This window comes from Petromyzon marinus, chromosome 57 (assembly GCF_048934315.1).
Source record: "Petromyzon marinus isolate PM22_M1 ecotype Great Lakes invasive population chromosome 57, UKy_Petmar_22M1.pri1.0, whole genome shotgun sequence".
Taxonomy (NCBI): domain Eukaryota; kingdom Metazoa; phylum Chordata; class Hyperoartia; order Petromyzontiformes; family Petromyzontidae; genus Petromyzon; species Petromyzon marinus.
Window position 1 is genome coordinate 6138825 of NC_133723.1, and position 60560 is coordinate 6199384.

A 60560-nucleotide genomic window follows, 5' to 3' on the forward strand; every position below is an offset into this window, starting at 1 on the left:
TATTATGGAACTTGGTGACCGTAGTTCAATTCCTACCCACCGCTAAAAGAGGTGGAAATTAGTATCTAAACTGTTCCTGGGCCCTCTGTGTTGCTAATCCGCACTGACCATAGTGGTGAAGTATGGTAAATCAAACCCCAAGACTGGCACGGTGTGGGGAGGCCTTCATCCAGCAAATGATTGGCATAGGGCTGGCTGTATATGATGAATGATTGAACCGGCTGGATGGAGTGGCTCTCGTGCCGTCCTCTCTACACGAGCTGCTTCTCTGCTCTCTCTGTCACGTGGGGGCTCACGAGACTTGAGGAAAATGTCTGAAACAACGCCAAATTATGTCGAAGCAGTCACACGCTGTAGATTCGTGTAATAATTGTTCTGCTTATACGAAAAATGAAGCCTTGGATTTTACTTTTTTTTTCCCTCCTAACGCTATCGCAGTGCAGGACTGATTATAATTGAGGTTTATTTTCTTTTTAAACGTTCATCCAGCGTTCATGAAATGTCTTTGGTCGCTTTAATAAACGGACACGTTCTGTGACCAAAAATTGGGTCTAATCCTCATCTTTGCCAGGTTTGCTGTCGGCTATATGTTTGCACCCACAACAACAACCGCCATTCGCCACGAAGTGGCAGTGACGTCACCACGGCACTTGTGCCAGGCTAGGTGCACGTTAAGGCCACGTGAAAGTGTCGGAACGCCATGCTGGCAGGAGATCACGGGACAGACCCAGTAGGTACCTTTGGTCGACTCACTGAGATGACTGGCCGATGCCCCACCTGTGCCACCTCACAATGCCAACTTGCTGTGTTTTATCCCCCCTGCGCTCCGCTTGTTGTGAGCGTCGCTCCTCCGCCCTCCGTTGTTGCTGGAGGGCGCCTGCCCATAAACAACACCAATATTCGCCAAGTGACGGAGACGTCACCACGGCTCCTGTGCCAGGCCAGGTGCACTTTGGGGCCACGTGAAGTGTCGAAGGCTCGCTGCTGACAGGAAGGAGGTCTCGGGATAGACCCAGCAGGTGCCATGGGTTGGCCGACTGAGATGACTGGTAGATGCACCCCACCGCTCGTTGTTGTGAGCGTCGCTCCTCCGCCCTCCGTTGTTGTTGGAGGGTGACTACCTCCAACTGCCCAGTAGCGTCCTTCACGAGCCTCCTCCACAGAGGCCGATCTTGACACCGCTGGTTCCGGTCATCGGCAAGTCCACTCAGCTCCATATCCTCGTGCGCGCACACACCGGTCATGGATATGAACTTCCAACAGTTTTACGTGAAGTAGTCACGTTCTGACGAGACGTTACACGGTGTTTTTTAACGGGTTGATTAGGGCAAAAGAGGTTGTCACACACGACCAACTCGTGCTTAAGGGGCCGTCCATAAATGACGTCACACACCTGGGGGGGGGGGGGTCAGACATTTGTGACGATTTGGGGGGGGGGTTTGAGAAATGTGACGTCACATCAAAATGCGCAACATTAAATAAATAAAGACAACACGTTCTACTTAATTAAATAGACTTTTTATTAAATGTCTTCTCCTACAACATCAGAGTGTAGCGCCACGTTAAATACGCACTACAATGACAATAGTTTAAAGCGATTTGAAGCATGTTTTATTTTCAAAATGGAAATATGGTTTGGGGGGGGCAGAGCTTTGTGACGTCATATTTGAAGGGGGGTCTGACTTTTTGTGACGCCGTGTGACGAAGGGGGGGGGTCAAAAATGGTCCAAAATCGCGTGACGTCATTTATGGACGGCCCCGAATGCGTTTGATGTCGTGGGGGTGGGGGGTTGTTCGTTTCATTATTACGTTCGCAAGGATTTGCGACGGGCATCTAGAATAAATAACAACTCATTGGGTCTTTCGGTAAAGTCACGTGGATAGAAAAATAATAATAAAATAATATTTTGATTTAAAGCTTTCGTGACTGCAGGGATTCGTATTGTTATTATTTCGGTAAAGTCACGTAGAAGGGAAACAATAAAATAATAAAAAATTATTATAATAAAAATATCTTACTTTATTGTTTCCCTTCTACGTGACTTTACCGAAAGAACCAATAATAATATATTATAATAAAAAATATATAATTTTATTGTTTCCCTTCTACGTGACTTTACCGAAAGAACCAAGAAGAATAATAATAATAAAATAATAATTTCAAAAAATCACGACGTTTCGATCGCAACACAAGCGATCATCTTTCAGGTGAAAAAAATACAGCAGACGGAGTGCTGAGGCAAGGCGCACAGCCATTAGATCTGTTCACAGACTCCGAGACGAGAAGACTCATCTGATCGAGTCGCTCACTTTTCTGAAGAGATGCCGCGACAACCAAGGTAATAACCGGTCGCCTTAAGGGGCCGTCCATAAATGACGTCACGCGATTTTGGACGATTTTTGACCCCCTCCCCCCCCCCCCCCTTCGTCACACGGCGTCACAAAAAGTCAGACCCCCCTCAAATATGACGTCACAAAGCTCTGCCCCCCCCCAAACCCCCCCCCCCCCCATATTTCCAATATATTCTTGGTTCTTTCGGTAAAGTCACGTTGAAGGGAAAACAATAAAATAATAAAAAATATATAAAACAATTACATTCTCACGACGTTTCGACTGCAACACAAACAGTCATCATCAGGTGTGAAAACCAACGGCAAGAACATTTGAAAGAAGCGGCGGTTAGTATTTATTTATTTTTAAACGTTAGCACCACGGATAGCGATGTGACAGTTTGTTTAGATGGACGAGTCCATCTATGTTCGGAAACAAGGAGGGGGGAGACGAAAAATTAATGTATGCGGTCTGAAAGCCACCGTTAGCGTGAACAATCAATTCAGACCCGAAATGGTTTATCAAATCCTTCCAATAATTGCTAAGCCAGAATCCATCTTCTCGGTTGAAATTGTCTCTGTGTTTGTATATGTGGATAGCCTCATGAACGAGAGAGAATTTTAGTTTTATATATATTGTATTATTTTATTGTTTTCCCTTCAACGTGACTTTACCGAAAGAACCAAGAATATGAATTACTGCAGTCACGAAAGCTTTAAATCATATTTCCATTTAAAAAAAAAAAACATGCTTCAAATCGCTTTAAACTATTGTCATTGTAGTGCGTATTTAATGTGGCGCTGCACTCAAATGTTGTAGGAGAAAACATTTATTAAAAAGTCTAATTAAATAGAACGTGTTGTCTATATTTTGATTTAAAGCTTTCGTGACTGCAGGGATTCAAATTCTTGGTTCTTTCGGTAAAGTCACCACGTAGAAGGGAAACAATAAAATAATAAAAATATAAAACAATAAAATTCTCACGACGTTTCGACTGCAACACAAGTAATCATCATCAGGTGTGAAAACCACATCACACCTGATGATGATTTTCTTGCTGTGGTTTTCACACCTGATGACGACTGTTTGTGTTACAGTCGAAACGTCGTGAGAATTTTATTGTTTTATATTTTTTATTATTTTATTGTTTTCCCTTCTACGTGACTTTACCGAAAGAACCAAGAATATGTGACGTCATTTATGGACGGCCCCAAAGACCCAAAGAGTATGAATTCCTGCAGTCACGAAAGCTTTAAGTCAAGATTCAACAACAACAACAATCGAGTGTTGCGGTGTGTGGATGGGGCTGGTGGAGGGCGGGGGGGCCAGGGGGGCGAGGCCTTCGCGTTGCCATGGCAACGCCACCCAAGGCTCTCCTCGCAGCAACCGACCGTCACCACGGCAACGCGCGCGACCACGGGCGGTGGCGTCACGATGACGTCACCGGGCTCCCCCCCCACCCTAAGCCCCCCACGCCCCCACCCCCCTGAAATAGCGAACGTGAATTCGATTCCAAAGGAGTCGATTCACGCTTTGGCGGAATCGATCATTCATTTGAGCGTGCACGCTTGAGTGCGATGTCAAAATCGATGTTAATTTACCCTCGAAGTTTAATTGTTTTACTCTTCCCAGTGCGTTGTTTGCGCCCACCCACCCCCCACCTCTTAAGTCGAGTAGACGTAACTGTTTGTCAACGAACCGACTCATGAGCATGCCCGGCGCCATTGTGCGTGCGCCGTCGCTTTGGACGTGGTGTTTATTTAAGTTAAGGGCTCGTCGCAGTTTTAAGACAAAGACATCGAAATCCGTCGTAGCTTTCGTCAAAGCGATGTCCAGGCGCGTCCAATGTGATTGGAACGGAATCGAATCGATTGTTTTTTTAAAATCATAATCTTAAAAAGGGAATCGATTCCGCGTGTGTGGTTTTTCTCTCTCTTGAAAAGACGCAAATCAGTCTGCGTTGCCTGGGAGCCGGGCACTATTGAACTCTCCTCATTCAGGTACCCACCTCCTCCTCATCATCATCATAACATCGTCATCCTCTCAACATCATCATCATACTCATCAACAACATACGCTCAGCATTATTCACTCGTGATTACAATCATCATCATACTCATCATCGGATTATCATCATCATCATCACAATCGTGTTCTCATCGTCATGGACACATCTTCATCATTCCTAGATTATACTGTGACCATACTCTCAACATCAGCGTCATACTCACCATAGACATCATTGCACTTTTATCATCAATACTCATCAGATTATGCTAATCTCGACTCATAATTATATTCTCATCATATCCTTATGTCTTCATCATTCCTCAACTGTACTCGAATCCTTCAGCATTAGCATCATACTCTTCATGCCGTCATCATCATCATCATCTCTTCAACGTAATCATATTTTCGTTGTTATACAAAAGTCTTTATCATTCCTCAATGATAGTCCATGATTCTGTCAAACTTAACATTATCAGCAGCATCATACTCTCAATACCAATAATTATGCTCCATCATGATCAATATTATTTTCATTCCGATCATGTCCCTGTGGTACGCATCATGCTTCCTCATACTGTGGTTATAGTCATAATCACATTCATAATCTCAATATTACACACACATCATAATCCTTCCTCATACTGTGGTTATATTCATCATCACATTCATAATCTCAATATTTCACACACATCATCATGCTTCTTCATACTGTGGTTATAATCATAATCACATTCATAATCTCAATATTACACACACATCATCCTTCCTCATATTGTGGTTATAGTCATAATCACATTCACAATCTCAATATTACACACATCATGCCTCCTCATACTGTGGTTATACTCATCATCACATTCATAATCTCAATATTACACACACACATCATCCTTCCTCCTCATACTGTGGTTATATTCATCATCACATTCATAATCTCAATATTACACACACATCATAATCCTTCCTCCTCATACTGTAGTTATAGTCATAATCACATTCATAATCTCAATATTACACATACACATCATCCTTCCTCATCCTTTGGTTATAGTCATCATCACATTCATAATCTCAATATTACACACATCATGCCTCCTCATACTGTGGTTATACTCATCATCACATTCATAATCTCAATATTACACACACACACACACATCATCCTTCCTCCTCATACTGTGGTTATACTCATCATCACATTCATAATCTCAATATTACATACACATCATCATCGCCATCATCATCCTCTCACCACCGTGATGCGCACATGCGTGCGTGCTCGCACCTAATGTGCGTGTGTGCCTGCGTACACACACACACGCACACAGAAATTCGTGTTGATCCACAGCTGGTGAGGGCCTCCCAACGCCGTGCAAGCTGTGGGGTTTAGTTGACCATACTTCACCGCGCGAGTCAGTGCGGGTAGGCTGAAGGCGAGGAGCGTGGTTTGCGGGAACAATGAAGGAGAATACAACGCTTTATATTCTATGGCAACCTATTTGTGCTTTTGATTTAAAGCTTTCGTAACTGCAGGGATTCATATTCTTAGTTCTTTCGGTAAAGTCACGTAGAAAGGAAACAATGAAATAATAAAACAAATGTTTTATTGTTTTATATCTTCATTATTTTATTGTTTCCCTTCTACGCGACTTTACCGAAAGAACCAAGAATATAACCTGTTTGTGCCTGTTAGTTTCTGATATATATCAGCTTCACCTTGATTTGTTGAACCAGGTGGTGAGAACTCAAGAGACCAGGTTGAGTCTCATTTGCAGGAGTGATGTGAGTCTGCCAGTAGGAGCGGATGGGGGCGATTATTGCTATGTGTGGATAATTCGAATTTGAGACATTTTCAAATTTGGTGAAATTTAAATCGTGGATGATTTGGTCATGAGTTGAAATCCCGGCTAGGGTTAACTAACAACCATCATCACCGTCAACACAATCATCGTTGCTAACGTCAGCAGCACCCATTATCTTCGTCCACATCATCCCACATCGGCATCATTACCACCATCAGAATCATTACAACCATCGGTGTCGTCACGAGTGTTTTTATCAGCATCAGCACCACCACCTATCGTTATCTCCTTTATGATACGTTCATTACGGCCAGCGGCATCATTGTTATAATAGCCACCACCATCGGCATAATAATTACCACCACCACGTTCACCGCCAACATTATTTTCAGCACCATATATCATTAGCATCATCGTTATCACGACCTGCGTCTTTTACACTGTTATTTTCATAATCGTCATCAACATCGTCATCATCAACACCCCCACCATCATCATCACCACGAACATCGTCATCATCACCACCAACATCGTCATCAACACCACCTCCACCACCAACATCATCAACACCATCAACACCATCGTCATCACCACCAACATCATCGTCATCACCACCAACATCATCAACACAATCGACAACGTCATCATCACCACCACCAACATCATCAACACCATTAACATCATCAACATCGTTTCATTGGTAACATCGATCAAATGTTCACCACCTTGTAAGGCGAAGTTAACGGGGTAAATGTTGCCGTGTTTAATAAAGAATGCATATCCCTAGCTAGGTAGACAGACAGGTGGGTTTATGGGTAAGTTGGTCTATACGCAGATTGATGGGTGGGTAAGGTGCGTATGTATGTATGTATTTGATCGCTATGTAAGCATACAGGTATGTGGGTAGCTACATTTGTTCTTAAACCCCCTGCTTTTGTATTGTACAAATTCTGAAGCTGCCATGCCCGTGGCACCTCACACAACAACACTTACGCATCACGACATTTGAAATCTGTCGCCCACGCACTGTGTGACTCATTCACTCGTTCTGCTACGGGCAGTCGGGGGTGGGGGGAGGCGGGGTCTGGGATGGGAAGGATGGGAGTAAGGGGATTACACCGATTACGAGGCAGAAGTAAATTAATTAGGTGCAATCCGGTTTAGCTGGCTTAGCTAATTGGAAGTCACGTTTCCAAACAACGTGCGGTTGTCGCCTTGTCAAGAGTGAAAACCGTCATTAATGTATATTGCTTGGCGCACGCTGCAGAGAGGGTGAACGCGTTTCCTGGAATCCCATACAATTGTCCCGTTAGACTTTATACATTACAAACTTTACTACCCGGCTTCGCCCAGGACTTGGATTCTTGTCTTGGATGAATACACGGCCAACGCGGAGGGTTGGGGGGGGGATTGCGTGACGTCAGCAGGCACACTGCGTGACGCTGCCGCATGCGGGTGACATCACAGATGTGACGTCACCGCTCACTTGCCGTGCAAAATATATCCATTATTGCGCCCCCCGCCGCCCCCAAAATACAAAAGTCTATTTTTATACTTTTTGTATTGTGTACAGTCTGGAAGCTACCCACATGCCAAATTTCAAGTTTGTTGCATGTTGGGAAGTATGCTAAACATTTCGAACAGACACACATTCACACATTTCCCTTTTATATATATAGATAACGTGTGCACCTATTATAACGTCGGCATCTACAGTATAAACCTACCTATCCGGCTGTCCACCTAGCCGGGCGGTGACGGCTATGCACACACTGCCTGTCATCCACCACTCTGGAGGCAGCTGCGAAGGTTGGTGAATCACCGCACAAATGTTGCGAAACTCCATTCCCGTGGGCGTCCTGGAGGAGCCGTACCGATGGATTTGCCATGAGAAGGCGGTATAGAAAACACGGGACTCCCACCTGTTCCATCTGTATGGGATAGAGTGTTTCCCCCTCGCACACGTGTGGGGTTTCTCCGAGTGCTCGGGTTTCCTCCTCCCAAATATATGAACATTCGTTAATTGGCTCATAACACCTTAATATATTGAGGACTGCAGACCTTGGACAATTGTTGGCGCCTGCTCATCGCTCGACTTGCATTCCCCTTTACCTGCGATTAGCACGGTTGGCTCCGTACGGTGCGAAATAAGTTCAACATACATGCGTACATTTCCGCTTGAATGTGTTTCCTCTCACCCTTTTGAATCGTTCTCTACAAGAGCGAGCAAATAATGTACGCGTAAAAAGTTGAAATTATGTTAATTACTTATTTTTATTTAATCTCGTCGATATCGCATTGAGACTAGAAGTCTATATTCCAAAGGAGCCGACCTTTATCCCATAATTCCTCTTTGAGTCGTTAAAATGTGTGCTGTATGCGAAACATTAACAGTGTTCATAATATGGACATACCGACCATCGCCATGGGAATGTAGAATGGCAGTGACTTCCTCGTGGCTTGCTAATGGAGATGATCGTCACCACCTGCTCGTTTCATGAGGGCGTTACATGGGGGATCTGTCCATGCTTGTGATCTTTAAAGATACGTACAGGATACATTAATATATGAGGAGCTGTCCATGGTCCTGATCTCTAAACATATACTTACTAGGTAGATGAATATATGAGGAGCTGTCCGTGTTTCTGATCTTGAAAAATATACCTACTAGTTTAATATACGAGGAACTGTCCATGCTTGTGATCTTTAAAGATACGTACTGGATACATTAATATATGAGGAGCTGTCCATGGTACTGATCTTAAAAAATATACTTACTAGGTAGATGAATATATGAGGAGCTGTCCGTGTTTCTGATCTTTAAAAATATACCTACTAGTTTAATATACGAGGAGCTGTCCATGCTTGTGATCTTTAAAGATACGTACTGGATACATTAATATATGAGGAGCTGTCTATGGTCCTGATCTTAAAAAATATACTTACTAGATAGATTAATATATGAGGAGCTGTCCATGGTTCTGATCTTTAAAATGATACGTGCTAGATAGTTTAATATATGAGGAGCTGTCCATGCTTGTGACCTTTAAATATACGTACTGGATACAGTAATATATGAGGAGCTGTCCATGGTCCTGATCTTAAAAAAATATATACTTACTAGATAGATTAATATTTGAGGAGCTGTCCGTGGTTCTGACATTTAAAGATACGTACTAGATAGTTTAATATATGAGGAGCTATCTATGGTTCTGATCTTTAAAGATACGTACTGGATATGTTAATATATGAGGAGCTGTCCGTGTTTCTGATCTTTAAATATACGTACTAGATATATTATTATATGAGGAGCTGTTCATGGTTCCGATCTTCAAAGATACGTACTGGATATATTAATATATGAGGAGCTGTCCGTGGTTCTAACATTTAAAGACACATACTAGATAGATTAATATATGAGGCGCTGTCCATGGTTCTGAACTTCAAATATACGTTCTCGATAGATTAATATATGAGGAGCTGTCCATGGTCCTGATCTTAAAAAATATATACTTACTAATCGATTAATATATGAGGAGCTGTCCGTGGTTCTGACATTTAAAGATACGTACTGGATAGTTTAATATATGAGGAGCCGTCGCGTTTCTGGTCTTTAAAAAGATACCTACTGGATAGTTTAATATACGAGGGGCTGTCCATGGTTCTGATCTTTAAAAATACGTATAGACTTGTACACGGCGGACTGTCCACGGGATGTTCAAAGATACAGCATGAACCCAATAAAGAGGTGAGGATGCAGCCATGCAGTTGCTTGCTCACACCACCGCTGAGCAGAGGGATCACCACTAGAAGAAGCTCTAGAGAGCCCAAATCAAGGGTATTTGGCCTACTCTCCCACGCTGAGCAGACGTCTTGGAGAAGGTGGGAGTTGCCACACTTTACCCCGTCACATTGTCATCCTCAATATCATATTACAGAGACGGCAACTCTGTTCTTATTGCCAATTCTGTGTCATAGTATAAAGTGGATTAGCAGGATGGCATGTATTATGTGTTACCTAGTTAGACTACCTGGTAGTCACCACGTGCGTATTAGGTAATCGTGGCTGAGTCAGTAACTGATATCAATTCTAATAATGTCCTAGACGGACCAGAAAGCTAAAATTTGTCGCAGATAATTTACCACGTGCTTATTACTAGACGCATACAAACACCAAAAGTTCCAAATTTGGCCCTCAAAATGATAGCGTGGATATTGGTTTTATCTAGAGGGCATGATCGGCATGAGGTTCTAATATCGCTCTGGGTCTCATGATAAACACTCACAAATACTGTATAAGGTCCCCATCATAGTGAACCAAGTAATTCACCCGCTGTGGAGTAGGATGCTAAAACCAAGAGTGATATGCTCCAAGCTATGACAAATAAATAAACATGATAACAAAATTTACCACCATAACATGAGCACCTTACAGCAGAAACACGTGTGTTTATTTGTTATATGCAGTGGCTAACTTCAGAGCAAAAACAAAAATCAACACTTCGCCATAATCAAACTCATCTCTTGAAGCCGCCCTGTCCCAGTGGTGGAAGTTTTACATCCCCAATGACAAGGGCCAACTCTCCATTGGATGACACTGTTGAGTTAACACGAAACGACACTCATTAAATTCAGAGGTAAGATGAGGGCTTAATTTCCCCTAAGAGCAGTTGGGGGAGGGGCTTTATCTTTTGGAGCTCAGCTCTCGACAGTTCTGGCTGAAATTCATCTCTGATGATAATGATGATGGCCTGAGTCACCTTCTGACCGGAATTTAAACTATAGATTTTTCCCCACGTGTGAGTCAAGTCTCTGCCATAAAATCAGAGGGAAAAAAATATATAAATAAGCCTCGCTTGGAACCCCACTCGATGCAATCATCGTAATGGGCAGCCCAACAGCTGCCAAATTGTGACGCTCTGTGACAAAATGAGCACGGTGGCCGTCTCTCCAGTTGATTAACTCCACGGACTGTCAACAAGGACGGCATCTTTATTGCTCAGTGCAATGAGGTCGGAAGAGCAAGTGACGCACAGTGCTGAGCTAACAGCGCAATGGACCTCTCGAGGTTTTGTTTTTAAAAATATAGCAGTTTTGTTTATGACACTGTGCATTGAATTACTCTGCCGTGTACCTTTACCTCGTTGCTCTCGCCCTGCCTTGTGAGCTCGGTCTCCCTTGTGGCAAGAGACCTGAGGGTCTCAGTGTCCCGTCACCTGGTTGAATCAAAGGAAATGAATGGCTGAACGCACTTGGTAGGCTGACAACATCGATTCCTGGCCATGGCTAACACCTGCGGTAAGCGACATCTGAGCTGGCTCTGGCCACCCTTCTGTGCCAACAACCCACACTGCGTTGCTCCCATTTGTAAGATGCGTGCCATGATTTTAGTCGGGGGGCGAGACCCTCATGCTTGAACGCGTTTTGTAAACCCTGCGTTGCGCGCGAAATCACTCGGGAACGCAGGGAACAATACTGCACCTGGACTACTCTGCACAGTCCATGTGCAGTGTCAGTGATGATTCGGAGACAAGGTTTGTAGGAGGCACCTTCTTTATTATCAACATTCACGGTCTCTTCCACACACTCTCCATAGTCGCTTACCTAGCCTGTACACAGCACTAGCCGTCTAACACTGACGGCGCCGACTGAGATAGCCAACAGCTTCCAGCAGCGCAATGTTTAGCGAAGACGGCAGCGATGACGAGTCGAGTCCACTACCAGAACCGGCAGCCTCGAGCCCCCCGCTCTCAGCTCCTTTTATGCTCTCAGTGCGGCCTGACCCCGCCCTGACCGCGCCTCCCTTCTCGAACCCGCTAGCAGGTTCCAGGGGCCTCCAGATGGGGTCTTCCATGACCCTTGTCCTAGTTCCTCTGCTCTGCCAAAACACACCGTGCACACGCTCACCATAGTTGCCGCTGCTGTCCACCAGCCGGCACTATTACACTGCACATGTAATAACATTAGTCAGTAAACGTCTACGCTCCCCATCTTCAATAACGTGCAACAACAACAATCGCCATTCTCCACTAAGTGACTGACGTCACCACGGCGCTTGTGCCAGGCTAAGTGCACTTTAAGGCCACGTGAAGTGTCGAACGCCCGCTAGCAGGGAGGCCAGCGGGCGTGTGTGTGTATACACAAAGACAAAGATCCCCTGTATAGCCTTAAGAGACTGTTGGGGCAAGTGCTGTTAGCGAGCACCTATGAAGGCCGAAACGGCACACGAGGGGTGGATGGCCAGCACTGCGCCCCGGCCGCCTTTGTCTCCCTAGTGGCGATGTTTACACACTGTACCAGGTACTCATTTGAGGCTGAGTCGTCCTAGGGGAGGCCCAGGACTGATTCAGATATTCGTCACTGGTGTTGGCCGTGAGCGGGAATCGAACTTGGGTCTCCGGATTCGTAGCGCAGCGCGCTGTCCGCTGCACTACCACACACACACTCGCATACTGTCTACTAACTTCCAGGTGACACACATACGATATGTGTGTCACCTGGGGCTCTGCTGTGCAGAGCCCCAAAGGCCCAACAGTTGCCAAGCGACCAGCAAACAGATATAACGATTGCCTTTGTAATAGACGAGAGGCAGCGCGTTTCTTCAAATGTTCAAGGTTATGAGAACGTGGGGAAGGAAGGAGACGACGGGAGGGAATTTCAAGGTGGAGCAAAAAGAGATGTGGTGTGATGTGCAGTGTGGTGAGTGGGTGAGTGTGTTGTGACCTACAGTGTGGTGAGTGAGTGGGTGTGTTGTTATTACCTGCAGTGTGGTGAGTGAGTGGATGGGTGTGTGTGTTGTTATGACCTGCAGTGTGGTGAGTGGGTGAGTGTGTTGTTGTGACCTGCAGTGTGGTGAGTGGGTGAGTGTGTTGTTGTGACCTGCAGTGTGGTGAGTGAGTGGGTGGATGGGTGTGTTTTTATGACCTGCAGTGTGGTGAGTGAGTGGGTGCATAGGTGGGTGGATATGTCGTTGTGACCTGCGGTGTGGTGAGTGAGTGGGTGGATGGGTGGGTGTGTTTTTATGACCTGCAGTGTGGTGAGTGAGTGGGTGCATAGGTGGGTGGATATGTCGTTGTGACCTGCGGTGTGGTGAGTGAGTGGGTGGATGGGTGGGTGTGTTGTTATGACCTGCAGTGTGGTGAGTGAGTGGGTGGATGGGTGGGTGGGTGTGTTGTTATGACCTGCAGTGTGGTGAGTGAGTGGGTGGGTTGATATGACCTGCAGTGTGGTGAGTGAGCGGGTGGATAGGTGGGTGGATATGTCGTTGTGACCTGCGGTGTGGTGAGTGAGTGGGTGTATGGGTGTGTGTGTTGTTGTTACCTGCAGTGTGGTGAGTGAGTGGGTGGATGGGTGGGTGGGTGTGTTGTTGTGACCTGCGGTGTGGTGAGTGAGTATGTTTTTTTGAGCTGCAGTGTGGTGAGTGGGTGGGTGAGTGGATGAGTTCACACTGTGGTTGAACACAGTGTGAATGAGAAGAAGCAGTTCCTCTTGGTAGATCAGCACCACGGAGAGCTCTCTCTCTATACACATCACCACCCCTCTCCATACGTAAGATGGCAATGATACCCAAAGTGTCAATGGGCCGACACTCATCTCCATGAGCAAAACACTCAGACAGGAGACGTCTCCTTCACATGTCTCTCCACATACAAAAAATGTTCCTGAACACAATCCATCAGCCGCACGGCCATGTGGGGAGTGCATAATTTCGGAAGCATTGTTTCAAGTCAAAGCAAGCTCCTCACCGGTTTTGACACGCAGTGTCTCATCAGCAGTGTCAGGGCATGCTTGAATCGATGCCGGTGGAATCGCTGATCTTACAGGCAAGGATCCTCTTCCCTTACGTTATGGGGTCCATGGGTCGGTGCAAAATGATAGAATGTACAGAACTCAAAATTATCATTAGCGTCGTTGTAGATAATATATATAAAAATAATGTAAATAATTAATAAAATAAGCAGGCGTTGTCTCCTTCACATACATGTATATAGGCCTCGGCAAGGTAAGGTAATTTACCCTTTTTACCGGGTAAAAGGGTAAAGGTAAAGGTGTCGACATGCCAAGGGGTAAGGTAAAGGGTAGGGTAAAGGTAGCGTGGAAGAATTACCCGGTATTTTAAAGGTAGGCTCGTTGTTTTTACCTTACCTTGCCGAGGCCTACATGTATATCTGCATGTCCGTCTTTCACACGACATTATCAATATGCGGAAACGGGCATGTGAGGGAGACGGTCTGTTTTGTTATTTATAATCTCCACAGTGACGCTCATTATTATTTTGAGTCGTCTCCATTTCGGGTCCCAGCACAGAAGATCACCGCGCTTTGGTCTTCCACGAAGCTCATGGTCCCCACTCTAAACCGCATCCGCTGCACGAACCATGGCAGCAGCAGATGCGGATACTTGAGGATGCACAGATGGAAAATAAAAATAAAACTCTCCAGTAGCAGTGGTGCGACTGTGGCCATCTAGAACAGCGGTCCCCAACCTTTTTGCACCAGGGACCGGTTTCGTGCAAGGCAATTTTTTCACAGACCGGGGGGGGGGGGTGTTCATCATTGGGTCTTTCCCCCTTTTCAAAGAAGCTCTCCAGCTACGTTTGTTTTTTACTCATTGTGGCTACTAGTGGTTAGAGCTTGTGGGCTTACTCATTGTGGCTACTGGGGGGTTAGAGCTTGTGGGCTTACTCATTGTGGCTACTAGGGGTTAGAGCTTGTGGGCTTACTCATTGTGGCTACTAGGGGTTAGAGCTTGTGGGCTTACTCATTGTGGTTACTAGGGGGTTAGAGCTTGTGGGCTTACTCATTGTGGCTACTAGGGGGTTAGAGCTTGTGGGCTTACTCATTGTGGCTACTAGGGGTTAGAGCTTGTGGGCTTACTCATTGTGGCTACTGGGGGGTTAGAGCTTGTGGGCTTACTCATTGTGGCTTCTAGGGGGTTAGAGCTTGTGGGCTTACTCATTGTGGCTACTAGGGGTTAGAGCTTGTGGGCTTACTCATTGTGGCTACTAGGGGGTTAGAGCTTGTGGGCTTACTCATTGTGGCTACTAGGGGTTAGAGCTTGTGGGCTTACTCATTGTGGCTACTAGGGGTTAGAGCTTGTGGGCTTACTCATTGTGGCTACTAGGGGGTTAGAGCTTGTGGGCTTACTCATTGTGGCTACTAGGGGTTAGAGCTTGTGGGCTTACTCATTGTGGCTACTGGGGGGTTAGAGCTTGTGGGCTTACTCATTGTGGCTTCTAGGGGGTTAGAGCTTGTGGGCTTACTCATTGTGGCTACTAGGGGTTAGAGCTTGTGGGCTTACTCATTGTGGCTACTAGGGGTTAGAGCTTGTGGGCTTACTCATTGTGGCTACTAGGGGGTTAGAGCTTGTGGGCTTACTCATTGTGGCTACTAGGGGTTAGAGCTTGTGGGCTTACTCCTTGTGGCTACTAGGGGTTAGAGCTTGTGGGCTTACTCATTGTGGCTACTAGGGGGTTAGAGCTTGTGGGCTTACCAACACTGTGACTGAGACAAGTGCGCAGTGCGGGGAAGAGGCGCGGACGGAAGTGGTGAATAATAAAATAATGGGGGGCGGGCCACGCGCGGATTCACCGCTCTCGCCTCCTGCTGCTGTGCGGCCCGGTTCCTAACAGGCCACGGACCGGTACCGGTCCGTGGCCCAGGGGTTGGGGACCCCTGATCTAGAACAGACAAGAGTGCAACGTGTAACGACGCAATGCTCGGATACGTGAATATGAAGGAGACATCACGGCGGCGATATACTACTCCGCTGCTCCTGACGCGTTTGTCTGGCTTGCCCACGTGAATGCGAAATTGTAATTGTTGGCTCCGCAAAACTTTGCTTAAACATTTATTTTTATTTCACCAGGTAAGGCCCACTGAGCTATGTAGCTCTTTGTTTTTTCAGAAGTCAACCTGGCCGCAAATGATAGCCCAACGAAATGGCTAGCAGGCAAACACGTGTTTCTAAATGTGGAGGAAAATAACAGAGGACACGGAGAAAACCCACGGGACCACGGGGAGAGGGACACGCAAACTCCAAATACACAGCAGGCGTAAGGGTCGGGATCGAACTCACAACCTCCTGTATACCAGGCGAGGTAGTTAACATCTCGCCACCTGCGGCGCCCAACATCGGCCACACGACAAGAAGAAGAAGAAGACGAAGCAGCATGGCAGTAGCCGCGTGTTAGCACATCGTCTTGCGTTCCGTTTACAGGGAGGCGGCGGCTGAGCAGACCTCGGAGGCCAGGAGATTCAGAGTCGGGAAGAGCGCCGGGGTGAGGTGGCGATGGCTCGGCCGCTCCTTTGTCTCGCGCTCGTCACGGCGGCCGTGCTGGGGCCGGACTTCTCCACCGGCTCCATCCTCCAGAGCCGGTGGGTGGGGTGAGGGGGGTCCATCGATGAGACAGTGAAGTCATCATCAGTATCCACGAGCTTCGTCTTAGGGCGCCACGTTTGGCTAGGAGATGTTAACCTCCTCGCCTGGTATGCAGAAGGTCGTGGGTTCGATTCCGACCCTAACGCCTGCTGTATATTTGGAGTTTGCGTGTTTCTCTCTCTTTCATCATCATTATCATCACGGTGGCTAGGAGATGTTAACTTCCTCGCCTGGTATGCAGGAGGTCGTGACTTCGATCCCGACCCTAACGCCTGCTGTATATTTGGAGTTTGCGTGTTTCTCTCTCTTTCATCATCATTATCATCACGGTGGCTAGGAGATGTTAACTTCCTCGCCTGGTATGCAGGAGGTCGTGAGTTCGATCCCAACCCTGACGTCTGCTGCTGTATATTTGGAGTTTGCGTGTTTCCCTTTCTTTCATCATCATTATCATCACGGTGGCTAGGAGATGTTAACTTCCTCGCCTGGTATGCAGGAGGTCGTGGGTTCGATCCCGACCCTGACGCCTGCTGTATATGTGCAGTTTGCGTGTCTCTCTCCCCGTGGTTGCGTGAATTTTTCTCCGGGCCCTCCGGTTTGTCCCTCCAAATTTATAATCAGCAACACGCGTCTAAGGGTATTTGGCTGCTTCTATCAATGTCCACATGATAAGCCCACTTCGTTGAGCTATCGTTTGTGGCCAGCTGGCTTTAAAAACAGAGCTGTACAGCTCAGTGGGCCTTTAACCTTGTAAAATACAAAATATATAGTTTAGTTCAGTTTACTAATACCTTACATTGATCTATATAGCGGCGCCTTATTCCAAATAAGCTTTACAACAATTATAACGATTGCAGATAAGATTATAGTGGTTGAGGTAGTAAAGAGTGGGGTTGTGAGAGGTTGTGGTGTCGTTATGGTGACAGGAGGGGTTGGGGTAGGGGTAGGGGTAGTGATGGGGTAGTGATAAGGGTAGTGATAGGGGTAGTGATAGGGGTTGGGGTAGTGACAGGGGTAGTGATAGGGGTAGTGATAGGGGTTGGGGTAGTGATAAGGGTTGGGGTAGTGATAGGGGTAGTGATAGGAGTAGTGATAGGGGTAGTGATAGCGGTAGTGATAGGGGTAGTGATAGGGGTTGGAGTAGTGATAAGGGTTGGGATAGTGATAGGGGTAGTGACAGGGGTAGTGACAGGGGTAGTGATAAGGGTTGGGGTAGTGATAGGGGTAATGATGGGGTAGTGACAGGAGTAGTGATAGTGATGAGGGTTGCGGTAGTGATAGGGGTAGTGATTGGGTAGTGACAGGAGTAGTGATAGGGATAGTGATAAGGGTTGGGGTAGTGATAGGGGTAATGATGGGGTAGTGACAGGGGTAGTGATAGGGGTAGTGATAAGGTTTGGGGTAGTGATAGGGGTAGTGATGGGGTAGTGACAGGGGTAGTGATAGTGATAAGGGTTGGGGTAGTGATAGGGGCAGTGATGGGGTAGTGACAGGAGTAGTGATAGGGGCAGTGATAGGGGTAGTGATAGGGGTAGTGATAGGGGTTGGGGTAGTGCTAAGGGTTTGGATAGTGATAGGGGTAGTGATGGGGTAGTGACAGGGGTGATAAGGATTGGGGTAGTGATAGGGGTAGTGATGGGGTAGTGACAGGGGTAGTGATAGGGGTAGTGATGGGGTAGTGACAGGGTTAGTGATAGTGATAAGGGTTGGGGTAGTGATAGGGGCAGTGATGGGGGTAGTGACAGGGGTAGTGATAGGGGCAGTGATAGGGGTAGTAATCGGGGGAGTGATGGGGGTAGTGATGTATGTGCACTGTGTGTGCGCTGTGTATATGTGTGTGCACTATGTGTGAGCTGTGTATGTGCACTGTGTGTGTGCGCTGTGTGTGTGCACTGTGTGTGTGCGCTGTGTGTGTGCACTGTGTGTGTGCATTGTGTGTGTGTTCAGCTGTCTTGTGGGGAGCGGTGGTGTACGTGGTGTTGCGGCGTCAGCGCTACGAACCCGGCGGCTCGAGTTCGATTCACGGCCAATAACGCCGGTGACGATTATCCGAACCGGTCCTGGGGCCTCCCCCAGGTTCGACTCAGCCTCAAATGTGTACCCGGTGCGGTTTTGTAAACATCGCCACTGGGGAGACAAAGGCGGCCGGGCGTGGTGTTGGCCACCCACCCCCTCGTGTGTTGTGTCGGCCTTCATAGGTGCTGCCGCTAACAGCACTTGCCCCTACAGTCTGTTACTGGCTATACGGGGGATCTCTGTTTTGTCTTTGTCAGCTGTCTTGCTAAACACAAAACAAAGATCCCCCGTATAGCCTTAACAGACTGTCGGGGCAAGTGCTATGAAGGCCAACACGGCACACGAGGGGGTGGGTGGCCAGCACCACGCCTGGCCGCCTTTGTCTCCCCACTGTCGCTGTTCACACACCGCACCAGGTACTCATTTGTGGCTGAGTCGACCTAGGGTAGGCCCCGGGACCGGTTCAGCCAAACGTCACTGGTGTTGGCCGTGAGCGGGATTCGAACTCGGCTAGCCGGGTTCGGAGCGCGGCGCGCTAACCGCTACACTACCGCTCCCCACGCACAAACACACTGACACAACACACACTGACACAACACACACTGACACAGCACACACACACTGACACAACACACACACTGACACAACACACACACACTGACACAACACACACACACACTGACACAACACACACACACTGACACAACACACACACACTGACACAACACACACACACTGACACAACACACACACTGACACAACACACACTGACACAACACACACACACACACTGACACAACAAACACACTGACACAACACAACACACACTGACACAACACACACTGACACAACACACACTGACACAACACACACACACTGACACAACACACACACACAACACACACACACTGACACAACACACACTGACACAACACACACTGACACAACACACACTGACACAGCACACACACACTGACACAACACACACACACTGACACAACACACACACACACTGACACAACACACTGACACAACACACACACACACTGACACAACACACACACACTGACACAACACACACACACACTGACACAACAAACACTGACACAACACACACTGACACAACACACACACACACTCATGCGCCAGTAGCGAGCGACAACTAGACCAGTCCAGTCCCCGGGTCCCACTCCCCGAGGTCAACTCAGCAATGGGGAGACAAAGGTGGCCGGGTGTGGTCCTGGCCACACCACAAACACGTGTCCCAACAGTCAGTTCAAGGCTTGCTACACCATGGGGGGGTGAGAGGGGGTGGGAAAGATCTCCGTCTTTGTCTCTGCACCGTGCCCCCGTTTTCCTTCAGCTCGCTCGTGGACGGCCACTGCCAGGGCAACCACCGCTTGACCCCCAGGAGCCGCTCGGACTTTGAACTCGCCGTGAACATGCCCGACGTTCGCCCTCGCCAGGTGAGCACTGATCACCCCCCCCCACCAACGCCCTCGCCAGGTGAGCACTGCTCACCCCCCCCCCCCCCCACTAACGCCCTCGCCAGGTGAACAGTGCTCACCCTCCCCCCCCCACTAACGCCCTTGCCAGGTGAACACTGATCACCCTCCCCACCCACCCACCAACGCCCTCGCCAGGTGAACACTGATCACCCTCCCCACCCACCCACCAACGCCCTCGCCAGGTGAACAGTGATCACCCTCCCCACCCACCCACCAACGCCCTCGCCAGGTGAACACTGATCACCCTCCCCACCCACCCACTAACGCCCTCGCCAGGTGAGCACTGATCACCCCCCCCCCCCCACCAACGCCCTCGCCAGGTGAGCACTGATCACCCCCCCCCCACTAACGCCCTCGCCAGGTGAGCACTGCTCACCCCCCCCCCCCCCCCCCACTAACGCCCTCGCCAGGTGAGCACTGCTCACCACCCCCACCCACCAACGCCCTCGCCAGGTGCGTCAATGGTGCAGGGTAGAACTCGTCTTAAGGGCCACCCCTGTTAACGACTAATCGATATGCATTGGGCTCTATGGTACAGAGTCTTGATGAGATAATTATTCTGTGATGGATGGTGGTGGGAATCCGGTACAAGACTCTGTACCATAGAGCCCAATGCATATCCGACCAGGAACACATAGGCAGTGAACTCAAGCACGTACACCAAGCTCTTAAGGCTAATGGTTACTCCGACTATACAATCCGCAAAGCTATCACTCAAACCATGAAGAAGGACCCTCTTGAGGAGCCTTTCAAAACCATCACTTTACCCTACATTGCGGGGATCACAAAAAAGATCTCCAAAATCTTGAATAAACACAAGATCCAGGTCCGTTTCAACACATTACATAAAATCCGTGATCTGGTTCCGTCTGTAAAAGATGTGATTCCGGACATACAGTACCCTGGTGTCTACAAACTAAGTTGCCTCTGTGGTAGTAGTTACATTGGAGAAACCAAACGACATGTCTCGGACCGCATTCGTGAACACAAAGCAGACCTTAAACACGGTAGGACCAACACCTCGGCCGTGGCAGATCATTGTTATAATTCAGTAGGCTCACATGACATTGACTTCTCCAAGACAGAGGTTCTTTGTAAGCCATCTGGCTACCATGAGAGATTCGTTCATGAGGCTATCCACATATACAAGCACAGAGACAATTTAAACCGGGAAGATGGATTCTGGCTTAGCAATCATTGGAAGGATTTGATAAACCATTTCAGGTCTTAATTGATTGTTCACGCTTACGGTGGCTTTCAGACAGCATACATTAATTTTTCGTCTCCCCCTCCTCTTTTCAGAACATAGATGGACTCGTCCTTCTAAACAAACTGCCAAATCGCTGTCCGTGGTGCTAACGTTTTTAAATTAAAATAAATAAATAAATACGAACACCGTTCAAAAAATAAATAAATGCGAACCGCCACTTCTTTCAAATGTTTCTTGCCGTTGGTTTTCACACCTGATGATGACCGTTTGTGTTATGGTCGAAACGTCGTGAGAATTTTTATTGTTTTATATATTTTATTATTTTATTGTTTCCCTTCAACGTGACTTTACCGAAAGAGCTAAGAATATGAATTACTGCAGTCACGAAAGCTTTAAATCAAAATTTAACCAGAGAGTACTATCAATGCCGCATAATGAGTGGTGGCCAATGAGGAATGGAATTGCTGAGCAGTTGCCAGAACATGCTCCCTGGGACAAAAGCTCCCAAATTCACTCCGCTCTCCGGATATGTAACCGCCTCCCTGATGAACACATTGTCGGCGAGATCACCGATTCTGGTCTTCAGGCCCTCAAATGCCGAGCACACACGCGCACACACGGGACATCTTCCAACTTCCCTGCACGCGCCTTGTGGGGGCGACTGAGAGTCTGTGAGCTGCAGCGAACCAATGATGTACGGCTGTTGTTCACAATGGCACCCAATAAAAAAAAACACAAAAAAGCATCGGTGACTCGGAGCTTGATGTTCTGTATTATTCACCGAGTTTTCTCTCTCCCGCTCTCGCAGGCCGACACATATCTCTGCACAGCCGTCCCCATGCCGGCCAAGCAGCTGTCCTACATCGGTACACGCTCGCGCACAGACACGCGCGCGCACGGACACACGCACGCACGCACTGCGGAATCTAAGGGCGCACGCCCGGCATGCGTGGGGAAATATACGTTGATCAATGCGAGATTTGTAACGAGCGCCATCGTCGGCAAACAAAAATATTTACTGAATAGAAAATAGAATAAATGCTTTCATCGGATCTTAAAAGCACGCATTGTCACGGCCGAGCGGACTTCAGTTGGCGGAGACTGCTCCAGATCACCAGGGCTGCAGATGAAAAGCTGTGTTCTGCTGTTCTCGGCCTAGTTGATTTCACACTGAGCAGTAGCAGGTCCACAGCAGATGAGTGTAGGTATCGTGATAGTACCTATGGGTGGATGCCATCACCCAGGTAGGTTGGTTGACCGTCTGTACCGGATGAGTGTAGCAGGGACATGTGGTCAGGGGAGGCAGGGGAGGCAGAGCCTCACCTGTCATAATCCAATGAAAATAGCTGTTACGAAAAGTAAAAAAAGAATAAGAATGAAATAAAATAAATATTAAGATTTTTCCACTGATCTGTGTTATAAATGTCATTTCTATACAATTCCAATCATTTTTATCGTCAAAATCGCCAAATTTGCGGAGCTCCGCTGCAAATACAGGAAGAGACGAGAGGTGAGGCAGCGACGAGCTCAGCCTCCCCTCTGATTGCGCAACCCCTCAGTAACTGGATGGAGCGCGGGCAATAAGCGCGTGCCTGTTACTATCTCAGTATGTCACCAATGTCATGTTTGTAGACCCCTTCATTTCATGTCCTCGCCTTCCATACTCCAGGTAACTTATTTCACGTATGTGTATAAGGATATTTAGGCTCGCTGGTCTCGTCATGAAACTGCAATGAAAAAGCACCAGGGGAGGCAGCTATCGCATCTGCTTCACTGAGGGGGAAGTGTCTAACACGCCCTCCTCAGTGAGGCCACGCCCCCCTCCGAGAGGCCACGCCCCCCTCAGTGTGTGAATCTGGCTCTGACACTAGCCAGTGCCTCCCCAGCCATTGACCTCACCGCACGTCACTGGAGTGTAGGTGTCGTAATGGTACATTTGGGTGGATGGCATCGCCCAGGTAGGTTGGTTGACCGGTTGGTCGTCTTTGCAATACAAGCGAGTACCTCGATTTTCACCTGGACCCTCTCGTGCACCGGTGAGCAGCCGCGGGCTCCTTCGCCAGGCGTTGAGGAGCTCGCCAGAGGCGGGGCCAGGCTCACGACTCCGGCGACGTGGCTGTGTTTTGGAGACGCTGGAAGCGTCTGCTTAGGCGATCGTTGTTGGGTCCACACAGCGGCAGCAGCAGCTGAGAGTTTGCAAGAGTCAAGGCGCTGCAGCAGGATAAAATGAATCCGCGACAGAATGAAAGATAAATGATGTGAATGTCGAAGGAAGCCAATTAGCGTCAACGGGCAGCCTAATTTGGGGCTTTCTCTGATCGACAAATCGTCTCTTTTGATCTAGAAATCACGTGGAAGGAATGATTTTCACGATTCAAACATTTGTATTCAAAATATGACAAATTGATCCATGCTTGATTCATGCTCCAACATATACACGGGTTGTATTGTAACCAAAACATCGGTTGATTCTTGTTTGATCGAGCATTGGATCATTACAAATACGTCGATTCCCGTTCCAGTATTCCTTATATGGGCAAAGCCACGCCAAATTACCCCATACAAGAGCCTAAAACATGGTCATAATTTATCATTCATTCTCTCGCGGATTCATTTGATCCTATTACAGTGCGTGGTGACTCAAGCTCATGGGGACACCCGTTGGTGTATGCTCACATGCTCACATTATCATGGTGCATGTCCTTTTCATTAGAATGTTAAAGCATGGAATTTCAAACATTGATTGAAACATCGGAACAGAATGGCTGTGTATTAGTGGACCTAACAAGATTTCAACGAATAATGGACCCGGGGACGGCGTTTAAACTGTGTCTGTGTTAAAATCAGATTTAAATTTTGGTTAACAAAACATTGTTGAATGATAATATGATTCACAATCGAAATGTTCCTGCCTGTGATGACCTTCCCCTATCCCGTTCCTGTCCTCCACATCCCACAGTCGACTTTGAACCTCGGGCCGTGCCAGGCGTGACACACCACATGCTTCTGTTCGGCTGTGAGCTACCGGCATCTTCAAAGCCATACTGGTATCTACCTTGCTCTGTTATTGTCTAGAGACCCAATCAGAGACCAGTCTGTCAGTCTATTGTCTAGAGACCCCATCAGAGACCGGTCTGTCAGTCTCTTGTCTAGAGACCCAATCAGAGACCGGTCTGTCAGTCTATTGTCTAGAGACCCAATCAGAGACCGGTCTGTCAGTCTATTGTCTAGAGACCCAATCAGAGACCGGTCTGTCAGTCTATTGTCTAGAGACACAATCAGAGACTGGTCTGTCAGTCTATTGTCACGAGACCCAATCAGAGACCGGTCTATCAGTCTATTGTCTAGAGACCCCATCTGAGACCGGTCTGTCAGTCTATTGTCTAGAGACCCCATCAGAGACCAGTCTGTCAGTCTATTGTGTAGAGACCCCATCAGAGACCAGTATGGCAGTCTATTGTGTAGAGACCCAATCAGAGACCGGTCTATCAGTCTATTGTCTAGAGACCCCATCAGAGACCGGTCTGTCAGTCTATTGTCCAGAGACCCCATCAAAGACCGGTCTGGCAGTCTATTGTCTAGAGACCCCATCAGAGACCAGTCTGTCAGTCTATTGTCTAGATACCCCATCAGAGACCGGTCTGTCAGTCTATTGTCTAGAGACCCCATCAGAGACCGGTCTGTCAGTCTATTATGTAGAGACCCAATCAGAGACCAGTCTGTCAGTCTATTGTCCAGAGACCCCATCAGAGACCGGTCTGTCAGTCTATTGTGTAGAGACCCAATCAGAGACTGGTCTGTCAGTCTATTGTCCAGAGACCCCATCAGAGACTGGTCTGCCAGTCTATTATCTGAGACCCCATCAGTCTCTAGTTCATGCCCTGTGACCCAGTAGTGGCTGGTAGCCTCATGCCCTGTGTACCGCTGACCCCGCCACCCTGCTCCACCCGCCCCCAGGAACTGTGGCTCCCGCACAGGTCCCTGTGCTGACGAAGCGAAGATCGTTTACTCGTGGGCGCACGACGCCCCGGCCACTCGCCTGCCGCCTGGTACAACAACAACAACCGCCATTCATCACTAAGTGGCGGTGATGTCACCACAGCGCTTTTACTAGGCTATGTGCATGTTAAGGCCGCTTGAAGTGTCGAATGCCCGCTGACAGGAGGTCAGGGCACAGACCCAGTAGGTGCCATGGGTCGACTACTGTGCCACCTAGTACACCCACCATGCCATGCACACACAGAGAAAAAACAACAACGCCACGCTGAGTCTCAAAAATAATTTTCGGTCCGGCGCTGCATTTGGATGTTTTACCTGTTCCTTTGAAATCAGTGTGTTTTGCTGTATGCGGGAAACAGCTGCATACAAACCCCACGCATTCGAGGGGGTGACACCGAGATGTGGGTCAGAACATGCTGTGTGTGAGACGGTGTTAACTCTTACACGACCGCCGGTCGCTTCGGTAGATATCGCTTCGTAAGTCTGTGAACGAGACCACCATTGGTTTTCCCAGATATTTAAGCGGCTCGAGGGTACTGAGTGTGTGTCTGTGGGGAGCGGTGGTGTAGCGGTTAGCGCGCTGCGCTACGAATCTGGCGACCCGGGTTCGATTCCCGCTCATGGCCACCAACACTGTTGATGATTATCTGAATCAGTCCTGGTCCTCTCCTAGGTCGACTCAGCCTCAAAGGAGTACCTGGTTTGGTGCGGAGTAAACATCGCCACTCGAGAGACAAAGGCGGCCGGCCGTGGTTCACACCAACCCCTCGTGCGCCGTGCCGGCCTTCTTCCGTAGGTGCTCGCTAACGGCACTTACCCCTTACAGTCTGTAAAGGCTACATTTGTCTTTGTGCTGCAGGCGTGGGCTACATGGTGGGCGGACACAGTCAGATCGGGTACCTGGTGCTGCAAGTTCACTACGGCTCCATCTCCGCGTTCACGCGAGGTGAGCTCCGGCTTCAGACTTCGCAGCAGTGGATAGGGAATGGTGGTAGCGAGGTTATTGGTGACGGGCGCGTTGTGTGTGCGTGTGTGTGTGTGACGATTATCTGAGCCGATCTTCGGCCTCCCCTAGGTCGACTCAGCTTCAAATGAGTACCCGGTGCGGGAGACAAAGGCGGTCTGGCGTGGTGGTGGCCACCTTACCCCCTCGTGTACCGCCCGGGCCTTCATAGGGGCTTCTCGCTAACAGCACTTGCCCCAACAGTCTGTTAAGGCTATACGGGAGATCTTTGTCTTTGTTTGTGTGCGGACAGGTGGGCGCACGGGGGACTGCTCTGGAGTGAATCTTCACATGACGATGGACAGGTGAGTCCAGGGAATCGTTCATCCAGCCCACCACATGAAGTACTGTGCACCTCTCGATATGGATGGATGTTGAACTTCTTTCAATGTGGCTATTGTTTACACAAACCTGTCAACCCCTTGTCAGTTCTCTACATTATTATAGACCAATTCAGACCTTATTGGTCACCCCGTGCCCCTTATAAATCTCAAAGTTCATCCTACACAAAGTCTCACCACAAGGGAGAAAACACTGCAGCAGGTACTCATTTGAGGCTGAGTCGACCTAGAGGAGGCTCAGGACCGGTGCAGACAACCGTCACTGGTCATGGTCATGAGCGGGAATCGAATTTGGGTTGTTGGGTTCATAGCGCAGCGCGCTAACCGCTACACTACCGCTGCCTGTATATATACAGGGCAAAATGTTAACTACCTCGTCCGGTATACAGGAGGTCGTGGGTTCGATTCCGACCCTGACGCCTGCTGCTGTATATTTAGAGTTTGCGGTGTCTCTCTCGCCGTGGTCGCGTGGATTTTTCTCCGGGTCCTCCGGTTTTTCCCTCCACGTTTAGAATATCGACATCGTCACGCGTATAGAGTAATTTGGCTGCTATACATTTTCCACGTGATGATGACGACGACGATAAGCCACTTCGTTGAGCTATCACTTGTGGCCAGGTCGCTTCTAAAAAAAAAGCTGCGTAGCTCAGTGGGGCCTTCCCTTTTAAAATAAAATGTTTAATAGTGTAGTTAATTTACACATCCGTATCGCGTGGCCGCTAAGCGCAGACCTACATGAATACCACAGTGTACAAAATAGCACTACGGCGAGGTGAACATCGCCCTACTACATGGCGTTTGTCAAAGCGAGTGGCGTGTGCCCCCCCCCCCGTATGTGTCCCCTCCCCCGTGTGCCCCCCCCACCCTCTGTGTGCCCCCCCCCCTCCCCGTGTGCCCCCCCCTCCGTGTGTGTCCCCCCCACCCTCTGTGTGTCCCCCCCCACCCTCTCTGTGTCCCCCCCCACCCTCTGTGTGCCCCCCCCCACCCTCTGTGTGTCCCCCCCCACCCTCTGTGTGCCCCCCCCCCACCCTCTGTGTGTCCCCCCCCACCCTCTGTGTGTCCCCCCCCCACCCTCTGTGTGTCCCCCACCCTCTGTGTCCCCCACCCCTCACCCTCTGTGTGCCCCCCCCACCCTCTGTGTGTCCCCCACCCTCTGTGTGTGTCCCCCCCCCCACCCTCTGTGTGCCCCCCCCCACCCTCTGTGTGTGTCCCCCACCCTCTGTGTGTCCCCCACCCTCTGTGTGCCCCCCACCCCGCGTGTTTCCTCTCCCTCCGTGCATTCCCCCGCCGTGCAGGCAGCCGCTGCTGGCTGGCATGTACATGCTCATGGCTCCCAACGTGGAGATCCCGCCCGGAGTGGATGGTGAGTGCTCGCACTGAGAGCGCTCCCGCCGTGAGGCTAGGGGGGAAACCTCCCATTAGCACGGTTGGCTACGTACGGTGCGAACGATGTTCAACGGACGTGCGCATACACACGCAAGCTACCAGCAAATTGCCTTGGACTGCAGCGCCCGGTCTCGTCACGTCTACGCAAACTAAGCAGGGCTGCGTTAAACCAGAGCAGTGTTACACAACGGTGAGACAGGGCCATGAAGGAGGCTGCTGTTATCTGGTGTAGGCCAATCAGTTTCAAAGACTGTTCCATATAGTATCAGAGCATGTTTTTTTTTTCGTCCTGCATGTTCAACGCAAGTAGTGTGTGTGGTTAATGCAGTACTGTATTCCTTGCAGGCTATCTGTTTGGTAATAGGTTTTTTACCCTTTTATCTGGCACCAAAACTGACACCTTTATACAAGGCATCATGTTTGCAATAGCCACAACACAAGCAGTCAAAATGCAAACAAAAAGAGACAACTTTGATAATGATATGCACTGTCAAGGACTGTGCATATCATTTATCAGAGTTGTCTCTTTTTGTTTGCATTTTGACTGCTTGTGTTGTGGTTATTGCAAACATGATGCCTTGTATAAAGGTGTCAGTTTTGGTGGCAGATAAAAGGGTGAAAACCGATTACTATATCTTGCTACTGGCAAAGGAGGTCTCATAATATCTGTTTGGTGTTTGAACATCTAAGGGGCCGTCCATAAATGACGTCACGCGATTTTGGACGATTTTTTTACCCCCCCCCCCTCGTCACACGGCGTCACAAAAAGTCAGACCCCCCCCCCTCAAATATGACGTCACAAAGCTCTGCCCCCCTCCCCAAAAAAAATATAAACATGCTTCAAATCGCTTTAAGCTATTGTCATTGTAGTGCGTATTTAATGTGGCGCTGCACTCTGATGTTGTAGGAGAAAACATGTATTTAAAAAGTCTCTTTAATTAAGTAGAACGTGTTGTCTATATTTATTTAAAGTTGCGCATTTTGATGTGACGTCACATTTCTCAACCCCCCCTCCCCCTCGTCACACATTGTCACAAATATCTGACCACCCCCCCCACCCCCAGGTGCGTGACGGCCCCCTTAAAGGGTAAAAACCTCTTCTTATTTTCCATTGTCGCGACCCGGTCGGCTTTGTGTCGCTTTGCCCGCAGGCGTGAACGCGGACGTGGCGTGCTCCTACGGCCACAAGTACCCCATCTACCCCTTCGCCTACCGGGTGCACACCCACAGCCTCGGTGAGACTCCGGCCCACGCGCCTGATCCCTGCGCGTGTCAGTAAAGTAAACCAAGGGTTAATAATAGAGGCGGGGGGTGGGGTTTGTTGGGTTAGATCTCGTAAATATGAATGTGGTGTCGTTAAACCCGGCCACCACCACCCCGACACAGCCAATCGGTAAGGGTTGTCACGTAAGCAATGATTGCTTGTGTTGCAATCGAAACGTCGTGAGCATTTTATTGTTTAATTTTTATTATTTTCATAATAAAGGTTTTTGGGTTAGATCGCGTTATATATAAATGTGTCGTAACCCTCCAACACCCGACATGGCCAATCAGCAAAAAAAAGTGTCACGTTGACAAAAGACAAATAATTCACTACTTTAGCCCACCGGTGTGTTGAAGAGTGAATCCACAACATTTACAGTTTGAGTACGACGTTTCGCTGGTAATTACATCCAGCATCATCGGGCAATTCGCCAGAATGGTAAAGCCCTCACTTGCTCCCGGTTTTATATAGAGCAGCAGGGTGACGTCATCATTTAACTCATATCAGGTGCAGTGATTAAAGGCGGAGGGGGGGGGGGGTATTGTAATTATATAATCGATTAGTAATGAGTCAATGGTTATGATTAGTAATGAGTTGTAGATTAGTAATTAGTTGTAATGTGTGTTAGTGATTATATGCTATGTTAGTAATCCGTTAATTAGTATGTGTTTCCCCTATAAGGAATTGTAATGTGCATTCATATTCTTAGCTCCCTCGGCAAAGCCACACCGAAGGGAAACAACAAAACAACAAACATATATGTTCTATTATTCTATTGCTTCCCCCCAACGCGACTCCACCGAAAGAGCCAAGAACATGAATCACTGCAGTCACGAAAGCTTTAAATCAAAATGTAATGTGTATTATTTAATAATACTCTTCCAGGCCGCACTAAGCCTGTAGCTGTCAGAGCGATTAAAGTTATTCTTATTCCTCTCAATTTCAATGGATTCTCTAATTAGTCTTTGCCAGTAATAATTAGTTTTACACAACACTGCAACATTGTCAAAATCAATTGAGTGTCCTTGTTGACAAGCATGTTCTGCCACTGCCGACAGTTGTGTTTGAGATAATTTAATATTTCTCTGATGTTCTTTTCGTCTTACGCTGATGTTACGTCATGTCTGTCCAATATAGCATCTGCCACATAAACAATTAATCCGATATACACCTTCTGTTGATAATTTAGGTAATGCGTCTTTAGTGCAAGATACTAGTTTTTGAATTTTGTGTACTGTACCAAATCTTACTGTAATGTTTTGCTTTTGCAAAACACGGGCTAATTTGTCAGGTTCTCCCGAGATATATGGAATTTTTATTGTTTTAACAATCTGATCGCTTTCAGCAGTATTGCTTTGCGATCGTGATTTTGCATTCAGTGCTCTGTTAATTTGAGCATTATTGTAGCCATTCTGTCGTAGTGCGTCTTTAACGTGTTTAATCTCTCTCACTAGACTCTCACCATCTGACACTGTTTTAGCCCGATGTATGAGCGTCTTGATAAGAGAGGATTTCTGAGCTGGATGATGATGTGATTCTGCATTCAGATAGGCATCAGTGTGCATTTGCTTTCTGTAAACGCTGTGTGTTATTTTACCGTTTAGGCCATGTCCAAGCAAAATATCTAGGAATGGGAGTGTGTTATTCACCTCCATTTCCATGGTGAACTGGATGGCCAGGTTTTGTGCATTGAGATGATTTCGAAAATCATTAAGTGTATTTTTACCATGTGGCCAGACAACCAAAGTGTCATCCACATATCTAAACCAAAAGGATGGTTTTAATGTGCTCGAGGCAAGTGCTCTTATTTAAAAGTTTTCCACGTACAAATTTGCTATAGCAGGGGATAAAGGAGAGCCCATTGCTGCTCCTTCCTTTTGTTTAAAGAAATCCCCTCTCCATAAGAAGTAAGTATTATTTGAACAATGGCCAGCAAGTTTCGGAATATATTTTGGTAAACTGGTATTCTTTAATAGTGTATCAAGCAATTTAAGCGATTCGTTCACTGGAACCTTAGTGAATAGAGAAATCACATCAAAACTTACCAGAATATCATCAGGAGTAAGTTTAATATCTTTAATCACATTCACAAGATGTTCTGAATTTTTTATGAATGAAGATGTCCTACCGATGTAGGGCTGTATTTGTTTGGTTATATATTTTGCCAATTGATATGTGGCAGAGCCAATTGTACTGACTATGGGTCGTAATGGGATGCCGATTTTATGAATCTTTGGTAGCCCATAGAGTCTAGGTGGTTTTGAGGCTCTTGGCTTAATTTGGTATTGCTCATTTTTAGGGATTAATGAATTTGCAATTATTGCAGTGGTCTTACGTTCTAAAGTATTAGTTGGATCTTGTTTAATTTTAATGTAGGTACTTTCCTCTAGTAAATTTCTAATTTTATTATCATAATCGGCTCGTGACATCACTACAGTAGTGCGGCCTTTATCAGCTGCTAGGATTTGGATATCCTTATTTACACGCAGCTCTCTTAAGGCTTTTGCCTCGTTAGAGCTAATATTTACTTTTGGAACTTTGCTATTCTCAATTATTTTGGCAACCTCATGTCTAGTCATCTCTGCCTCATTATGTGGAAGGAGTCTAACTGCTGATTCTACCTCAGCAATTATCTCATCCACTGGAATTGTGCGTGGGGTAACGGCAAAGTTAAGGCCTTTAGAATGGACAGAGATCATGTCACCGGTTAATACAGTGTTAGTCAAGTTCAGTACGGTTTTGTTTTTAAATTTTTGGTTTTTAGTAGGGATTTGTTTATTATGTAGTCTAGAAAATGTATTAATTTGGTTAGTTTTTGTTAATTTAAACACATTATCAGCTGATTGTTGTGTTATGGTATCGATTATATTCCAATAATGCATAGATACACTATTGCTTATATCTAAGTGTAACTGCTTTAGCGATTCCGAAATGTAAGATAATTCACTCCTATTGTGGTGTATTCTCTCTATTGATAATAATTTGCTAGCTTTGTGTAGTATTTGGTTAGCTTTAGAAGACTTTATGTGATGTGTTATTTTAACTGCGTTTGGTATTACCTTTGAATCTCTGCACCTTTTGAGGAACGCCAGTGAAGATATCAATTTCATCCGCTTAATGCGGAGCTTCTCCAATTTTCTGGTTTTAAGAAAAGTATCCTCACTACGACAGAATGGCTACAATAATGCTCAAATTAACAGAGCACTGAATGCCAAATCACGATCGCAAAGCAATACTGCTGAAAGCGATCAGATTGTTAAAACAATAAAAATTTCATATATCTCAGGAGTAACTGACAAATTAGCCCGTGTTTTGCAAAAGCAAAACATTACAGTAAGATTTGGTATAGTACACAAAATTGAAAAACTAGTATCTTGCCTTAAAGACGCATTACCTAAATTATCAACAGAAGGTGTATATCGGATTAATTGTTTATGTGGCAGATGCTATATTGGACAGACATGACGTAACATCAGCGTAAGACTAAAAGAACATCAGAGAAATATTAAATTATCTCAAACACAACTGTCGGCAGTGGCAGAACATGCTTGTCAACAAGGACACTCAATTGAATTTGACAATGTTGCAGTGTTGTGTAAAACTAATTATTACTGGCAAAGACTAATTAGAGAATCCATTGAAATTGAGAGGAATAAGAATACCTTTAATCGCTCTGACAGCTACAGGCTTAGTGCGGCCTGGAAGCGTATTATTAAATAATACACATTACATTTTGATTTAAAGCTTTCGTGACTGCAGTAATTCATGTTCTTGGCTGTTTCGGTGAAGTCGCATTGGGGGGAAGCAATAGAATAATAGAATATATATGTTTGTTGTTTTGTTGTTTCCCTTCGGCGTGGCTTTGCCGAGGGAGCTAAGAATATGAATTCACATTACAATTCCTCATGGGGAAACACATACTAATTAACGGATTACTAACATAGCATATAATCACTAACACACATTACAACTAATTACTAATCTACAACTCATTACTAATCATAACCATTGACTGATTACTAATCGATTATATAATTACAATACCCCCCCCCCCTCCGCCTCTAATCACTGCACCTGATATGAGTTAAATGATGACGTCACCCTGCTGCTCTATATAAAACCGGGAGCAAGCGAGGGCTTTACCATTCTGGCGAATTGCCCGATGATGCTGGATGTATTTACCAGCGAAACGTCGTACTCAAACTGTAAATGTTGTGGATTCACTCTTCAACACACCGGTGGGCTAAAGTAGTGAATTATTTGTCTTTTGTCAACGTGACACTTTTTTGCTGATTGGCCGTCTCGGGTGGTGGAGGGTTACGACACATTTATAAATAACGCGATCTAACCCAAAAAACTTTATTATGAATAATATTGGTCGCGAAAGCCTACGTGTTAAACTTTTTTTATTTTATTACTTCCCTTCTACGTTACTTTACCGAAAGAACCAAGAATATGAATCCCTGCAGTCACGAAAGCTTTCAATCGAAATTTAGTAACGAATTGTAAATGTGTGTGTGTGTAGTGGGTTTATTCTCCAACACACAACTGGTTAGTGCTGAACTAGTAACGAATTGTAAATGTGTGTGTAGTGGGTTTACTCTCCAACACACAACCGGTTAGTGCTGAACTAGTAACGAATTGTAAATGTGTGTGAGTGGGTTTACTCTCCAACACACAACTGGTTAGTGCTGAACTAGTAATGAATTGTAATTGTGTGTGCGTGTAATGGGTTTACTCTCAAACACATAACCGGTTAGTGCTGAACTAGTAACGAATTCTTGGTTCTTTCGGTAAAGCAATGATTGCTTGTGTTGCAATCGAAACGTCGTGAGAATTGTATTGTTTTATTTTTATTATTTTATTATTTCCCTTTTACGTTACTTTACCGAAAGAACCAAGAATATGAATCCCTGCAGTCACGAAAGCTTTAAATCGGAATTTAGTAACGAATTGTAAATGTGTGTGTAGTGGGTTTACTCTCCAACACACAACCGGTTAGTGCTAAACTAGTATAATACACTGTACACTACACTATAAACTACACTATACACTACAATACTTTCCACTACACTATAATTGTAAATGTTGTAGTGGGTTTACTCTCCAACACACAACCGGTTAGTGCTGAACTAGTAAATAATTGGCCACGTTCTGTTTACGTGACAAACCCTTACTGATTGGCTGTGTCGGGTGGTGGTGCTGGCGGGTTTATCGACACCACACTTATATTTACGCGATTTAACCCGAAGAAACCCCCTCTATTATGTATGATATCGGTCGCGAAATCATACTACGTGTTAAAGCAGGTTTGAGTTTGGATGGGAGCTCACCATCCGTTACTAAACAGGCTTTATTGGCAGCTGTTGCTGCTGCTGCTGCGGGCTTGCATTCTGGGCGGCAGAAGGCAGTGGAGCAACGTGCGCTATTGTGCTGTACCCTCTATGTTCCCACATTCTGTGCTCCCCCACCTTCACCGATCTGCACCGGCCAGACCCGGTCAAGTACGGCAAGGCGTGGGGAGATCCTCATCCAGCATTGGACCGATGAAGGGCTGCACTTGTACCCGAGCCAGTCTAACGTGTGCACTGCGAGTGACGATCTTGCGCTTTCTTGTTTTAGGACATTCGTTTTCTAAAAAAAAGCACTATTTAATTTATTCATAACTGTTTCATTCGTTCAAAATCATTATCTCAGCTACCCGCAAAGAATCATTTCATCCACCTGCTTATGCCTGACCCTAACGTGAAGCGCTATCCCTTGCTGGAGTGTGCTGGAGTGTGAATCCCATAGTGGGAGCGTTATTATTGCTATGTTTGTGTTCGTGACGGTGACGTCCACTGCAAGCATTGCCCCTGTGTCATCACCTCTATCACCTCTCTGTGCCTCCATCCGTCCGTCCGTTCGTCTGTCTGTGCGTCTCTGATGGGGAGTCTGATGGTGTCGTGGGTTAGCGTGCCACACTGCGAACCCCGCTGTGACCCGAATTCGATTCCCGCTCACGGCCACCAACACCAGTGACGATTATCTGAATCGGACCTGGGCCTCCCCGAGGTAGATTCAGCCTCAAATGAGTACCTCGTGGGGGTGTGTAAACATCGCCACTGAGGAGACAAAGGCGGCCAGGCGGGCGTGGTGCTGGCCACCCACTCCCTCGGGTGCCGCGCCGACCTTCATAAAGTGCTCGCTAACGGCACTTGCCCCAAAAGTGTGTTACACGGGAGGACCCTTTGTCTTTGTGTGTCTGCCTCCACGTCGGACAGGGCGGATGGTGAGCGGCTATATCATCCGCAAAGGGAAGTGGATCCCCCTGGGAGAGAAAGACCCGCAGAAACCTCAGGTCAGCGCCACCACGGCCGGATCGTTCGTCTCGAGCTAATTCATGATCGTTGTCGGCCGCGGTCTATCCACTGCTGGACAAAGGCCTCCCTGTGGTGCTGCGCCAGCGCTCGCGAGAGAGCGCGAGGCCGCAGTCCGTGTCGCTCCTGTGCACGAGCGGATTTCGCCATCCGCTCGGGCGCGTTCCTTCCTTTGGCCGCCAGTTCTGTTCCCGGACTCACCCCGTCTTGCCACGGCGTCTCCTCTCCAAGTCAGTCCGATGAGCATCGGCAAAACTATTACAAACTACAAAACGAAAAATGTTTTTTTTTTTCACCAGGTTAAGGCCCACTGAGCAATGTAGCTCTTTGTCAGAAGCCGACTTGCCACATTTGCTAGCTCAACGAAAGTGGCTTAGCACGTGCATATATCTAGCAGCCAAATACTCTAAACGCGTGATGTTGATCCAAAATGCGGAGGGGGAAAAACGGAGGACCCGGATAAAAATCCACGCAAACGCGGGTGGAGAGAGAGAGACATGCAAACTCCAAATATACAGACGTCAGGGTCGGGATGAAACCCACCACCTCCTGTGTACCAAGCGAGGTAGTGAACATCCCACGGCGTGTTGCTGGCCACACCAACTTCCTCGCAGCGGCGCGCTGCCCTTAATAGGTGCTCGCTAACAGCACTCGGCCCAGCGTTCTGTGTGACGCTGCACAGGTTTGGAGGGGTGGGTGTCACCGTGTCTTGCACCCCCACGGCAGGCGTTCTATCCGATCGCGCGACCCCTGGAGGTCATCCCCGGCGACACGGTGGCGGCGCGGTGCGAGTTCAGCGGGAGAGGACGCAACAGCCCAACTTTCATCGGGTGAGGGAGGGTGGGAAGAGGATTGGGGGGTGATGGGTGGGTGCAGGGGGAGCTGAGAGGGAGAGAGAGAAGTGTTTGTCCCGTGGCAGGTAACACTTTCAATTCGCAGATGTGGAGTTGAGCTAAATTAGTACAACAATAATGACAGCATATCGCTGAAGGTGGTTTCTTGTGCAGTCAGTCATCAGTGGCTCGACTGGGGACCGTCAGCTCAGCAGACCTGCGAATCCCGGTTTAATCGCGACCCAGTCTCTCTGCATCTGCGCGCTCCTGCGTCGATCTGTTGCTCTGTCGCTCTCTATCCGAGTATCTCAGCGAGTCTGTGGGCCGCTCTGTATCTTAAGCCGATACGTATGGGGCCTCTGTGTAAGTCAACGGCGACTGGGCTCAGACCGTCGACCCATTTAAACCCCGGCTCAAATTGCCCAGCGTGCGGCCCAAAAGCCGGAACTAGCGCCAGTCTCTCGTGATGCCAGCTCAGCTCTCTGACCCGTGCGCCGCTGTTGCTCTCTTATTGACAAATGTGTCCTCGTGCTCTGCAAAGGGCAGTTGCCTGCGTGTATCGACCAGTTCACGTGTTTTGTAAAATGTGGTCTCGGTTTAATGACACAGGCAGCGGCTGAACCCCACCATCGAACCCAGGATCTCTGGGCGGTGCCGGTCCAGGCCTTCTCTTGACCGCCCCTGTTAATCTTCGTATCCCGAGCGTTGGAGCGTCCGCGTCCTTCCACATTCACCTCTAGCGCTCCCAGACGGCTTTGCCAGTGCGAAGTGTTCGCTCGGCGCATTGGGATCTGCGGATGAAAGGCGCCTAACCAACGTGAATCATTGTTCAAGTTTAACACGGAGTAGTAGGGCTTTCGCGACCAATATCCATAATCTAGGTTTCTCACGTAAACAGATTGTAAATGTTTTGGCTTTGCTCTCCAACACACCGTTGTGCTGTACTTGTAACAAATTGGCACGTTGTTTAATTGAGAAAGCTTACTAGTTGGCTGTGTCGGGTGGTGGCGGGTTTAACGACACATTTATATATTTATGTGATCTAACCCAAAAAAAACTCTATTTTGTATGAATCATTGTCATTTACTTTGTGACTCTTATTCTCCACAATGAGGCTCGTGATCATGTCGTGTGACGTAAATAAAGATTGATCGATTCGTTGACCGAGGCACCCATCCACCTCCGGAATCCTCACTCCCAACACCCCCCCCACCCCCAACCTGCGTCCCCACGGTGTCCTCCCCGTCCCCCGTCACCTGACGACCAGCTCCACGTCTCACGACGAGATGTGCAACTTCTACGTGATGTACTCCGTCGACGCCGACGTGGGCGACCCCTTCATGTCGTGCACCATGGAGGCGCCCGCCGCGCTGTCCCGGAGTTTCCCGGCGCCCCTCGCAGCCGCCGGTGGCCGTTCGGCGGCGGCGGTGGTGGCGACGGCGGTGGGTGGCGGTGGCGGTGGGGGTCCGCGCCGGGTGGGGGCTTCCGGCTACGGGACGCTCCCCCGACCGCTCGCGGCTGTGGCCGGAAGACCCGACGTGGACAGTTACCGGGCGCTGGCCTGGAGCCGCAACGCCATCCCCGGTTATCAGACGGGCAATCGGTACAATTTTTGTTAATGCTCCTTTTTATTAATTTTCGAACGACACTATTTCGTCCCCAGGTTTGTTTCGATTGCGCCAATCTCCCGCACCTCCGATTCACACGTTTGGCTACGTACGGTGCGAAAGAAAGTTCAACGTACACGCACGCACGCATTGGTGTCGTTAGCCGGGCGCTGGTGACTGCGCTGCTCACGGCTGCTTGGGATCCAGAGCTGCGGAGGCAGCGGGGGGGGTTGGTGGATCACCACACAGCTGGGCTGTGAAACTCCCTTCCTCCCGTGGGTGTCGAGGAGGTGCCGTACCCTGGCTCGCCAGGAGGCGGTAGGGCAAGTGGACTGATCTCCATCTGTTTACACCTCATTCGAACCCAAAAATTACGTTAACCAAAATGTTAAATATATACGTATTTGGTTTGGGACTTGGCAGTACAAAGCACAGTTTCTCATTATTTTTCTTGTCTCAAACCCATCAGGAACATGGTTACTCATCCACACAACCATTCCCAGTGATTGTGAGCCATGAGATCTTTTCACGACTGAATGTGTGACATATATAAAAAAAGAAAACACAAAGGTGATTCCCCACTCAAACTTATCTCCTGCATACAGCCCTAGGTGAGTGGAGACAATTCCACGTTACTGTGACAGGGGCCAAGCTTCAGCCTGGCCGGGGTCCGCGCGTGACCCAGACCGTGTCGTGGCGTGTGTGTGTGTGTGTGCGTGTGCCGCGCGCCAGGCCCGGGGTGACGCGCGCTCATGCAAACGTGCCATGGGACTCGGCCACCGCTCTGGAGAGGAAGCTCGCTGAGCGGCTGGCGAGACGGTGAGGGAGGAGGAGGAGGAGGAGGGGGCGGCGGCGGCGCAGCCCCGGTCGCTTTCCCACAGCCGAAGGTTTCGTGGGATGCGCCGCGCGGTTAGATTCGCGTGGACCACCACATAGGGAGGCGCGCCGCCACGGCGGCGGTGTAACGCTCGGCAGCACCAGCACCGGATTTGTGATCCCAGAATTCGCGGCGGCTTGAATCGACGGTGCAGGTTTCCTAAATTACTCCCGTCTCTGTCCGCCCGGTGGCACAAACTGAAACTAAACAAATGTTTATTTCATTTTTACCAGGTGCAAGGCCCCACTGGGCTGTGTAGCTCTTTCTCAGAAGCGACCCTGGGCCATCACAAGTGATAGCTCACCGAAGTGGCTGATGCCGTCATCACGTGGACATTTATCGCAGCCAAATACCTCTTAAGCAGGTGACGTCGATTATAAATGTGGAGGGGGGGGTGGGGGAAAAACCGGAGGACCCCGAGAAAGTACAACTGGGCACACCGCGGCGAGCCCGTCGGCAGGACGGCGTGCGCGGTGGGACAAAGTGTGGGTACTCTCCCCTCTTCTTCCAATGTCTACGGCCGGCGTGCGAGTGTAGGAGCAAGCTATCCATTTAGTAGAGGGGGTCTCTAGAGCCCTGTCCCGTTGGAGCCCCTTCCGGCAGCAGTGGGAGGTGGGGGGTGGGGGGGGGGAGAGCAGTCAGCGAATGCCGGCGTTGTTTTCGACGAAATGTGTGTGGGGAGCGGTGGTGTAGCAGGTTAGTGCTACGGAGCCTGCGACCCGAGTTCGATTCCCGCTCACGGCCACGAACATCGGTGACTGTGTCTCTCTGTATCTCTGATAGGGAGTGATGGTGTCGCGGGTTAGCGCGCCGCGCTGCAAACCTGGCTATGGCTCGAATTCGATTCCCGCTCACGGCCACCAACACCAGTGACGATTATCTGAATTGGACCTGGGCCTCTCCTAGGTCGACTCAGCCTCAAATGAGTACCTGGTGTGGTGTGTAAACATCGCCACTGGGGAGACAAAGGCGGCCGGGCGTGGTGATGGCCACCCACCTCCTTCGTTAGCTGTGCTGGCCTTGATAGGTGCTACTCGCTAACAGCACTTGCCCCAACAGTCTGTCCAGGCAGTACGGGGGATCTTTGTCTTTGATTTTTAACCGGTCGTGTTGGAATCCCCCGCGTACAGGATCCTGATCCGACGGATCCTGGAGCAGCTCCCAGCACCGAGGCCGAGCAAACGAGAAGAGGAAGAGGAGGCAACAAGTCCAGGTGCCTGCCCCAACACCCAGCGACGTTATTGGGGGTGCAGGGGGGGGGGGGTGCGCTTGGTTCCGTCAATGAACATTCTCTTAGTCACTGGTACAGAGGACTCATCGACTTACGAACTTTCAGAGATACGAACAAACCTGCCCGTACGTCCAGTTGCTGGTTCGGACCAAGAGTCGTAAGTTCAACCGCCACGCAATAGATGGTGGTGGTAGCATCTACATCTGCAGAACATGAATAACCAGTGGAATCTACATCTGCAGAAGATGAAGAACCAGTGGCATCTACATCTGCAGGACGTGAAGAACCCGTGGCTTATACATCTGCAGAACATGAAGAACCGGTGGCATCTACATCTGCAGAACGTGAAGAACCAGTGGCATCTACATCTGCAGAACGTGAAGAACCGGTAGCATCTACATCTGCAGAAGATGAAGAACCAGTGACATCTACATCTGCAGAACGTGAAGAACCAGTGGCATCGACATCTGCAGAAGATGAAGAACCAGTGGCATCTACATCTGCAGAAGATGAAGAACCAGTGGCATCTACATCTGCAGAACGTGAAGAACCGGTGGAATCTACATCTGCAGAAAGTGAAGAATAAGTGGCATCTACAGAAAGTGAAGAAGCAGTGGCATCTACATTTGCAGAACAAGAACAACCTGTGGCATCTACATCTACAGAACGTGAAGAATCAGTGGCATCTACATCTGCAGAACGTGAATAATTGGTGGCATCTACATCTGCAGAAGCTGAAGAACCAGTGGCATCGACATCTGCAGAAGATGAAGAACCAGTGGCATCTACATCTGCAGAAGATGAAGAACCAGTGGCATTTACATCTGCAGAAAGTGAAGAACCAGTGGCATCTACGTCTACAGGAGATTTACAAATTTTAAAGCCATTCCCTGTGTTTAGTGTACATGCCGTACAACATGTTTGTAATCGGCAGGCGTATAGTTGGACTTACGAACAGACCTAACTTGTTCGAGTCCCTGTATATACGACTGGAGTGGGTGCATCGCTGAATAGCCGCAGCCATAGCGCGAAGTACACTTGGATGTGGCCGTGCCGTGTACGGAAATATTTTCCCGGAGTCACCGACCGACCCAGACGGACCCAGATATTGTTAAAAATATGAAGCCTTTTGAGCCCCCTTCCATCTAAATAATTCTAACTACATTCGAAGCTTTCGTGACTGCAGGAATTACTCCTTGGTTCTTTCGGTAAAGTCACGTAGAAAGAAATTTAACAAAATAATAATAGAATACGACGTCTCTGTCTCTGTGTGAGCCTCTCTCTGCTTGTGTGTCTGTCTGTGTGTCTCCGTGTCTGTGTTTTGTCTCTCTCGCAAATTTAGCAATCTTTGGAAGAACGTAATCAACCAGGTGGGGTGTTGACTGTTGTGTTGGCCGACTCTCTGTGTTGTATTGCATTATATTTCCAAGTTTTCTATGTTTGTTTTCTCATTCATTTGTACCTGATGATGGTTGCTTGTGTTGCAATCGAAACGTCGTATTCTATTATTATTTAATTTAATTTCTGTGACTTTACCGAAAGAACCAAAGACTAAATCAATCTGTTATTCCGTCACTGTTTTGTAAAGATATCTCAAGCGCTTTGAGTTGAAGGCGCTCTATACTATATAAATTAGAATTAGATTAGATCATCAAGACCATCTTCGTCGATGTGATCACCATCAATGTCGGGCGAGGTGCTGGCCACTCACCCTTTCATGTGCCTTGCCGGCCTTCGAGGGTGCTCGCGAATAGCACTTGCCCCAACAGTTGGATGAGGCTACAAGGGGGGGTGGAATCTTTGTATTCGTGTCTACGTGCAGAGGAGCTGTCTTCTCTCATCTCGCGCCTGCTCACGGATCCGCAAGGCCCCGTATTCCGGCACAAGTACAACCCCCCTACCCCCGCGCTCTCCTCCGCTCGCGACGATGATCACGACGACGATGACGATGTCCACGGCGGTGATGATGACCCTCGCACTCGCCACCCTCAGCAGCAGCAGGTGCCAATAACCCAGCGCAGACTCCACCAGTAACACAATCATATAAATTATAATTCACGGCCACGTGTCAATCTGATGCTGGATGAAGGCGTCCCGATGTTAAGCATGCTTGCCATCTCTCTAGCATTTCTTCTCCCCTTTACTCCCAGCGATTATACCCTCTACCAAACGATGTTTTGTTTTGTATTATGGATACACAGGTCCCCGCTGTAAGACCATGGACTTTTCAAGGCTGGGCATTGACCCTTACTAATTGAAGGTCACTCGCCGTACCGCCGAGACGCGTGGCCACCGAGCAACGTCGCTTCCCTGCTCGTAGACGGGCGGCCGCTGGCAGGCCGGTGCTGCGTTCACCTCGTGCTACGCAGGGACAGCTGCCACTGGGCGTCCCATATCGTGGGGCACCTCGATGTTACTGCGTGGGAGGCCATGCTCTAAATCAGTGTCCTTCACTCATTTTCAGGGGGGGAGGAGGGGAGTGGCACTATGAAACTTACGCCGATGAGACATCATCAGTGTGAGGGTGGCGCCACACCATTTGGAAACCGTTGGCGGGTTTGACAGCAGCACGATGACGACGATGGGGGTGTTCTCACTCTTTGTTTATTGTTCGGGGCGGGGGGGCCGCACGTCAGGGGTCGCATTAAAGGCCACCAGGGGGCCGCCAGTGGTCCGCTGTGGCCTTGCAATGAAGAACATTGGTCTAAATATTAAGCGGCGCTGGCGGTGACGACGGTGGTTCGAGGTTCACGTTGTGCGGTTGCCCCACTCTGACGTTCAGGGCCCACGCGATATACCACCTCAGGACCCCACCGGCCAGGTCCCCGCTGGCAAGGAGGAGGAGGTGGAGGAGTCCTCAGAGGCGCCCGCCGGTAACGGCGACGGGCAGCGGGCGTCCGGCTCGGGCGTGGAAATCCGCGGGGTCCCCGCGATGGCGGAGGAAGGCGGCGATGCCCCGGCGATGCCACCGCCGTGGCGGGAGCCCTCGGCCGCCCCGGGCAGCGAGAAGGAGGAGGTGGTGGAGGTGGCGGAGGAGGAGGAGGTGGGGCAGGAGAGGCGTGGCACCGATCTGGAGGAGTCGCTCAGGATGCTGGAGCAGGCGGTGGACGAGGCAGGCTCCGACGCCCGAGGTACCGTCGGCGGAACCACTGGCGGGGTGACCAGCCGGTCACGTGTGCGTGTGTGGGGAGCGGTGGTGTAGCGGTTAGCGCGCTGCACTATGAATGTGGCGACCCGAGTTCGATGCCCGCTCACGGCCAACAACAGTGACGATTATCTGACTCGGTCCTGGGCTTCCCCTAAGTCGACTCAGCTTCAAATGAGTACCTGGTGCGTTGTGTAAACATCGCCACTGGGGCGACAAAGGTGGCCGGGCGTGGTGCTGGCCACCCACCCCCTCGTGTGCCGTGCCGGCCTTTATAGGTGCTCGCTAACAGCACTTGCCCCTACAGTCTGTTAAGGCTACACGGGGGATCTTTGTCTTTGCTGTGCGCATGTGTGGGGAGCGGTGGTGCAGCGGTCAGCACGCTACGCTACGGACCGGACCACGACCAATAACAGTGGCGAGTATTTGAACCGGTCCTGGGCCTCCACGAGATCGACTCAGCCTGAAATGATGCCGTGTGTAAATCTAGACACTCGGGAGACAAAGGCGGCCGTGCGTGGTGCTGGCCACCTACCCCCTCGTGTGCCATCCTGGCCTTCAGGGGTGCTCGCTAACAGCACTTGCCCCAATGGCCTGTTCAAGGCCATACGGGGGATCTTTGTCTTTGTGAATGGAGAGCGGTGCTGCAGTCGCGGCGACCAGAGTTCGATTCACGGCAATGGCTGACACCACTGCCGCGTGATTTCTTTAACTGGTCCTGAGCCTCCTCAAGGTCCACTCAGCCTTAAACGAGTGCCGTGCTGATGTGTAAACATCAGCACAGAGTTGACGAAGGTGGCCCCGGTTTTTGGTGCTGGCCACACCAACCCACTGGAGCACCCTGACGGCCTTCATAGGCGCTCGCCAACAGGGTCACATTCCTACGTGAGGTAGCATTGACGTTTGTTGACGTCTCCTCCTCCTACTCCTCCTCCTTAAATACGACAAGACGCCACCTCTCGGTGTCTCCGCCAAAAAAAAGAGCGGCATTTCGCGATAACCTTGAGCGACCTATGTACGTTGAGCTTCTTTCGCGCACCGTGCGTAGCCCACCGTAGACGTCACCGGTCGCGACCGCCGCAGCGATCCGCTCCCCGCTGACCGCTATTCGTTCTCCCCCCCCCCCCTCCGCCTGCAGGGGTGGTGCTGAGGGAAGCGGGCGGCCCCGGCTGGCCGGGGGACAACCTCGGCCTAGGCTCCGTCTCCGGCGTCGCCGTCGACTCCAGGAACAACCTGCACTTGTTTCACCGCGGAGCGCGCGTCTGGGACGGCAGGTGAGGGTGCGGGGGGGGCGGAGGGGAAAGTGGGGGGGGGGGGGAGAGTGGGGGGGGGGCGGAGGGGAGAGTGGGGGGGGGTGGCGGTAACTGTGGAGGGAGATGAGAGGTGAAGGTGCCCGTGCGCGTGTGTTTGTCTCAGTCAGTCGACCCCACGGCACCTGCTCGGTCTGTCCCGTTCGACGCTTTCGCGTGGCCTCAGCGTGCACCTAGCCTGGCACAAGCGCCGTAAGTGACGTCCCCGCCACTTAGTGGCGGTTGTTGTTGTTTGTCGTGTGAAGGAAGCGGTGGCACACCCGAGTTCGATTTACGCTCACGGCCAACGCTAGTGACGATTATCTGAATCGGTCCTGGGACTTCCCTAGGTTGACTCAGCCTCAATAGAGTACGTGGTATTCTTGGGTTCTTTCGGTAAAGTCACGTAGAAGGTAAATAATAAAATAATAAAAATAAAACAAGAAAATTCTCACGACGTTTCGATTGCAACACAAGCAATCATCATCAGGTGCGGAAAACCACAGCGAGAAAATTTTACCGAAAGAACCAAGAATATGAATCCCTGCAGACACGAAAGCTTTAAATCGAAATTTAAAGTACGTGGTGTGTAAACATCGTCACTGGGGAGACAAAGGTGGCGGGGCGTTGTGCAGGCCACCCACCCCCACGTGTGCCATTCCGGCATTCATAGGTGCTCGCTAACGGCACTTGGCCCAACAGTCTGTTAATGCTACACGGGAGATCTTTGTCTTCGTCCGGAAAAAAACAACAACCCCCTACTTCCTCGGTAGTACCGGACGGTAACTCTGCGGTGCTTGTGAGCAATGCCATGGAGGGAAGGTCAATTCCAAAGTCGGCCATGTCTTTGTGTTTGCCGTGCAGCAGAAGCACGTGGTAAGCCACTTCGTTGAGCTACCGCTCCTGAAGGATAAGCTCATAGCTCAGTGGGCTTTACCTGGTAAATTATTTATATCTTTTAAAAAATGATTTGTTTACCTTTCCTATACTTTGCGCTCCTATTGTGTTGTTGTATTATTTATTATTGTAAAGTTCGTGCCCCGTGGCCCTACTGAACATCTGCGAAAAAGAGCTTTACAGCTCATATGATTCCTCCAGCAGTATAAATAAATATTCTGATTCTGATTATTTGGGTGTCTCTACCGTGGATATTGGCACAATTAATGCTCGGTGGAGGGGTTACCAGCCCATCGCACATGGCTCCTGGATCTGTCTCGTGACCTTCAAGCGAGCCTTAGACACTTCACGTGGCTTCACGGTGCACCTAGCCTGGCGCAAGCGCCGTGGTGACGCCATCGCCACTTACTGGCACACGGAATTTGTTGTTGTGTGTAATGCAAAGGTGATAGGGTGAGTGGATGTGTGTGAGATGAAAAGAGGGGGTGTCTACGTGTGATGACACGGTTCAATTGGGGCAGTGTTAGGGTTATAATTTATTATAATTATATTATTATATTTACCGCGCGTGGGCAGCTCGTTTGACGAGAGGCACGCGTTCCGACACGGGGATCGTGGACCCATCCGTGAGGACACCATCCTGACCATCAACCCCGGCACCGGCGAGCTGCTCGGCTCGGCAGGCCGTGACACGTCAGCAACGCACGCTAACGACACGCTAACTAAACACTAACGACACACTCACTGCACGCTAACTACACGCGAATGACATGCTAACTACACGCTAATCACGCGCTAACCACACACAAACCACACACTAGCTACATGCAACATGCTAATAGTGACCATATATGAATGCCACGGTAACCATACAATAACCACATGCTATCCACACACTATCGACACGCTAACCACATTCCAAAATGTAGTCTGCTGAAGGCTATGTGGGGGATTTCTGCATCCAGGTTTTTCATGCCGCATGGCCTCAGCGTTGACCCCGATGACAATCTGTGGGTCACCGACGTGGCATTGCATCAGGTGAGGGCACATGACACTCACCGGCACTCACCCAAACTGGCCCACACTCACCTGCACTGACCCGCACTCACCTGTACTCACCTGCATTCATTGCACTCACCCAAACTGGCCCACACTCACCCGCACTGACCCACACTCACCTGTACTCACCTGCATTCATTGCACTCACTCACACTGGCCCACACTCACCTGCACTGACCCACACTCACCTGCACTGACCCGCACTCACCTGTACTCACCTGCATTCACCTGCACTAATGTACACTCGATAGACCATATTTCACCACGCTTGTCAGTATGGTTTGGTGACCACTGCACCACCACTCCTCCAACACAATTACTAAATTCCCCGATAGTATTAACAGAATGCTGTTTGCGAGCACCTATGTAGGCCGGCACAGTACACGAGGGGGTGGTTGGCCAGCACCACGCCCGGCCGCCTTTTTCTCCCCAGTGTCAATGTTTACACACCGCACCAGGTACTAATTTGAGGCTGAGTCGACCCAGGCGAGTTCCAGGACCGGTTCAGATATATAATAGTCGCCGGCGTTAGCCGTGAGCGGGTATCGAACTCCGGGTCGCCGGGGTTTGTAGCGCAGCGCGCTAACCGCCGCGCCACCGCTCCCCCAACGCGCACACGCACGCAGCCGTGTTCACCATTCCCCTGTCCCTCCCCCCACTGCCCAGGTGTTCAAGCTGGGCCCCGGGGGGCGGGGCCCTCCGTCGCTGGCGCTGGGCGAGCGTTGGCGCCCCGGCGGGGGCGCGCGCCGTCTGTGCCAGCCCACGGACGTGGCGGTGCACCCGCTCTCGCGCCACCTCTACGTCTCCGACGGCTACTGCAACCACCGCGTGGTCCACTACTCGCCGCGCGGGGAATTCCTGGGCGAGTGGGACGCAGGTAGGGTTGGGACGCACGCGGGCGGCTGCAGACGCAGGTGGCCAGCTGGGGACGCCGGGGGCGGCGGTGGGCGCGCCACCTGTGAACGATGCTCTTGAGCGGTTCGTTTGGTGACTCAACTGTTGTTTTGACCGTGCATTGCTGTTGTTTCATTTGAAAGAGGGAGAGTGAGAATCGTTGTTTACACTGCAGGAAGAGGAATCCGATAAGCTGTGAAGCTTTTTTTTCTTCCACATGTCCAGTAAGGGGGTTAGCAAGTTACAACAACAGCAAACATCAATACAAACACAACCCTCGAAAAGGAGTGAAAAATTGAGAAAATGGTAAGCACGTAACTAAATAAAAATACATATTAAATCAATTAAAAACGCAAGTTCGATTTATCAAGCTTGGGCAAGGCAGCAAAACCAACAAAAACAGTCCCAGACCACACAGCAGTAGTAGCCCCTCGATCAAACGGAACATTAACATTGAGGTGTTTAGCAAAGTCACGTTGCGTCACTGTGTGACATCGGGATATTACTGCCTGACGTCATTGCATTGCATCACGTGCTGAACGTGCGAGTCGACGACCGAGACTCGAGTCTGGTGTCGTTATTTCATGCACCAAGAACGCCGCCGACACCACCACTGAGCTCCATGCCTCAGTGTCGCTGCCTTCGGGGCAAGTGAAAATTGTGCACGTTACAAATTAGCGCGGTTATTATGACTACACCCTCTTTGTACCTCGCGTCACCTCGATGTGACCCCTGTATGACCCCTGTATGACCCCTGGTATAGTTCTATTCTTGCGTGTGGCATTAAGTTCAGGAAGCTAAATGCCACGACACGAGAGCTTCAGGAGTGAGAGTTCGTGTAGTTCTGCTCTTCCTCTTTTGAAGGAGTGCAGCCTACAGCGGTTTATCATATAGTTCCATCGTTCTATAGTACACGATGGGCTCATCGTATCTGTATAGTGCTTGTGTTGCGGCGTGAATGACGACTCCGAGGCAGGTTGCTGTTAGGAGCTCACGCCACGTTTATTGGGGGCTTTCGCCAAAGTGTGTTTAGGGGCTTACGCCTAGCCACCCCCCTAGCGATAACTCCCCAGGGGACAGGGGTACCCAGATTCCCTACAACCCCAACCTCGGCCCGTCGGGCGGAGTGGCCTCCCCTAGCCTCGGGTGAGGATCAGCTCCCCTGAGTCCCCACTCCTACCCCCGACGACCCCCGTTACATCCCCGGGTCCACCTTTAAATACCCCCCTGGGGCATGACGTCACCGTCCCCCCAGGGTCCGCCTGACGTCACGCTCTGCGACGCCACTCTCCGAGGGCGAGCGTGACGTGACGTCACCCACTACTCCCCTACACTCGTATTACCATAGTCCATTAACAAGCCCGCCTGGTTAATAAACAAATTAAATTACATTTTGACCTCCAGCAGGCGCACCGTGACCTCAGACAACTCCGTGACCCCTCCGTGACCCCTCCGTGACCACCCCACACCCCAACGACCCCCCACCTCGTGTGCGACCCCCGCTTGCGTGCCCCCCCCCCCCCCCCACAGAGGGTGGCAGGACGGGCTCGGGCCTGCGCGTGCCGCACAGCCTGACGGTGGCGCGTGGCGGCGCGCAGGTGTGCGCCTCGGACCGAGAGAACGGCCGCGTCGTCTGCTTCCACCCGGAGAGCGGGCGGCTCCTCAAGGAGCTCCGGCTCCCGGAGTTCGGGGGCCGGGTGTTCGCCGCCTCCTACTCGCCCGCGCACGGTCAGTGTGAGGCGGGGCGCGGGGGGGGGAAGCCGCGCAGCGCCGTCGTCGATGAGCTCGACAAGGAGCGTAACACCACCGTCACGCCAACTCCGGCCGCCCTCGCAGCGGTGGCGGCGGCGGCGGCGGCTTTCGCCCGGCTCTCGAACAGATCGCGCGGACGCATTCGGACGCGCTACCACGGCCGTCTGGAACGCTCTTCCTTCCGATGTTAGGAAGCCGCCGGGAGCGATGCAACTTTTCAATCATCATCATCTCGATGCCACGTGTCTCGTGGTTGCGTGTATGTAACACGTTTGTGAGTCGCATCTCCCCCCCACCCTCATCGCAGTGCATGAACGTGGAGAATGTACGCGTTGCAGTCCTGCTCGTGAGTGAGACGATGACATCTAAATGCGTGCCCATGCTGTTGATTTCATTTTTTTTAAATGATATTTCAATAGGAGCCCGGTACAGAGCACAAACTGCGACGCTGGGAGGGGGGGGGGTACACAAGCCTATTGATTTTCAAACCACCTTGCTCTGTTTAAACCAAACTTATCTCGACAAAAAAGTTAACTAGCACTGCGTAGCTTTCGCGGCTGTCCTGTGCAGCTGCCCGATGTATATCGGGGGTTTTGTGCCGCGTGTTGTTCAGCGTGCGGAACGAAACGTCGGACACCGTGCCGAACCGCGCGGTGAACGAACGTACTAACCCCGACTGGGTGTCCCCCCCCCCCCCGTACCGCAGGCGGCGTCCTCTTCGCCGTGAACGGAGCCAACGAGCACCACCCCACGCAGGGCTTCATCCTTGACTTCGAGACCGGGCGGCAGATCGGCACCTTCCGCCCGGCGCAGGCAGGGCCCCCAGCGCCGATGCGCAGACAGACGCACACACACACACAGACGCACACACAGACGCATGCAGACAGACGCACACACACACACAGACGCATGCAAACAGACGCACACACACACAGACGCATGCAGACACACACACACACAGACGCACACACAGACGCATGCAGACACACACACACACAGACGCACACACAGACGCATGCAGACAGACGCACACACACACACGCACACAGACGCATGCAAACAGACGCACACACGCACATAGACGCACACAGACGCACACACAGACGCATGCAGACAGACGCACACACACACAGACGCATGCAGACACACACACACACACAGACGCACACACAGACGCATGCAGACACACACACACACACAGACGCACACACAGACGCATGCAGACAGACGCACACACACACACGCACACAGACGCATGCAAACAGACGCACACACGCACATAGACGCACACAGACGCACACACAGACGCATGCAGACAGACGCACACACACACAGACGCATGCAGACACACACACGCACACAGACGCATGCAAACAGACGCACACACGCACATAGACGCACACAGACGCATGCAGACACACACACGCACACAGACGCATGCAAACAGACGCACACACGCACATAGACGCACACAGACGCACACACAGACGCATGCAGACAGACGCACACACACACAGACGCATGCAGACACACACACGCACACAGACGCATGCAGACAGACACGCACACATGCACACAGACACACACACGCACACAGACGCACATACAGACGCATGCAGACAGACACACGCATGCAGACGCACACAGACGCACACAGACGCATGCAGACAGACACGCACACACGCACACAGACGCACACCCGCACACAGACGCACACACAGACGCATGCAGACAGACACACACACACGCATGCAGACACACAGACGCACACAGACACAGACGCGTACACACACACACATGTAGACAGACACACACACACACACAGACGCACACACGCACACAGACGCACACACTTAGACGCATGCAGACAGACGCGCAGACGCATGCATACACACACAGACGCATGCAGACAGATGCGCAGACAGACGCACATACACAGACACACACATAGACGCAGACACGCAGACAGACGCACAAACCGCCGCCCAGACAGACACTCAGACAGACGCAGACACACAAGACGCTCAGACAGACGCAGACACACACAGAGGCAGGCGGACACAAACCCCCAGATGCACAAGGATCCAGAGGCACAGAAATACACAAAAACAAAGTTTCCCCGTTTAGCCTTAACAGGCTGTTGGGGCAAGTGCTGTTAGCGAGTAGCACCTACGAAGGCCCGGCACTGTGGCACACGAGGGGGAGGGTGGCCAGCACCTCGCCCGGCCACAAGGATGCACAGAGCAAAACATGAATCCGTTAGGCTACTTATCACCATTCTGAGAAATATTTTGTCCTTTCGTTCAATCTAAAGATGCTTCGTATGTTTTCACGAAAACTACAACACTCACACACACACCTGTGGCAGCCGACGATGATGATGATGATATACCTGTAAACCCATCACGGTTTACCCCGTATTCTTGTACAGGGTAATTGAGTTTTCAGGTCCATACGGCGTACAGCCGTTTCGATATCGGCACAGATTTCTTTTTTATTTGTTTGTGTTTCTCCCTTGTGATGGTGACTTTGTAGGATGAGCGTTGAGATTTACAAGGGGACGGGGTGACCAATAAGGTGGTCTGAATTGGTCTTTAATACGGTAGGGCACTGATAAGGGGTTGACAGGTATGTAGTGGTGAGTGTACTAGTGGTAAATGTAGTAGTGGTGAGTGTACTAGTGGTGAATGTAGTGGTGGTGAGTGTAGTGGTGGTGAGTGTAGTAGTGGTGAGTGTATATTTGTTTGTGTTTCTCCCTTGTGATGGTGACTTTGTAGGATGAGCGTTGAGGTTTACAAGGGCACGGGGTGACCAATAAGGTGGTCTGAATTGGTCTGTAATAAGGTCGGGCAGCGGTCCCCAACCTTTCTGGCACCAGGGACCGGTTTCGTGGAAGACAATTTTTTTGTGCACTTTATTTCTATTATTATTACATTGTAATATATAGTGAAATAATTATACAACTCACCATAATGCAGTGGGAGCCCTGAGCTTGTTTTCCTGGAACGAGACGGTCCCAACTGGGGGTGCCGCCGCTGATCTGACAGGAGGCGGAGCTCAGACGGTAATGCGAGCAATGGGGAGCGGCTGTAAATACAGATGAAGCTTCGCTCGCCTCCTGCCGTGCGGCCGGGTTCCTAACAGGCCACGGACCGGCACCGGTCCGCGGCCCGGGGGTTGGGGACCCCTTGAGGAAGGGCACTGCTAAGGGGTTGCCAGATACGTGATGACGATGATGAATCCGTTGGGGGTGAAAGGTCGAAGGGTATAAGGGCCAACGTGGTGGTTGGTGGTGGTGTTCGGCGGTGCGGCGTCTGCTGCAGGGATTTGCGGAGCCGCACGATGTGGCTGTGTCGCCCGACGGCGAGGGCGTCTACGTGGGCGACGTGTGGCTCAACCGTGTCTGGAAGTTCTCGGCTCGCAACGGTGGGTGGGCGCGCCCGCGCAGCCGCACCTTGGCTATGTATGTTCGTGGAGGAGGCTCGTGAAGAACGCTACCGGTCAGTTGGAGGCAGTCGCCCTCCCAAGAGCAACGGAGGGCAGAGAGGAGCGCCGGGCAACTAAAATGCAGCGAGGTGGCGCAGTCGGGGGCACAGCTGGTGCATGTGCCAGTCATCTCAGTCGGTCAACCCGTGGCACCTGGGTCTGTCCCGTGACCTCCTGCCAGCAGAGAGCCTTCGACACTTCACGTGGCCTCAAAGGGCATCTGGCCCGGCACAGGCACCGTGGCGACTTCACCGCCACCTAGTGGCGAATGGCGGCTGTTGTTGTACGTATGCTGAACTTCTTTGGCACCGTACGTAGCCAACCGTGCTTAATCGGAGGTCCACATGGCTCCGTACCGTTTGCCGGCAACCGACCAGGGCCCTCGGTTCGAGTCCAGGTTTCAGCCGCCGCTGATAAAACTCAGTTCTCAAGCGTTTGCTTATTTTTTTGTTCAATCGCGGTTGCTTAGCACAGGCCCGAGGGCCCAAAATGATAAGCAACCCGCCCCCCCCCCACCGTCTGTGTGTTTACCCCCCCCCCTCCCACCCCCTCTTCTTGTAGGAAGCACGGGGTCCATGGCGCACGGCGACGCTCCAGCCCACGCGCACACGGCTCTGCTCGCGCTCAACGCCGCTTCGCCATCACGGAATCCGCTCGGAGGCGAGAGCACCCCCCACCCCCCACCCCACCACCCGTCTCAGCGCGTGCATTCACCGCTGTTCGTGTAACTCAGCGCGTCGGCGCGCTCAACTGCTTTTTGTGTTTAAAATTTGGCGTCTCTCCCTGCTCGGGTGGCGCAGGTGGTGCCGGAGGTGCCGGAGCTCCCCAATCGGCGTCGGGGAAATCCGGAACCGTCGGCACCGCCGCCGGCGAGGGGAGCGGCGGCGGCGCCGGCACGGCGGCGGTGGGATCGGCGGGCGCCAGCGGGGGGCTGCGCACGCCGGTGCTCATCGCGGTGCTCCTCACAGCACCGGTCGCGGTGCTGGCGCTCGCCGCGCTCCTCGTCCGCATCCGCAAGCACCGCGCTGCGCCAGGTGACGGCGCGGCTGCCCTCCCCCCACGATCCCCGCGGTGGCGGTGCCGGTGCCAGGCTTGGGGCAAAAAGGTTTAGGGCCCCCAAGCGGCTCAACTGAGCCAAGATTCATGAAAATAGTTTGTTTTATATATGTGTGAAAAACATTCCCACGATTCTATTTTAACGTTAGGTATCAGTTAATACCTCTGAGCTTTGTTTGGTAGGGTGGGGATGGTTTCGTTTGTATTTGTATGCGTTTGGGTGATTTGTTCGCCATTCTTGTACTGTGCACTCCTCTCGGTGTATTTGAATTGTTTGTCGCTGTAACGTTCTTACTCCGTGGCCCTACTGGACATCTGTGAACGAAGAGCTTCATAGCTCATCGGATTCCTCCTGCAAGTATAAATATTCTGATTCTCATCATCGCTCATTGATGGAGCTGGCCAAACATCCCAACGTGGGGCCACAGAGCTGGGGGCAGTTGCTGCTGCGGGTTCTCGCTGCTGCCTTCCCGTTATTTTTGCGCGCGTCCGTGCAAAACTGCTCGCTGCGTCTTTGCGGTTTCGATGTTGACCGTTGTGGTCGTGGCGCTGCTTCTGTGCCCTGCAGGGGAGAAGGGGGAACATGAGGAGGCTGAGTCACCTCCTGGAGGATTCCTCGGGTCTCTAAGAGGTATCACGAGCAAATACATTGACAAAGATCCCCCCCCCTGTATCGCCTTGACACTCGCTTTTTGGGGACAAGTGCTGTTGGTGAGCTTCTATTTTAGACGGGCACGACCCAACGAGGCAGTGGTTGGTTTAACACCACGCCCGGCTGCCATTGTCTCCCCTAGTGCTGTCGTTTACACACATTACACATTAGGTCCTCGTTTAAGGCCGAGTCAACCTAGGGGATGCACAGGGCCTTAAAAGTTAGCTGCGGATGCGAATTTATCGTTGGTTACGGTTCGTAGTATATTGTGCTAACCACAGCGCCGCTACTCCCCATATGAATGGCAACAGTCAATTATATTCTACGGGTCTTTCGGTAAAGCCACGTAGATAGAAGAAAAATTATAACAAAAATATCACGTCGTTTCGATCGCAACACAAGCAATCGTCTTCAGGTGAGAGAGAAAGCTGCTGAGACAAGGTCTTATATAGGCCTGAGATGGGTGCATCAAGGCAGGTGGGTGGAGCTAGAGATGGTCCAATCACAGAGGCTGGGGCAGTGGCCTTTGTATTGTGAGAGGTTAGCCTGTAGGGCGCCACCAAAGCTGTACAGGTAGCCATTGTATTGTGTGTAGCCCAAGGGTAAGTGGGCAGGGCATGAGATGGTATTTGCATGTAAATGTAAGATTGGAGGGCGCCCTGAGGCTGTGGAGGTGGCCATTGTATTGTGAGAGATTAGCATGTCAATGTAAGAGAACCACTGTAACGGTGGCTGTGCTAGTGAGACATCCAGCCCGTCAATGCAAAGACATCCAACCTGGAAATGCAACTCAGAGAGTTGAAAATAACAGTTAACATAGGCAGGTAGGATGGAAACATCATAGCCAGTTATGACTTAAACTGGTTAATAACGTCCTTCCAATAATTGCTCAGTTTGAAATTGTGTCTGTGTTTATATATCTGGATGGCTTCATGAACAAATCTTTGTGGATAGCCAGTAAGTTTGCAGAGTACCTTCGTCTTGGAAAAATAAATTTCGTGTGAGTTCTTGAAGAAACTTCTCATTATGCAGAGCTAAATATCACATACCGTGCCAAGCACGCGGAACAGTCTCAATTACAATCGGAGAGCTGTACGGCCCAACCAGGAAAAACCCTGCCCAGTGGAACAAATATTCCTTCCGCTAGGTGTACACCATATTTCCTGAATATTTGTAGATGGGGAAACAGATGTATGTTGAATTTCTTTCGGACCGTACGTAGCCAACCATACTTATCGGATATTCGGCAGGGTGGGTGGGGTACACAATTTATCCACCGGTTTCCTGTCAAGTCTCGGATCTATTTTAAGATTGGATTGCTATAAAATGTCTTCATGGTCTTGAACCTTCCTCCCATACCTCTCCTCTCTCATCGCAATCTACCATCTGGCACACCGTCTCCGCTCCAGAAATAAAGGCCTCCTTGCTAAGCTGCCCAGAGTCAGCCCTCGTTCCTTGGGAGGTCGCTCCTTCTTGCCCTTTCGTGCAGCTGATTCTCTGCCCCTGTTCAAGTCAAGCCTTAAGGCCCCTTTTCACATTTGTTTCCATGTGCATATAGCTCAGTGTTTATTTTTCTTCCTGCATAGCGTCTGGCGTTATACAAATATAAATACAATTGTAGTGTACACATTCCCTGGCACTGCCTCATAGCCCCTCGCCCCACCCCCAACACCCCCCCCCCCCCCGTATATCTCTGTCGTCACGCAGGCAAGAAGAGCGGTGGGAAGTTCGATGTGGGCGCGTGGCTGGCGCGACGGAGGCGGCCCGACGGCTTCGACCGCCTGCCCAGCGGCGACGATGACGCCGCCGACAGCGAGGAGGTGGTGGCGGTGGCGGCGGCGCCGGGCGCGGAGCCCGGCGGCGGCGGCGACACGCCGAGCTCCGCGGGGCCCCACGACGAGGAGGTGCCGGCGCCTGCCAAACACTCTCCCTAGGTTGAGGTGTCGCCCCCTTTTTCCCCCCCCTGGCCGCCGCCGCCCCCACCTCCCGCCCGCCCACGTTTTCTTCAAAGTGTACCGGAGAAGCGCGCGTGAACCACGTCCCGCAGACAGACGACTCGCCGCGCCCGCCGCGTGCCGAATGCGCCCTTTATTTAATCCACCGGTTGCCACACGTCGGCAGGGGATTCGCATGCACGCGGGGCGCTCGCCGCTCGAACGCATCGGCGGCAACTCGAAGCGCCTTACCCCGACATCTCGTTTCAACCATTCCGATGCCCTGCCGTAATCTAGCTCCCACCCCCCACCCCCCCCCGCCAGCAACAGCTGTCCCTGTGTGGTACGAGGTGTATGCAGCACCGGAACCGCCTAGTGGGGCATTAGTTTGCCAGTAGGGGGGGACGATTGTATACAAATGAGAATAGCTTTTCCCCTTTTTTCCGGCAACAAAACAGGTGTTTGGATGTTAAAACACCAAACTAAAACACCAAACTGAAACCTTGTATACGAATGCACGGCTGTGCCGTTAAATACCGCAGTAGGAAATGCGCCACGCTTGGAACCCCACCGCGCGTCATTGCGCGCGCACTCAGAAGCTGAGCGGTCACCACGGCCGATGCTGCAGATGCCGCCTCACCCGCGCAAACCATTTTTTGACGGGACCCCACACCTGGTTGAAGGAAAAAATGGCCGAGCGGGTGCCAAGACGTCAAGTCGGAAACATTTTTTGTTGCTTCTGCAGTGCTACGTTTCGCCTCATTCGCTCGTAGTGAGTGCTCTTCGTGTTGTCCTGATGAGGCTGCCTACGGCCCGAGGGTCCCACAGCGTATATATATCTCGTGATCGCGTGGCCATCATCGTTGATTTCGCACTTCAGTCGCGGTGGCCTGCGGCGGGCGGGCGGGCGGGCGGGCACGCAGTTGTTTCCTCGCCGGCTTTTGATTGATGACGTGTGTCCGTGCCAAAGTGGTGTGTGTACTCTCTTTACCTCTGTGTCTCCGCTCGGTGAAAATGATGTTCCCGTACGAACCGTGGAAAAGTAAAACCGGTTTATGATAAACGTCACCTGTGCAAACATTCGCCGTCTTGAGTTTTCATGTTTTTATTCCGATGGGTTCCAGCTGGGTGGGGCCATGCGTTAGAGCCACCCAAACATCGACAGTTTCGCGTTTCTGCATTGTTCGTTGTTGTAACGTGTCTGACCCCCCCATGCCCCAACTGGACGTCTGTAAAAAAGAGCTTCATTGCTTATCGCATTCGTCCTGCAGTATAAATATTATGATTAAATAAAAGCAGGAAAGGTTGACTCAAACCGTGAAGGCTCGCGAGCTGTGTGCACTTTAACTGCCCGGTAGTAGTTGCCAGTGTGGGGTCAATAGAGACCATGGCTCGTTGTTTCACTTGGAAAGAGGAGAAATTTGCAGAAGCAGGGGGTGGCCTGGGGCACTCACACCCTGGAAGCAGAGCCAGACACTCGTACTCCTGGGGCACTGCCATGGGTTTCTAAATTGAAACCTGCACTCGATTGAAAACTCACTTCTGCCGAATATCCAATTAAGCAAGGTTCGCTACGTACGGTACAAAATAAGTTCAACATACAGTAAACATGCAAAGCTCCACAGCAAAAGCAGTCCAAGTGATGGGTCATGTGATCACCCGCACCCCCATGACCGGTATTGTAGCGGTTAGCGTGCTGCCCTACAAAAACTTGGCGACCCCAGTTCGATTCCCGCTCACGGCCAACACCAGTGACGGATTATCTGAACCGTTCATGAGCCTCCCCTCGGTCGACTCAGCCTCAAATGAGTGCAGTACCTGGTGTGGTGTGTAAACATCGCCACTGGGGAGACAAAGGCGGCCAAGAAGTTATACAGGAGGGGCAGGGGGTGGCTTTGTCTTTGTTTTTACCCCGTGAGCACTCCATGTGATGCCGACCAGCGTCTTGTGGCCTCCCGCAATGAGGATCTTGGTTTTGTGCCTTGTAGGATTAAGACACAACAGATTCCAGTTTACAGAGCTTCTTACATGCAGACAATGTCAAGACACCAGCAATAACATTAAATATTACACGAGAGTTAATCTTTTATCTGTGCGTGTGTGACAAGTTGCAGAGATAACTCATTTTCATTTTGGAACAGCAACAAATGAGCCGTAATCATAGGACCTTTTTGTCCAGTATCAAAGTACGAAAAATAAGAATAGGTTTTACCCTTTCTGGCAATAAAACAGGTGTTAAGATGTTGAAACAGCTTAACCACACGTACTTGTGGTGAACATGTAAACAAAACATGCTGTGATAATAACTGCATTGTCTTTGAAACGAATTGGCCTACACCAGAGAGACAGCCTTTTTAATGGTCTAGTCTGACCAGTGTCAGACCAGAGAATGTCAAAAGGTGAACAGTACAAAGACAATGCGCGTATCAAATGAGCAGCAGTTTAACACGTAGTAAGGCTTTCACGACCAATATTATCCTTAAGGTTTATTTTTGGGTTGGATCGAGTAAATATAAATATGAAACAGGTCCGAGATCTGCCTTATGTTTGTGAACATAAGGCAGATCTGAAACACGGTAGGACCAATACCTCGGCCGTGGCTGATCGTTGTTTTAATGCGGTGGGCTCACACGAAATTGATTTCTCTAAGACGAAGGTACTTTGCAAGCCCACTGGCTATCAACAAAGATGTGTTCATGAAGCCATCCACATATATAGACACAGACACAATTTCAACCGACAAGATGGGTACAAACTGAGCAATCATTGGAAGGACGTTAGCAACCAGTTGAAGTCATAATTGGCTATGATGTTCCCATCCTACCACCTTCCGATGTTAGTTGTGCTTTACTCCCATTTCAAACTTGCGCTTTCACAGGGTTCACACTAGCACAGTCACTTTGCGCGCCGACCTCTTGGTTGCAGCTCTGCGATCAGCCATTAACATGCTCATTTCTCTTTAACATGCTCATTTTCACCTGGCAGCCCTTTGATTGGTGGCAAACCAACCACCATCTGGTTGGCTGCCCACCACTACATTATCATTGGCTGCTGACATTTGGGCTACGCCCATTTCAAACCCTTTATAAACAGTTTGCTTTGTAAGCTAACCCCCCTTTTCCTGAAGACGACCGCTTGTGTTGCGATCGAAACGTCGTAGTTTTTTGTTATTTTCTTTGAACCTATCTACGTGACTTTACCGAAAGACGCAAGAATATGAATTCCTGCAGTCACGAAAGCTTTAAGTCAAGATTGTGGATTTACTCTCCAACACACAACCTGTGTGGGTGCTGAACTAGTAACGAATTGGCACATTTTGTTTACGTGACAAACCCTTACTATTTGGAGTTTGCGTGTATCTCTCGCCCCCCCATTGTCACGTGGATTTTTTTCCTGGTTTTCCGTTTTTTTGCCTCCAAATTTAGAAACATGCTTTTAGAATGTTTGGCTGCTGTAAATGTCCACACGATGATCCACTTTGTTGAGCTGTCATTTGTTGCCAGGTCGCTTCTGAAAAAGAGCTACATAGCTCAGTGGGGCCTTCACCTGGTAAAATAAAACTAAAATATTGGCTGTGTCGGGTGGTGGCGGGTTTAACGACACATTTAAATGTACGCCATCTAACCCTCATCAACAAAAAAAAACCTCTTATGGATGCACGAGCAGTAGCAGCTTGATGTCTTATGTTATTTGGCCGTGCAACGGCGCTGCTTTGTTAATAAGTTGGTGAATGGCTTTGGAGGCCCACACACACAAGGGGGAAAGGTCTCGCGATTGCGTTGGGGGCAAGAAGCCGGGGTGAATGGGATCGATGTGGCGGGGGGGTCAGAGTCATCTGGGATGAGAGGAGAACGCCACACGCAATGCCAGGGGATGTCCCACACGAACAACTGTCGGGCCTCAGCCAGTGATGCCTGCTACCATATATAGCAGGCGTCACTAAAAAGATTTCCAAAATTCTAAACAATCACAAGATCCAGGTCCGGTTCAATACAGTACACAAAATTCGTGATCTGATCCCATCCGTGAAAGATGTCATTCCTGACTTACAGTACCCCGGGGTTTACAAATTGAGTTGTACCTGCGGTGATTGCTATATCAGGGAGACGAAGCGACATGTCTCTGACCGAATTCGCGAGCACAAATCAGATTTGAAACACGGCAGAACGAATTCTTCTGCCGTAGCTGATCACTGTTACAACGCTGTGGGTGATCACGATATAATTTTCTCCGATACC

The 60560-nt window shown here is 50.1% G+C and overlaps 1 protein-coding gene across 2 annotated transcripts; it reads left to right on the forward strand.

The window, feature by feature from the left end:
- The first annotated feature begins 3873 nt into the window (after window positions 1–3873).
- Window positions 3874–57404, forward strand: LOC116954932 (peptidyl-glycine alpha-amidating monooxygenase B-like). 2 transcript variants are annotated; one of them, XM_032975764.2, is made up of 28 exons: window positions 3874–4332; window positions 16363–16520; window positions 19904–20006; window positions 22067–22124; window positions 24218–24305; window positions 25216–25307; window positions 26117–26203; window positions 26514–26565; window positions 27897–27964; window positions 29139–29222; window positions 35515–35591; window positions 36337–36440; window positions 37711–38046; window positions 38783–38869; window positions 40058–40140; window positions 41981–42159; window positions 42941–43289; window positions 44442–44577; window positions 46066–46182; window positions 46455–46527; window positions 47215–47425; window positions 48973–49170; window positions 49901–50007; window positions 52518–52620; window positions 53242–53340; window positions 53481–53714; window positions 54305–54367; window positions 56096–57404. In XM_032975764.2, the coding sequence occupies exons 2-28, from the start codon at window positions 16435–16437 to the stop codon at window positions 56320–56322; spliced, it is 3501 nt and encodes a 1166-aa protein (XP_032831655.2). In that variant the 5' UTR covers window positions 3874–4332; window positions 16363–16434; the 3' UTR covers window positions 56323–57404. The 2 variants fall into 2 exon arrangements, with proteins under 2 accessions (XP_032831655.2, XP_032831656.2); XM_032975765.2 differs by having other exon boundaries at window positions 42965–43289.
- The last annotated feature ends 3156 nt before the right edge of the window (window positions 57405–60560 follow it).

Coding starts and splice junctions, on each gene's coding strand:
- LOC116954932 (XM_032975764.2), top strand. CDS start 16,435: ATGGCTCGGCCGCTCCTTTGTCTCGCGCTCGTCACGGCGGCCGTGCTG. Junction 44,578..46,065: donor GCGCGCGTCTGGGACGGCAG/GTGAGGGTGCGG, acceptor GCGCGTGGGCAG/CTCGTTTGACGAGAGGCACG. Junction 53,341..53,480: donor ATCACGGAATCCGCTCGGAG/GCGAGAGCACCC, acceptor CGGGTGGCGCAG/GTGGTGCCGGAGGTGCCGGA.